The 72089-nt window shown below is 45.3% G+C and overlaps 1 protein-coding gene and 1 pseudogene across 1 annotated transcript; both read right to left on the minus strand.

Moving 5' to 3' along the window:
• Positions 1 to 1344: 1344 nt before the first annotated feature.
• LOC146353635 (keratin, type II cytoskeletal 6C-like) lies at positions 1345 to 26730 on the minus strand (annotated as a pseudogene).
• A 7050-nt stretch (positions 26731 to 33780) lies between these two features.
• LOC146353636 (keratin, type II cytoskeletal 5-like) lies at positions 33781 to 55490 on the minus strand. Its single transcript, XM_084832309.1, has 9 exons — positions 54927 to 55490; positions 50658 to 50872; positions 49251 to 49311; positions 44830 to 44925; positions 42902 to 43066; positions 40173 to 40298; positions 36744 to 36964; positions 35563 to 35597; positions 33781 to 34403 (listed from the first exon to the last, which is right to left on the minus strand). The coding sequence occupies exons 1-9, from the start codon at positions 55413 to 55415 to the stop codon at positions 34207 to 34209; spliced, it is 1605 nt and encodes a 534-aa protein (XP_084688435.1). The 5' UTR covers positions 55416 to 55490; the 3' UTR covers positions 33781 to 34206.
• Positions 55491 to 72089: the final 16599 nt, after the last annotated feature.

Below are 72089 nucleotides of genomic sequence, written 5' to 3' on the forward strand. Positions count from 1 at the left end.
AAGGGTGCAATCCTATGGCCGCTAGTCAGCGGCTTGACAGCCATAGGATAGGTCAGTTCCTGGCAACTGACCTCGGAGCCCATGCTCTGAGGTCGGTTCCTGGAGAGCTGACACCCACTCTGCCTCATAGGCAGTGCAGATCAGCCCTGTGCTTGTAAGAGCAATACGGAGTGGTGAAAACAGGGTGGGATGGGGAAGTCGGAAATCTGGTATGACACATCCTATGGCTGTCTAGTTGCGAAAGCAGGGCTGGGGGAGTGAGGAGGAGATCCGCTCCTCACCACTCCACCCGCCCGGCACTGGATAGGCAGTCGCCCTTGTGGTTGGAGGCGACCATCGATCTTGATAGGATTGTTCCCTAAATCTCCCATTGAAATCAGTGGGGCATCAAAGTGCCTTATGTTGGCTGAATGTCTTCCAAATGTTTGCAATATAACAATGGCAACTAGGTATTATTTATTTATTTATTTATTTATTGTTATATTATTTTCCTTTGATGTCAAATATTGGTCCACAAGATTCACAGATGTGCATTTTTTTAATCCTTTCTTTGACCAAATGTCCTACCAGTCTGGGCAGTTTTCTGTTAAGATTTCAAAAGGTAATTGGCAATTCTGGTCAGAATTTCTTCTCTCTCTCTCTCTCTCTCTCTCTCTCTCCAAACAACTCTGATCAGAAGCATGGCAAAAGTTTGGAAAAGAAATAGTGACCAACACAATTTAATATAGGAGCACTGATTCATTCACCTGGGCTGGCAGGCACTCCAGAAACTTTGCACAGGAGCTAAAGTTGGCACCACGTAGGGGAAAATCCACCCCCTGAATGAAGAAAATGTACAGAGGGTGAGGGGTGGAATGAGCAGCCCTTTTATTGCTAACTGAGCAGAAGCCAATTTCGCTCTCCATTATTCCATTGGGATCTAGGAGTACAGCCATAATGACAATGTTAATAGGAAAGTATGGCCTTTAACACAAAAACTGCCTACCAGAGATTGGGAGCTTCTATGTACAGTATTCACACCCAACCTGGTGTCCTCCAATTGTTTTGAACTCCAGCTCCAAGCAATCCTGACCACTGGCCATGCTGGCTGGGGCTGATGGGAGTTGAAGTCCAAAATATCTAGAGGTCACCAGGTTGGGGAAGGCTGATATACAGGAATGTCTCAGGAATGGCAATCGCATGTCCACATGTGATCACCTGGGGACCATTTCTGTCATCACTTAACTTCTCATGGATAGGTGGACAACTAGGTTGGAGCTGGGGTGTTGCTGCTGGCAATCAGAAATAGGAGTGTTTCCAGAACTGACTGACCCTCTGTGCGTATGTGTGTGTGTGTTTCCCTTTTTATCTGACTACTTTCCTGCTTGATGATGAGCTTGTTGAGACGTATTTTACACTGGAGGAGCCCCCTCCAACTTTCATCCCCCCACCAGGACTCATCCCCCCACCGGTACTCATCCCCCCACCAAAGCCTCATGCACTTCCAGAACTATAACAGCAGTAATCCAACCGCTCACACCATAATTGCCAGCACCTCCACTGCCCATTCCAAGACTAAGGCTGCCTCCACCGCTGCCGCCTCCGCCACCGCCCAGGCCGAATCCTCTGCTGCTCACTCGACCTCCATCACCACCTCCAAGGCCAAAACTGCTTCTGCCTATGGTAGAAGAGCTACTGACTACCGCTGCAAGAAAAAAGCATGTTTATTATTTAAATATGTTCCAGGCCAATCTCCATCCTATTGCCACTACTTACAAAACATTGAAATGTTGCACATTTGTTTAAAGAGCTCTCTTGAGTTAGATTTAAGATCCAACTCATTCAGCACCCTGTCTAAGAGTCAAAACAACTCTCTTGCTAATGTATTTCCTACTTTTTGTTGTTTTAATGTGCTTTTAAAAAGCATATTCCTCCATTTTTCCTCACCTGCCTTTTTGTCAACTTCCATTCCTTTTGCCAGAGTTTGTGCTGCTTTTTGTCCTCCTCTCTGGGAAAGATCTGCACTGTTCAAAAGAAGTCTTCTCACAGTTAATGGCTTCCTTGACTCTGCTTGTTACCTATGACTTATTTGCACCTATCCTGAGCTGCTATTAAGGTGCAATCCTATGCACATTTATACAGAAAGAAGTCCTACAACTCCTAGCATCCTTCCAGTCAGCCATGCTGGCTGGGGCACACTGGGAATTGTAGGACTTTTTTCTGTCTAAATGCATATAGGACTGTGCCCTACGTAGTAGTAAATAAGCAGCAAGCATCTTGAAAAGATTTCACTTTCCTTATTCTACGTTTCTGTTTTGTTCTAAATAATCCCTCCCCACCCTCTCTCTTTTAAAAAAAAATAAGTTTCATCTTATGAAACCAAATGTTAACTGTGTTGGATTTTCTGGGCAACTGTCCATTTACTTATATATTGGATTTGATATTACTATGGTCACTGTTCCCAAGCACTATGACAACACATATCTTTCACCAGGTCCTCTTGGGTACCATTCAGCATTAAACCAAGTTGCCTCTGCTCTAGTTGCCTCTATTACCTGTACGACAGTGTCATTTATTCTATCTAGAAAAGTGGTCTCTGTTGAAACCTGGATCTACTTTTATCCCATCAATTTGAGGTAAGTTGAACATAACAACATACTCTCCCCCCAGATTTGCTGCTCTCCAATTTGTTTTTACATCACAAGATCGCCACCAGTGTTTTGGTCGGGGGAGGGCAATATTATGCACCCAGTACTAAATTACTGGGGGGAGGGGCTGCTATTTCCACTCACAGCGATTCTACAGATACATTTGTTCCTCTCAACTTTTCTCATTCATGATTTGACATATTTCCACTTGCTTGATAGATCAGCACTACTGTCAATATGCCCCTCGCAGTCTTTCTCATAGATTTTATATTCAGGGAGGAAAGCTGTCTCAGTGATTCTCAGTTTTTCAACTGGTCTACTCTCAGTATTCTCATGTAAGGCCTCCTGGTGTGACTTTCCCTCAAGAATGCCTCAAGCATGCAAGTGATACGGGAGAAACGGGCAAAGAAGCCTCCAAAGCCCCAATGGCATCAATTCAGCAGGGAGCCAGAAGCCTTGAGAAGTTGGCAGCATGCATATGATGAAGAAGACGTTAGCTAATTGGCCAAGTTGCTCCTGATTCCATGATAGCCACAGCTTATCAAAGAGCCAGGAACCTAAGGACGCACATGTCATGATAAGCTGTTGCCCTAGCCTATACCTGCTGAGCTCCCAGCATTCCCCAGCCAGCTATGCTGGCTGGAGGACAGTAGGAGTTGTAGGACTTTTTTCCATCTAAACACGCATAGGATTGTGCCTTTAATGACTAGGGCCAAACACAAGGATTCTGACAAGTCATCCAAGAGCACTAATCCATGCTAATTTTTAAAAAATCTTTTCCTTTTTTGCTAACCCTAACATAATTTCAAAGCTCTGGTAAGTCTACTCCTGTGGCCTCCTTAAATTCGTTTGTCCTTATACGGTTCTGTGACCTATTTCGGTCAGCTTTTTTCAGGAAGGGGACCAATGGAACTAGAAAGAAGGATAACATATAAAGGTCCTCTGAGAAAGCAAGAGTAAAGATGAGTGAGTGAGCAAATGAATGATAATGGTTTTGGAGGAGATGATGCATGAGGAACAGTTTATAGACTTCTAACAGAAGCACATGATAGCAATTTCAAAGGTTTTCCAGAACAAGGGGAGAAAGAGGTGTTTACCAGGGGTAGCCAAAGGGAAGACAAGAGGCAGTTAAGTAGCCTAATCCCATTCATGTTTATTCAGAAATAAGTCCCACTTAATTCAGTGGGATTTCTTCCCATTCATAGGATTGCAGCCGAAGTTTAAATTACAGCAGAGCGGTATCATGCTAGGTCAAAGGAAGCTGTAGGAGCACCTGGACAACAGAACAAGGCTGGAGAGGGACAACAGTTTTTAAGAGAGTTCGGGGTGTTATTATAGGAGTAGTATTGCCTGGCATGTTTCTCACTCACCTGCGCGCGCGCGCACACACACACACACACACACTTTTTGTCCCACTGCTTTCTCAACTCAAACAGGTTTGGCATGTTTTGAAACATTACAAAAACCTTCAAAACCCGTTTTAGAGAGGCAAAAGTGGGTTGAGCACACACACACACACACACCATAGGCAGAGATGTTTCTTTCAAACAGTTTTCAACTGTCTGAAGAGAAGAGTCTCCATCTTCAGTCCAGGTTGTCCACATGGAAGCTAGGGGATTTTATTTGCTGAAAGTTCTTAACAGGATCCCAGACAAAGCATTCAAGAATGGTTTAAATAGGGATGTCAGAGAATTCCACGACAGATCTCGGTGAGGCTGAATGCCAGTGCATTCGGCCTCCAGAAATCCTGCCCGGCCGGCTGTGGTAGAAACAAAGAGAGAAAAGGGGTTGCCCCACTCACGTTTGGCTCTGGCCCCCTGCCCACCCCTGGCTTCAGCCCCACACACTGCTGATATGTAGCCCCTGACAAATTACCCCTGCGTGAATGCAGCTCTTGACAGAAAAATTGTTCACCAACCCTGCTCTGTGGAAAACAATATAACATCACAGGCATTCACAGTTTAGCAATATCATGGAAATACTTACACACACTCACAGGTGTAGTGACCTCTCCAGACATCCTATAAAAGAGAGAGAAGGAACACTGCAGGTAAGTCAGGTAATCAAAGCTAATTTATGAACAAAAAAAAAATGAAGGCCCATCACACAGCACAATCCTATCAGACAGGGTGATTGAGGAGGTCTGGGGAAGACCCGAGTAGGGCTGCCAAGTAAAAACCAAGGAAGCCTGTCTGCCACTTTAAGTCCTCAAGAGGGTGACATGAAGGAAGGACGGCCCCCTGGTACGTAACAAGCTAGGTAGAAGAGGGGATTTTTGGCAGGTGAAGCTGAGATAAGCTGCACTGCCGAAAAAGCCATCTTCCTCCTCTACAAACCGCCCCAACACAAAGACTGTTTGACCAGCACAAGATTGCAACCTGCAACATTATACCAGCAATGCAATGAAGCCAGTAACCCTGATGTCCAGGCAGCCTAGAATATCTGGGGTACTAAATGCCCCCAAGAGGTGACATCTGCAGCCTCTAGGCTGCCCAGCTTTTGAGCCAACTCTGACTCTGAGCCTTGAAGAGCTTTCTTTATCTACAGACTTTATCTACTCCCTGCTGTATAGAGCTCCACCTATTGAGACCTGTATAGCAAGCTGATGTTAGAAGCACAGGAGTATGCCAGGATAAATTATCCTAGTCAGTTGTGTCGACAGTAAATGCCCCTTCCCGACTGTTCCTATTATACTTCACCATATTCTTCTTTTATGGTGGATAAAACAGAGTTTTCCTTTATTTGTTTTTAAATAGAAATTTCAGATGTGTGAGTTCACTGCAATGACCAGCACCACACACTTACACCTTTTTCACCAACCCGGCGTCCTCCAGATACGTTTGGACTACAACTCCCATCACTCCTGGCCAGCAGGGCTATGGGCTGCTCTGAGTGGGGATGATGGGAGTTGTAGTCCAACGTGTTTGGAGGGTGCCGATTTGGGGGAAGCTGGCACAATACATTCTGTGAGTGGAGAGTCATCTTTTCATTCAGAATATACTTTAGAGCCACTAAATTAGATACAGGAACAGGAAGTACAGCTCTGTGGCAAAACTAAGACAGTTGGCCCAAGACATTTTGGTGCCTGAGGCAGAGCAGGGAATGGCGCACGTGCGCACGCACGCACACACCCCACAAGCCAAGGTACTCAAGGGTGATCAAGCCGCCTTTCGGCACCTAAGACAGAAAATGGCGAAAGTGCCTTTCTTCCTCCCTGGCAGTAAATACAGAGTGAGCTAATAGATTTGTCCGCCAATGTGGTAAACTTGGGTGATGGCGTGATTACATCTCACAGTTATCATCACTTTCCTGACATGTTCATGTTTGAGATATTATTCTGGTGTTTGGGGGTATATTCTTATGCTTAAATACAATCAAGGGTGGAAATCCCTCAGATATGGTCTAAGTAAAGTTGCCAGTTTACAACAGCAAAGAAAACCGGAGACTATGCAGTCATGGCTGCTCCTGCCTCAGTTTTTATTTAAATTCCGTGGTCTTCATCACTTGATCCACATTGTTGATTTGACTTCTGTATGTGAATATTATGCCTCTGTATGTATTTTATCTTTTTGAAGCTACATTGGGTTACACAATGCAGAAAGGAAAGCAGTGGAAAAAACCAGATGAATGGCATGATGTCGCCGGGGTCCTAGTGCCAGCCTACTCCATCTGGTGCCCTTGAGTTGGCCATGCTGGCTGGGGATGCTGGGAGTTGCAGTCCAATACATCTGGAGAGCTCCAGGTGAGGGAAGGCTGCTCTAGTCACTCATTATCCCTGCTTCTAGGCATTCTGCAAACCCCAGGGACACTGGTTCCAGAGGGTGCCTGCCAAATGCAGCCTAACTATTTCTCATACAGCTGGGGCGGAGGAGGATGCATAGTTTCACTCCTGAGACAGACCACACAATATGGTTGCGATCACTGTGTGGCTTAGCCATGAACCCAGCCAAAAACACGTTGTACCAACTGGCTGTTGCAATGATGGGGGTGTAACCACCTTCACGGCCCATCGCGCTGTCTGTGCTAGTTGCACAATCTGTCTTCAGGGGCTATGTAGCACATTCCGCTAAGCAACCTCTGCCATGGTGCAATCATCACAGAGCTCCCTCAGGTGTGCACATCTACACCATAGCCACACTCTTTTAATTCTCTGCCGTGCAGCATTTTTGACGGGCAAGTCAAGGCTGTTCCTCCTTTCCCTTTAGGCTGATCCAGGTTGTAACAGGAGCCATCCTGGACGCTGTTTCTATTTAACACCAGAGGTAAGCCTAAAGCACATGAACAAATGATAATAAAGATGTGTGTGCCTCTGAGCATGCACAGAGTACCCATTTTCCACTTCTGATTAACTACCAGCAGCTCTTTCATCCATGTGATTAGGAATAAGGGATATAGGATATAGTTAGATCAAGGGGACTAATGCAGCCCTGAGCAATACAATTTCCCATTTAACTGGCCTGAGAGTTCCTGTTAAAAGCACCGAAACAGGCAGTAGGGTATACCTGTCAGCACTCACAATGAGGTGGCATATAGCAGTGCGCAGTTACAATGTATGCATACAGGTATACTTTATTGACCATCTTGGTTTATGGCCTCCAGAAACAAATGCTGCGTATGGTCATCAGAAAATGGCAGCTAGGACTGGCAACCGCCCCAAGCATCATGAAGAAATCCAGCCTGGTGCTCCAAGCAGCATCAGGCCACTGGGTCCTGTCCAGCTGCCATATACTTTCCCACAATGCCCCAGAGCAGCATTATATCAGAGGGATTGTGGGAAATTAAAGTGACAGCTAGATGTAGCAACCTGTTGCTGCTCAAAGTGTGGATGCTCACTGCAAGTTAAAACTACCAGAGGCCCCCAATTCAGAGATGGGGCTCACCAGAGCACCTACGCCCCAAAAAACCTGAGGATACACCTGAGAACAGCTGACTCCATATATCAAAGCACAGCTAACAGAAGACACTAAGGGCAAAACCAGGTGTTACTGTGACTGGAGCTCCCAACACCCTTTTTTCAAAAAGTAGCCACATGGGGGCCTGGTTCAGCTCGGGGCACTTGTGGTGACGCAGGGGGTTAAATGGTGCCTGTATGCTTTTCCTTCTGAGGCTCATAGCAGCTTTGGCGGCAGGGGGGTTGCATTAAGATCAGGGAATCAGTGTGGAGGCAAAAGGTTTCATTTTGTTTATTACATCTCTACACTGCCCAATAGCCAAAGCTCTCTGGGCAGTAAAACCCTCTCCCCCTGCTTTATGACCTTGATTAAATTGGTGGGGTGGAGGGGACTCCAGCTGCTTTCTGGGGGTGGGGAGATGTCAAGAACTCCAATCACAGAACTCCCACATCACATCTGCTTTGGCCCCAAGCTGGCCTAATTTAATGCTGCCTGCTAGGGCCTTGCCCAGAGTTCTTGGCTGTCCCTCCAAGGTCACAGGAGTTATGCAGCCACTCCCTGTGCCACCCACTTGTCCTTCCGCTGGTTCTCTTGCCCACCGTCTTCCACCACTTGATGTGTGGTAAAGTAAAGCTCCCGTGGGTTACAACAGCTTGGGACAGAGGCTGGGTGGCGTCACAGCTGGAGGAATGAGATGGGCCACAGCCCTCCAAATGTGTTGGATTGCAATGCACGTCATCCCCAACTAGCGTAATGACACAGGCTGGGGATGATGAGTGTTGTAGTTCAAAACATCTGGAGGGTGCCCGGTTGGGGAAGGCTGAGCTATTATATCAATAGCAGCTCACTAAAGCAGGTGTACTTGAAAGCAAATATCTCAATGAACTCAGAGGGAGATACATTCAACTTCTTAAACACGTTTAGGACTGGGTTGCAAATTAATGAAATTTCAAGAAATATACATGGCAGAAATAGAGAACTAGACTTAAATTCCCTGTGCTAGAATGCAGCCCCAGGGTTCTATTTGTTTTCATTTATTAAATATGAAGCCATCATAAAAGAAAGAATGTCCCCGTGCATGTGCAGACTCAGAGCGCTTTGTGCCATTGGATCATCACAACCAGCTTTATATCTGGGGTTAGAGATAAGGACTTATTTGTGCCCAGGTCCACTGAAGTCAGTGACACAATTCCTATTATGAATAATGCCTAAGTAGTATTATGTGGTAAATGTAACAAATGCAATCAGATAGAAATCAACTGGTAAACATGGAGTTACTTCTATGCATATAAAATATTTGTGCATATTTTATTTATTTGCATTTTTTAAAAACCACCCTGTGCTATAAACCTTTCAGCTAATATGAATGCAAATAGAAGATGTGTGGAAACATCAAATTCTATACACACATGCATGCAAACTCACTTATGATGTATAACAGTGTGCAATACTCCTTAAATATGCACATAGATATTGGCTATTCTGACTCTAAAGATACCTATTAAACATTGAGACATCTCTACATGATCAAATAATATACCAATTTACATAATACCATAATTCTGTAAATGCTCACATGAATAAATATAGTAAAAAGCAAACACAATGGACAACATCATCTGAACGATCCTCTTGCACAATCCCAAACTGGGCAGATTGTGCCTCATATACAGCCAATGTATATACTGCCTGTCACCTACCAGTTAGAATCCCCCTCTTTTGGCTGAGGTACCATGGCAGCATAGAATGTTCATGAGTATTTTGCATGGTACGGTGGGGCATAGGGCAAATATCATTCTCTGTTGTATTTAGAGAGACTGCACATTGCTGCGCGAGGTGAAATATCAGTTTGGCTACAAAAGAAATTATTTAGGTTTTGAGCTGGAAGCAGGGTGACTAGGTGCAAAGGAGGACAGAGCAAATTTTGGTGGTGCAGGGGTGAGAAAAATTTAACCTGCTAAAGTAACCCCTGCTACACAACTATTAAAGGTACTGGAATCCTCTCCTGGGTCTGTATCTGGTTACCCTAGACAAGAAAGATTGATTGTTACTGGTGTGAAAGGAAATGGAAGGTCAGAGAGAGCAAATGAGGGAGAGAAGACACCTCAACATCTAGGGGAGCTAAGAAGCAGAGGACCCAGAGGCAGGATGACTGATGGAAGACAGCATGCTAAGAAAGATGGACCCAAAAGAGCAATGGGTGGAAGAAGCAAAGACCTGAGCGGATGTGGGGGAGAGGAAATATATCAACTTGCTAAGGGGAGGAGGCAAAGGGGAGGGAGGGAGGCCACAGACATGGGAGCTTGTCTGTGTTTTAGGCTGGGAAAGAATGGATAAGCAGGAGAGTTCAGGAGGCTACAATCAGGGAGCTAAGGCAACAGCCAAGACTAAGGAGGCCGTGGGTGGTGAGCTTCATTTCACATATTGATGTGAATCAACTAACCAGACGAATCTCTTGCTGAAGATCTTTGACAGTTATAGTAAAAGCATAATAGATAATATCATCCAAGACACAGGATAAAACACAGTTGGTATCACGTATAGATCTGAGTATGAATACACACATACCAAGTATGCAGGGCTTGCCAACAGAAAACTAAATGTGCCTATTTCACTCAAATGCATAGTGCATGATATGAAACAAGAACATCACAAGATGGCACCCACCTGCATTCCTCGCCTTCTAGCAGAGTATGTAGCAATCTCAATATCCAGGGCTAATTTGGCATTCATCAGATCCTGATAATCCCGCAGTAGGCGCGCCATCTCATCCTTGGCACGTTGTAAGGCACACTGCAATTCAGTGAGTTTCACTCTGGCATCATTCAGGGCCAACTCCCCTCGCTTTTCAGCATCAGCAGTAGCTGCCTGGAGACCAGCAATCTGTGGCAGGTTTTAGAAAAGTCATATCTTCAGGAGCTCCCTGATTTCACAAGTGTTTATTTTACATAGGTCATCATGTGTAATATTACATATAGATTGTTCAAGCATCCACTAGCCAAGCATCAGCACTTCCACACATCTGCTAGAGAAGGTGGATCAAGGTGACTACAATTACCCCATGATTGCATTAATAAATAAATAATAAATAAATTGTCGTACATTGGCTCTCATTTTGATGTCAGGTTGGAAGGTGGTAGCTACTGGTGTTTTGTAGGCCTCAGTGTTGCACCATTTACTGTTCAAGTATCTTCCTCAGTTATGACTTGGGTGCAGGACAGAGTAGGCAGTGCATTTATGAAATTGATGAATGGATGACACAAACTTTATAGGAATTACAAATGCTTCAGAGGACAAGCTAAATTCTAGAAGATTGTATTGATCTGCCCAGCAATCTAAACTAACTAGAATTCAGCAAAGTATTGCTCATAGCCAAGTAGCAATGGTAAGAACAGACCACGGAACAACGCACTGGTTTAAGATTGGGAAAGGAGTACGGCAGGGTTGTATACTCTCACCCTACCTATTCAACCTGTACGCAGAACACATCATGCGACGTGCTGGGCTTGATGAAGCCAAGGCTGGAGTTAAAATCACTGGAAGAAACATTAACAATCTCCGATATGCAGATGATCCCACTTTGATGGCTGAAAGCAAGGAGGAGCTGAGGAACCTCATGATGAAGGTGAAAGAAGACAGTGCAAAAGCTGGGTTGCAGTCAAGATTATGGCAACCAGCTTGATTGATAACTGGCAAATAGAGGGAGAAAACGTGGAGGCAGTGACAGACTTTTGTCTTTCTAGGTGCAAAGATTACTGCAGACGCTGACTGCAGCCAGGAAATCAGAAGATGTTTACTTCTTGGGAGGAGAGCAATGACAAATCTTGATAAAATAGTTAAGAGCAGAGACATCACACTGACAACAAAGGTCCTCATAGTTAAAGCAATGGTATTCCCCATAGTAACCTATGGCTGCGAGAGCTGGACCATAAGGAAGGATGAGTGAAGGAAGATAGATGCTTTTGAACTGTGGTGCTGGAGGAAAATGCTGAGAGTGCCTTGGACTGCAAGAAGATCAAACCAGTCCATACTCCAGGAAATAAAGCCAGACTGCTCACTTGAGGGAATGATATTAAAGGCAAAACTGAAGTACTTTGGCCACATAATGAGAAGACAGGACACCCTGGAGAAGATGCTGATGCTAGGGAAAGTGGAAGGCAAAAGGAAGAGGGGCCGACCAAGGGCAAGATGGATGGATGATATTCTGGAGGTGACGGACACAACCTTGGGGGACCTGGGGGTGGCGACAGCTGACAGGAAGCTCTGATGTGGACTGGTCCATGAAGTCGCGAAGAGTCGGAAGCGACTGACCGAATAAACAACAATTGCTCATAGACAACTCTTCTGCAAATTTTGATATTTTTGCTCCCTCACTAAAATTAGGCATATATATGTTTTTTTTTAAATTTAAACACACACTACCGTGCTCTTCCTCTTAGGGATGTACGAAAGTCACTTACCTTATTACGAAATTGATTCGAGGTGGGGGGGAGGTGCTCCGTCCCTCCCCCCCAAACTTCTGGCCAGGGGGGGAGGCGCTCCGTCCCTCCCCCCAAAATTCTGGCCGGGGGGGAGGCTCTCCGTCCCTCCCCCCCCTGAATCCTGGCCGGCCGGGTCCACAAATGGCGGCGGCCGTAGCCGCCGCCGTTTGCGTCCCTGCAGTCAGCCGTGATAGGCTATGTAAATGTTTACGTAGCCTATCACGGCTGATTTAAAAGAAAAAACAACAACGCGCGTACGCAAATGGCGGCGCCCATGGGCACCGCCATTTGCATTCCTTATTTTGACATATCTTAGTCTATGTAAACATTTATGTAGACTAAGATAGTGAAAATAAGGGGAACGCAAATAACGTAGATGCGTAGACGCTACGCTATTTGCGTTCCCCTTATTTTCGCCGTCTTAGTCTATGTAAATGTCTACGTAGACTAAGACGTGTCAAAATAAGGAATGCAAATGGCGGCGCCCATGGGCGCCGCCATTTGCATACGCGCGTTGTTGTTGTTTTCCTTTTAAATCAGCCGTGATAGGCTACGTAAACATTTACGTAGCCTATCACGGTATTTTTTTAAAATCTAGCCGTGATAGGCTACGTAAATCTTTATGTAGCCTATCACGTTTGTTTGTTTGTTTGTTTGTTTTCCTGGAAATGGCGGCAGCAGCAGCCGGTCAGAAGACCAGCCGCCGCCGCCGCCGAACCGCCACCGCAGCCGCTGCCTCCAGGAAGATTCGCCCAAGATAAGTCCCATCCCGGGGGGGGGGGGGCAGACCATTTCGCCACCGATTTCGGGGGGCCGAATGCGCTGGCATTCAGCCTCCCCGAGATTCGTGGCAAAATTCTCTGACATCCCTACTTACTCTGAGGAAGAGGGTCTGCCAACTGTGGTTCCCAGGTGGTTTTTTCCAATCAGGAATTTTACAAAGCCAGAACTATTCCTTCTCAGCAGTAGAACGGAATCATGTGTCTGACTTTAAATTAAAATATTTAAAATCAACTCCAGTTTGATGTGTACATTGTCTCAATATTGATTGATTGATTGATTGATTTGATTTGATTTGATTTGTGCCCCACCTTTCTGCCAAGAAAAATGGCACTCAAGGTTGCTGTCTGGAGCGACTTCGCTTTTGCCAGAGCTTGATTCAAATTCTTCCCTGAATATATGTACCATAATTTTGCCCCATAGTTTGTGGAAAACAATCCAGTGTAGTAGCTGTACTCTCAAGGTGCTGCTCTCTTGGGCTGCCCCATGCAAATACCACTTCCAGCCCCAAATAGACAGCTTACTCAGAAAAAATAGGTACAGCATCCTTGATTGTGCATTATCCTAATTTCTTGTCAAAGTAAATCTATAGCAGTACACCAGACAATAGCAAAATGTGCCATACTAAGAAAGGATCTCATCAAATACAATACATGATCATAATTAGAGGCCATTCAAAGAGAGTTTAAAAAAAAAGTTGCACTGGGCATGCTCAAGCACTGGGTATGCCCAAATCAGCGATTTGCATCCCAGTCTGCAAGGGGAAGGCACAAATCCTACATCAAAACTTAGTAACCACTGTGCCTTTGGAGAAATTGAGGCAAAATGTTTTTGATTTGAATATGCAACAGGATGTTAGTTCGTAAATGGACAAGCATGCAAATACAATGCCTCCGATCTTTGTGTTGCAATGTCTCGACAAAAAGAGTAGGAAGAGTCAGAACGGACAATGCAGAAGTCCATGCCCAGAATCCCTGCCCAATGTACGATTGGGCCAAAGGAGACATGATGTAATAGACCCATGATCAGCCATCTCAATGTTTTTTTCTTTGGTTAAAAGGGGGTGCAGTGGGCATGCATTGAATCAGGGTTTCAACGTCAAATCAGAAGGAGGTTAACCTTTTCTCCCTACACTATTTCCCATTGTAGGCCCAAATTTTCATTGCTATTAGCAATGAAAAGGAAAAGCAGTACCTGTATACTGTCTTACTTTCTTTCCTGTTCTGCAGCTTATGAACTTGGAGGCAGAACAAAATGGAATAAACAAGCACAAAAACGTAGACAGGCCACAGATGGAGTCATCGCTAGAGTAAAATGGTCCCCACCTGTTTCTTCACATGATCAATTTCTGCTTTCAGTCTCTGGATGATGCAGTTCAACTCAGCAATCTCACTCCGGGTGTTTTTCAGGTCATCACCATGACCAACGGCTGTACTCTGAAGTTCCTGAAACTGCAACACAGAAGCAGCACGTGCCTTAGTCTATGAAACAGTGCCAGCCATAGGATTTGGGGAAGGGGATCTTGGGCAAGGTGAACTCAGTGGAAGAGGCACAAAGAGAAACCTCCCACACTATCTTGGAGCTCCTTGGATACTCCATGCAAAGCACTTCTCTTGGGGTCATGAGCCCTTTGCCTTTACTGAAGCCTGACCTCACTAACCTCTGGAACCAAACCTGGTTTCAGAACAGGAGCTGGGGGCCAACTTGGGCTAAGATCATATTGAAATGAAGCATGTTTGTTTCAGAAGCTGTGCTTTGCATGTCGAGCCAATGAGGTTGCAAGGAGGGTTTATTTTTCATGAGAAGGTTCAACATGAATTGAAATTTCACACTCAAAATTGGGGTTTTAGGATTCCTGGCCACAGTACTTCTTAGCAGGCCCCCCTTCATAGACCCCTGCCCTTCATACCCTCTCTTGCTGCCACTCAGCCTTCCCTCCCAATTGGCCTGAGCGCCGCCAGTTCGTTCTTTCCTTGGCTCTCATAGAGTGAGATGGGCACCTGCCATGGTTTGTTCTCACTGGCATGATCTGGCCAAGTTCTGTTTCTCTCCCCAACTGAGTATAGCCAGGAAAGGAACATGAATCCTCTAGCAGCATGCCTGGGCCTCAGGAATCTTTCAGTGCTCCCTAGCTGTTCAAAGGGTGGTGCTGGTTACAGCCCAATATAAGGGGATCTGTGGCGTGTGACATATGCTGCGCATCCAGGTTCAATCCAGTTAAAGGATTTCTGGGAGCAATACTGAGAAAGACCCGTGCACCTAGAGATACTTGGAGGCAGCACCTTTCTCAAGGGAGGCGAAGTCTCTCAGTTGTCTCATGACATTTATAGGAACACAGGAAGCTGCCTTATACTGCGTCGGACCATTATTCCATCTAGCCCAGTATTGTCTACAGTGACTGGCAGTGATTCTCCATGTTTTCAGGCAGGATTTTTTTCCCTACTTTATGTAGAGATGACAGGGATCAGACTTGAGACATAAGAACTTAAGAACAAAGAAGAGCCCTGCTGGATCAGACCAAGGGTCCATCTAGTCCAGCATTCTGTTTACAAAGTGGCCAACCAGCAGTTGACCAGGAGACCACAAACAGGACACGAGTGCAAGAGCACCCTCCCACCCATGTTCCCCAGCAACTGGTGTACATAAGGTTACTGCTTATGCATGCAGAGCACGTGCTCTACCAGTGAGCTACAGCCCCTCCTGAACATTCACTTTGGAATGAGAAGATTAGCTCAGCCTGTTGCCACTTCCTTCTGGCTTCCCTACTGACTGAAAAGAATGTAGGAGCTAGGCATGGATCACAGGCTTATCCTTACTCTTCAAGTAGCAGTGGGAAAGCTACACGGTGTCTCACCTTGCTTTGGTACCAAGCTTCTGTTCTGCCTCATCCCGACTCCTGCAAGCAATGGCCTCATACTGTGCTTTCACTTCAGCAATGATGCTGTTAAGGTCTAGATCTCTGTTGTTCTCCATTTGTAAGATAACACTGGTGTCACTTATACATTGACGGATCTGTAACAGTTCCTTTGTGGGAAAACAAGATCCTATTATCCATCCCACCCATCCATCAACACACTCATATTACAGGGAATTAAAGTATCACAAACTTAATAATTAAGAAGTGATTGAATGAGAGCCGCCTCCCATGATATGACCACCACAGGGCAGCCACCTTGAACTGTCTCTTCATGGCAGCTGCTCCTCAAGGAAAATAGTTTTGTGTGTGCCAGCTCAGGATGCAGATCATGCCCTTGCTATGTGGTTCATCTCCATGCTGCCACCAAACATTCCTGACATTGGATTGTGGTAGTGACATGGAGATGAACCACACAATGGGGGCCAACTCAAAAGGTGACCTGGGAGTGTGGGACTCATGAATAGCTTGCTACTAGAGACAGTGTAGAATTTTGGAGTGAGGAAAATGGATTCAGTGACAGATCCTCATGTCTACTTGGAAGATTCTCCAGAGAACTGTAGAAGAGGCTTAGCAGAATTCAGCACTAGATTTGGTGCATTCTGGGAAGTCTCCCACTATTTTAGATTCCCTCCCTGTTCCTGCATGGAGTCTTCCTGTGCCTGGCACAAGAGGCCTCAGCTCATGTGCAAGAGCAATGACTCTTGCACTGATGTGGGTCAATAATTTCACTGGTGTCTGTTCTTGCATTTGTTTGGAAGCCCTATATGACAATTCTGGAATCTGATATGGAATCTGGAATATATTCTAGAAGTCTGACAGATTCCAGATGACAATAAAGTTGTTCATTGAAGGGAAATCCAGTCCTTTGGTGGCCCCAGTGATGGACTTGGGTCAACTGGCATAGGGCTGAACCTCAGTAAAGTTCCCAAAACTTGGGAACTAAACTGAGTTTTGTTGTGCAAAATGGCGGCAGATGGTGGCAGCAGGAGTCCCCGCTGCCAGCCACCATGACTTTGTGCAAAAACACCATCTCTGGGTCCTGGAAGGAGAGGGGACTGGCACTTCCATCTTGTCCTCCATTTTGCACACAGCGGGGTTGCTATGTGTGCAAGTCTTTCATGTTTCCTTCCTACCCCAGGAGGGAGAATGAAGGGCTTGCACACAGCAACCCTGCTGTGTGCAAAATGGGAGAAGAGAAGGGAGTGCTGCTTGTCCTCCTCGTGTCTTCCCTTCCTAGCTACTACGTTGGCGGCAGCACTGGTGGGATTGGAGGAGGAGAGGGGCTTTCCTCTCATCCTCCTCCTCCTCCTGTCCCACCAGTCCTGCCATGGTAGCTGGGATGGGAAGAGGAGAAGGAGGCAGTGCAGCAGCAGCAGAGGGACAGGAGGAGGAGGACAAGAGGAAGCCCCTCTCATCCTCCTCATCTCCAGCCAGTGCTGCTGCCACTGCAGTAGCTAGGATGGGAGGAGGAGAAGGGGGCACTGCTCCCCTCTCCTCCTCCCATCCTGTGACCATGGCAGCAGCAGCACAACAGCAAGGGCAGGAGGATGCCCGAGAGGGGCTCCCCACTCACTCCTGCCCTCTCCATTGCACTGCTGGAAAACTGGCCCCACTTGGCAAGGGCCAACTCAAGCCAGCTGGTGGATGATCCGGTCAGAGTCTGGGGGCCGACCTGGTGAAAGCTTGCTGAGCCCCACCCCCCAAATCAGTTCCTCTGATATCCCTAGATGACAAACAAAACAGACAGATCCCACCAATGAAATGCTGGGGCCACGTTTCACTATTCTAGCTTCAGGCTGACTCCATGTGGTAGACATATTATAAAGAATAAATCATGGAGATGGGCGAATCTGTCCATTTTGGTTTCTCATGATTTTTCCAATCCTTAGTTTGTTCGGTCCTGTTTCTACATCAGTTTGCGACTTTAAAAAAAGGTTTCTAAAATATCTGCACAAAGATTTGTATGCATTTTCATGCACATTTCTCCTAATACACACATCTTCGTATGCATTTTCCCTAATATGTGCATTTTTTGCAAGCAGTTTCCTTTTATATAATGCTTTCCCTAATATATGCATTTCTGTACTTTTGTTGTTGTTGTTCAGGGAATTGCATTGCAAAATTCTGAGAAGTGCAAATACTGAAGGGTTACTGTATTCCAGTTCTCATAGTGATTTGGGAGTGGGAATTTTATATGATCATGCGAATGGAATGAAATTCTCCCTCATATGTACTCACAGTGCAATCCTATGTACACTTACCTGGGAGTAATCTCAATTGAACACAGTATGACGGACTTTCAAGTAACCATGCATAGGATAGCAGTATCAGTCACAAATTCATTCAAAGTAGAGCTCTATTAACACAATCTGATCCAGAGTAGAGCTTATACTGTAGTGTGCAAAGGGAACTCCTCATCACTTCTAAACTATATGTGCATCCCTTTAAATTCATCAGAAGTGGGCAACTTGCAGCCCTCCAGATGTTTTGGCTGAGAAGTCCCATCAGCCCTAACCAGGATAGCTAGTGGTGAGGGATGATGGGAGATGTAGGCCAAAACATCTGGAGAGCCATGGGTTGCCCACTTCTGATATGTATAGTAGTTTCCCCAGCACTGAAAAGAACATGGGTATACACCTTGTGCATGTTGGATTCCTACCCTTAAGGGACTGCCTGACAGGAGCAACTGAATCTGCTTCTTTTCTGCCTCCCTTGCTCCCCATTTCTGAAAGCTAACACCAGTTTGAACCAATTTAGAGGTTACTGACTCTAAACACATCTAATGTTTAAAAAAAAAAAATCAGCTTTCATCATCTTGATCAATGAAGACAGCTCGCTCATAACACCAACAATTCATTCCCAGTTTTGTACACAGGGAAAAAATGATCAAGTTTTAGCTCCCCGGAAGACTAGGGATGGGTGAATAAGCAATATTCAAACTTTACAAAATTCTCCAAACATCATATAGCCACTCATCTCATGCCTGATTTATGTTTGTTTTCACGTTTGCTGCTCGTTTTTGTGAGGATAGGGAAATTGCACAAAATGAACAGTGATCTCACATGAATGTTGAGCAAAAATCTCCAATTTGCGCAAATTTCCAAAGTTGCACAAATTTCCCTCACAGACTAAAGTAGGGGTGATTTAGAAATTTGAGCAACTTTGGAAATTTGCACAAATGGAATGGGGAAAGTTGCACAAATCAAACATGAGCACATGTCTGATAATTTGAAAAGATTTTCAATGGACACGTTCCCGTGCTCACACAAATGTTTGGGGTTGCGAACAGAGCAAGCTTGCATGTTCTTCAAGCAGAAACAAAATTGTCGTACATCCCTACAGTGGGGAATCCCTACGACTGGGGAAGGCAATGGCAAACCACCCCGCTATAGTCTGCCATGAAAACGCCAGCGAAAGCAGCGTCCCTCTAGGGGTCAGTAATGACCCGGTGCTTGCACAGGAGGAACCTTTCCTTTTTTTTCCTTTCCCTACAGTGGAGCCATTAAGTATTATTGCACCCCAGAATCTGAATGTCATTTTGAGGGGAGGCCTGTGTTTTAATATGAGCCATCTCATCGCTGCAAAAACAAAAGTAATGTGATTTCCAGCCCTGAGCTTACAGTCCATCAGATTCCAGCCTGTGACGATCTCTTCATTACTCCCTTCACAGTTTCTATGGGTCGAGAAAGTAAGGATGCAATGTAGCACTTTTTTTCTGTCTACACATGCATAAGATTACACCCTTAATTACTTACATCTTCATACAGGATTCTCAGGAAGTTGATCTCATCTATCAGCACATCAGCATTTCCTTGCAGCTCTACGTTGTGCATGAAGGAAGCATCAACATCCTGAAAGAAGACAATAAATTCACACATTACATTAAACAGAAGAACAGACCAGGGGTTCATAGGCAGCTTTCTTATGGCAGGTTAGACTGTTGGTCTATATAGCCCACTATTGACTACTCTGACTGGTAGCAGCTTTCCAGGCAGACAGAGATCTTTCACATCACCTCCCACCTTAGCCATTACTATTATATTGTTGGTGGTGCTGTTGTTAATATATTTATTACTACTACTACTACTACTACCACTACTACTATTAAAAATGCAGTGGATTGAGCCCTTCTACGTGAGGCAATGCATGTGCTTTACCACTGAACTAGGGATGTCCGTCATTTGAAAATCTGTCCCTTTTTGAGCCCAGTGGATTCCCACTGCCTGCTCAGCTCAGCTTGCATTCAGGAGCTGAGCCATGGGCTTTTCCCAAAATCCAGAAACTTTTTGCATTTTTTTTTCACGTTAACAGAAAATTGTGCAAATAGTTACCACAATTTGCATAATTCGTGCAAATTGTGGCTCTAATTTGCTTAATTTACACAGATTCTGGCTGGGATTTGCACAAATTATGCTAATTGCAGCCACAATTTGCACAACTTTTTATTGACGTAAAAAAAAGGGAAGATCCATGAGCCAAAGTCTAGCTGTTGAAAGCTCAGTGAACTCCACCCCCCAGATGGGTTCCTCTGACATCCCTACACTGAACTATGGTTCCTCCTAGTTCAGCATCCTTTTTCCAGCTCTGGAAACTCCTAACTGGGGCATGAAAGTAATGAACGTCCCTTGTTGTTTGTCCCCAGGATGTGGGGCTCATAGGTAAGCTCCCCCTCTGTATGGAGCTTCCAATCAGCTGTTATGCAGCAAGTGTACAGTTCTAAATGTTCACCATACTTCACATATATTACTTCACTAACCTCTACAACAAACTTGTGCTGTAGGTCAGTATTATTATCTTCTCATTGCTGATGAGGGGTGGTGAAGGCTGAGAGAGAGAGCAGCCTGCCTCGGGTGCCCTCATGAGTTCTTGACAGAGGCAAAATTTGAACCAAGGGGCTCCTGATTCATAGCCAAGTCCTTTTACAAGGCACTCCTCCACAGGTCTACTCATCAGTAAATCCCATTGAGATCAGTGAGGCTTGCTTCCAGGTAAGCGAGTGTAGGGTTGCAGCTTCAATGACTATGCTGCATCCCTAAAGATCATGGATAAGATTTTCCTTCCACTGATGTCAGGTGTAGGTTATCTTTTTTGGTGACTGTTTGGTGGCATTTCATGTTTAGATGTCTGAACAACAGCAGAGTTAGCCTTTGCCACACCAGTGGGAAGGCCAATAGGCAAGTATTTTGAGAATAATCAGATGAACGGGCATCTGGATCCTATTTCTTGTTCCAACACACCCTCTAAGACAGCCTTCCCCAACCTTGTGCCCTCTAGATGTTTTGGACCACAACTCCCAGAATTCTTGACCATTGATCATGCTAGTTGGTACAGATGAGAAAAGAAGTCCAAGACATATGGAGGGCACCAGGTCGATGTGGGCTGCTCTAAGAGCTAGAACAAATGGATATTGTTGCTTGAAGCTGAAATGCTGTCCTGCTTATTAAACTTAAATAATTAAAGGATTTCCTCACTTAACAATTAAAACATTTTTTTAATTGTCACCTTCTTGATACCGGCGAAGTCATTTTCAGCAGCAGTGTGTGTTTGCTGATTTCATCTTCATAGCTGTTATGGGAAGAGAAAAGAGATACACTTGGATTTTAGCACTTCTTCAGATTACAAGCAAGACTGAGTAGAGGAACAATGGCAAGAAGAAATAGTTCCTTCCTGTGGTGTTTACCACTCACAATTTCAATTAGCCACAACATTAAGGGAGCGCCATTCAAGAGCCTATGAGACCCTTGCAAATAAGTCCACCGAAGGAAAAAAATACCTGTTCATCTGTCCACACATATCAATGTAAATCATTTGTTTGGTTTGGCACCCCAAAAGGCAAGAAGAAAAAACTCTCAGCCAATTTACAGAAAAATCTGAACCAGGTCAATTCTGATACAGATGAGTACGTGAGTGGCTATTTACAAGCCTGGATCCCACTCCTCAATGCATTTATGCGGAAGTAAGTTCTACTGAAATCACTGGGAGTAAATTCCATATCACATGTTTAGGATCAAGGTCAAAGTAAAGGAAAACAGACCTAGTCTGTAATCTATGTCCTCTTTGGCAAGATACATTGGAGCCATTCAGAACTCCACACAGTTACTTATTACATAGGAGTTGGTGGGATTTAAGCAGCCTTTCTGTGTGCTGGCTTGCAGCCTTTGTCTGATCATTGCCGAGCATGGCAAATTGTTACCAGTGCTAAGTAACCATTTTTAGCTTGGTTATGACATGCACACCTGTGATGTGCATATAATATGCTCATGCAACATGAATGCATTTGTAGTATATGGCATTACTTTCTAAATATAGAAAGCCCTGTCTTTGAGATGCACTGCCACGCAGTTCTCACAGCATCAGGTGTGTGCATCCACCCTCCTAATTTAATTTGCAACACACTGGCTGAAATTCTGCTAATGATCTCCTGAGGTGAAATGAGATGAGATGAGATGGCAAAGCCATCACATTTGGTAGGCATGTAGGCAGCATGTGCATATGTGGCATGCATGAGAGGGAGCACATGCAGTCTTATTGCACAAATCATCCAGGTTCATGATTAATGACTACCCCATGTGTGGAGTTTTTAAAAACCTGCCTCAGGTTCCTCAATCCCAGCCACAGAACTTCCCTATATTCTCAAGCATGCTTTTAAATAGAAGGCGCATATACGGCATTAATTGCTGCTGTGAAATTTTATGGCTCTTGTTTTGGGAGTCAAGATGCACTTTTATGATCCTGTAAATACTTTCTTTAAATGCCCACATTTCTTTAACAGGCAACATCTCCAGCATAAACCGCAAGCTGGAATCCATGCCAACATAAGCAAGGTGGCTCTGCTGTGTACCAAGCAGCTAGAGAGCAACCTTTAGTTCAATGCTGGATCTACACATGGCAGGAGAATGAGGTGGTAGAATGATCTGCGCTACTTTAGATTAGAGATGGCGGAGAATTCTGCCACGGACTCCAATGAAGCTGGATTCTTTAGACACCACCAGAGTCCGTGGCGGAATGGAACACTTACCTCCGCCTCCCCGCGGAATCCTCTTCAGCCGGATCCTCTGGCTCCGGATTGCCAGCGATACAGCCATCATGCCGTATTGCTAGCTGAAGGGGACTGCCTTCAGATGCAATTGGTGTCCAGGATGCCATTTGCGGCCGTAAAGGTCTAGTTTGAGGTAAATGCAGCCATAAATGGCTGCTTATACTAAGACCTTTACGGCCACAAATGGCGTCCTGGACACCATTTGTGTCCCTGCTTTTCATTCACGCGATAGGCTATGCAAATATTTGCTTAGCCTATCATGTAAAACAGGCACGCAAATGGCATCCTGGATGCCATTTGTGGCCATAAAGGTCTTAGTTTAAGCTAAATTCAGCCATTTACAGCTGCATTTACCTCAAACTAAGACCTTTACGGCCGCAAGTGGTGCCCTGGATGCCATTTGTGTCCACAGTCAGTCAATACCCCTCAGCCAGCGATACGGCATGGCAGCCATATCACTGGTGCTTCAGAGCCGGCCGGCAACTCCGCGGAATCGCCACAGAGCAGAGCCGGCCACAGAGGATTCCAGGGAGAGGAACAGATCGCCTCCCCCCACAGGCAGATTCCCCACAGACCAGGAGGCAGGGAATCTGCCCATCCCTACTTTAGATAGCAGGTGAGAACTGGATTTTGGAATGGTCCTTGTCCCCTTCATTTAAAACAAAAATTTAGAACCTCCTTGCAAGTAGGGATGTATGAATCCCTTACCTCATTCCAGGTGGCAGCGTCTGCTGGGGGGGATGTGATCCATCCCTCCCGCCGGAATCCTGCCCGGCTGGCTCTGCTCCGCAGCAAGTCTGCGGAGCCACCATCTGGGCCCATTTGCAGCCAGACAGCCATCCACTGCCGGGCTGCTGTGGCCGTCATTTGTGTCCCTACATTAGGCCATGATAGGCTATGTATATATTTAAGTAGCCTATCATGGAAAGAGCAGGGATGCAAATGGCGGCCACTACGCCACTTGTGTCCCTGCCTTAGCCATGATAGGCTATGTAAATATTTACGTAGCCGATCACGGCCACAGGCAGGGACGCAAATGGCTGCTGCTACAGCAGCGGATGGAGGCAATGTCCCGGAGCAGCCACTGCCGCCAGGTAGGGTCTGTCCCGGGGGGATTTCAGGGGGTGGCGGGCGGGTGTAGTCCATTCTGCCATGGACTCCGGGGGCTGGATTCTAAAGAATCTGGCCTCACTGGAGTCTGTGGCGGATTTCTCTGCCATCCCTACTTACAAGTGGAAAACAAGCACATCAGGCAGAAGGCTGAGCATGAACCTTTTATTTTTTCCCCTGATGTGCTAATTTTCTATTCCCAAGGAACTTTGTTCTGGTTTTACTAGGGGAAGCATTAAAACAATAGTTATTCCACATACACACCCACAGACATAGCACCCGCAGTCTGAAATGGTACAGTTCACACTATGCCCTTAAGATGCTACCCCCTTTTTCTGCTGCATGTGTTCAATGCCAGCTCCAAGTTTTTGAGAGACTCCTCACTGGGCCCCCTCCCTCAGTGAGTCTACCTTCTCACCGCTACTGTCGCCAGCTGCTATTGCTCCTCACCAGCTTCCTCGTCATTGGTACCACATACTTGCTTGACACGCAGAGAGCCAGTGAGCAAGGAGGCCGTGGCATCTGCTGCTCCCCCTCCTCACCACCTCCATTGTCTGGGCCAGAGCAAGAGGCAGGAGAATAAGCAAGCTGCAATGGTGAAGAGGAAGAGCAGGTGCAGGGGGCTTTTGTCAGTGGGCCCCTGCTGGAGTGTGGGCCCACAGAAGGTGCCCAACCATGCCTACCCTTGACTTCAGCCCTGTACGTGTTGATCAAGATGCTGTGTTTTCCCCAAGTAGGCCCCTGGGGCTCACTTACTTCTTTCTAGAATCTTCCACAAGATCCTGCACATTTCTTAGCTCTCCGTCCATTCTTCTCGTTCACTCAGCAGACTATCCAAGTGCTTCCTGAGGTCATTGATGTAAGACTCAAACAGTCTATCAAGGTTGACCTTTGTTGTCATGCTGCCATGTTGCTGCAAGAGGTCCCATTTGGTTTCCAGAATCTTATTCTGCTACTCCAGAAACCATACCTAAAACCCTTCAAGAGACGCACGGTATGTAGAGTTATATCCTCAAGAGCACAACAGAACCAGAATCTGCTCCTTGTTACACAACACCCAATGAGCACTAGCTGCACTGAGCCATTGGTTCATACTCACAGTAGCATTGCTGCAAACAGGGAATCTTTTTTGCAATCTGAATCTTCCTTAGATCAACCATAGCAGAAAATGACATGTATTAGAATTAGCCATTGTGGGCATATTGACCCAAGAGCTATCACTCAAACGTCACTGCAGAACCTGTTGTAACGGATTCAGAATGAAGGTACAAATATTTACAGGAAGGAAATGCACCCAGAACTGATTAAATTGAAAAGCAGGTGTACCTCTTCTTGTGCCTTTATTAGCAGTTTAAGGGGGTGGGGGTGCTTTGTTTTTTGGCAGGATTGATATTGTCATCTGCTAAAGTCTCTTATCCAGGTCCACACTACGGTGGCTGGTTGGAAAAAAAACTAGCATCCCTAGCTACATCAGATGAAAGTATTACAAACATCACTGGAGTGTGTACTACAAATGTTATGCATACAGATGGAACCCCTGTGCTTTGGGGAGGGGGGTACTCCTAGTCTACTGATCTGGAGATTAAATAGCAGCAGCACAACCTAAGAGAACTCAGCCAGAGCGTACTACAGGAGTGGGTAGAAGGCAGAACTCCAGATGTCTGGGACTTCAACTCCAAGATGCTCCTGCCAGCATGGCCAGTAATCAGGAATGCTGGGAGCTGAAGTCTAAAACATCTCGAAATCTACCTCCTGTCCACCCTGGTGTGCTAGGCTTGACTCTATATCATAGCTATGCTCAAAGACCATCCTGCTTCTTTTCAGGAGTGGCACACACCCCTACCTCTTGTGGCATCCATCTTGCATGTTGACCACTCATTATTCATAAAGTCTATGGATAGGAACATAAATTTTCTAGCATATATGCGCGACTTAGGCATGCAGCCATATCCTAAAACTTGCTAAATGACGCTAGGAATGAGCCACAGAAACTGTTAAACTGAGGCAAGCAACAGCTATGATGATAGGTAAGTTTATACTGTGAATTTAAGCTGGCTTAATAGTCATTCTCTCTGCCCATGGAACTCTGAGAATTGCAGTCCTCTGAAAGTGGATAGGGATGTCAAACAAACAAACTTCAATTCCAAACATTCCTTGAAGGAAGTGATGGAGTTAGAAGCTAAAAGCTTCATTAGGAAGAAGGACATCTGATCTTGCTTTCATCCAGAATGCTCCTTGGATATCCTGTTTATTAATTCTTCTTCTGCAAGCTCTTCCACAAAATGGCACAGCTCTTCAAGATTTTTTACCCAAAGAAATATTGATCTAATTGGCTCACCTTGTCAATGAATGATGCAAACTTGTTGTTGAGGGTCTTGATCTGCTCCCTTTCCTGCACACGTACTTTTTGGATCTCTGGGTCAATCTCTAGGTGAAGTGGTGACAGGAGGTTGGAGTTGACAGTCACTTGCTGGATACCTCCAGGAGGAACAATGGGGCCCATTCTTCCACCACCCAAACCACCTACTCCTAATGCAAAACCAGGGCCCCCAACTCCATATCCTCCCCCTCCATATCCCCCAGCTCCAAATCCTCCACTGCCAAATCCACCTCCACCACAGCCATAACCACTACCCATTCCACCACTCCAGAAGCTTCCTCCACCGCCACCACCAACACCAATGGAGATTCTCTTACTACCCCCTAGGCTGTAGAGGCTTCTGCTAAAGCCACCACCTAACCCTACATTTCCTCTCCTACTTTGAGATAAAGAAACTGAACTGAAACTGCCTTTTGTCCCACCAGGAATGACAACAGTAGAAGAACTGTAGCCACGGGAAGTCCTGACCCCACCACCAGACCTGGAACTGAATTGCCCACTCATTGTGTCTGATTCAAAGAGTACAGGAGAAAGTTTAGCAAAGGTTATGGTAAAGAGAGAAACAGAGAGAAGGACACCAGACCCCTCTCTGAGGTGGAAATTTGGTCTCCCTTCTCTATATATACATATATGTGTGAAGATGGGGTTAGCTGGAATTAGGCAATTAATTAAGAAGAAGGCTGGGTTATGTCTGGCAGCAACAAAATCCTTGTTAACATCCTTAAGTGTATCCTTTGAAGTGAAGCAAGACACAAAAATTGCTTGGCTTGCAGGCTTTAATGACCCAAAAACTACTACACTAACAAATTTATTTTCTCACCACCTCGTCCACACTTCAACCAAAGATGATGAACAAAGATAATGAACCCTCTCAACAAGGGTTTTTATAAAAAACAAACAAAAATCATTTTCTTTAATTGTGGATGACTGTTCTTCAATACCTTACTTCAAAGCTCCATGTAAGAGATCCCCTCCTCCCTGCACCTTTCATTGCCTTGAAATCCACAGAGGCTCCAAGATATGATAAATTATGGGTGTCCCCTGAGGTAATTTTGGTTCAGTTCTCTTTTTTGCTCTCTCTTCAAGGTAGCTATGGGAACAGCATCCATCTTTTTCTTGTCTTGTCTTTTCTTTTTTGGCATATGAACGGTACATTTCTTAGCCCTAGGCCACCCTCAGCAGCTGCCTTGAACAAGAATATTTACTGCTTCTACTACTGTAGTTGGCAAGGACTGTCTACCTTCAGACATGTATTTCTTTCTTCTGCTTAAGAAGAACAGCAGAAGTCAAAGGAAGGCCTAATGATGTTATAAGTAGGGTGGCCACTTATAGATTGCCACAAAAGAGGAAACACATCACCAAACAAGAGGTTATAGGTGGACACTCATTTGCATAAAATCTGCATGTGCTATGTTATATGTGTTGATGCTAATTTAGAAAGAAGTAGTGTCATTTAAAAAGAAGTAAATACATCTCACCCTAGTGGGGAAGACTGTGACCAGATGGCCTCTGTACCTGCTCAGTCTGCAGTCCAGGTGCTAAATTCTGAGGGGTGACTTCAAGGGCTTTGCTGCTGTCCCTTCTAACGTTTCTTTATCTTTAAACCAGACTTGGACTGGACAGTGCTTCACATAGAGGACTGAAAAGAAGGACACATGGTCATCCTAGCTATAAGGTAGTGGGTGTCAGGGTGGAAACTGAGCCCAGAGAACCTCAGAGCAGTTCAGATTCTGAGGAGGAACAGCTATCCATGGGAGAGGGGCCAGCTCATCCCTCACAGGCTCAGCACCTGGCAGAGACTCCTCCTGCCAGCATTCCAGAGATAGATAGCGACCCGGGTAGTGAGGGAATGCAGGAGGGGGGCTTCTTAGACGCTCGATGCAGATGCAAAGAGCGACAAACGATGGAGGGCATGGAAAGGAGGCGTAGCGCCCATTTGGCGCACAAGCAACGGCTGCCTCCCATGGACCCAAGGGAAAGGGGGAGGATCTCTCCCTAGCCCATAAGTTCAGGGTCTTCAAGTGACTCTCTTTCAAACCCGGATCAACTGACTACTTGAAGCTTAGGCCACCCTGCTGTTCCTTTCTTTAGTCGCTGGTGATTAGCATCTGAAAGAGTCATTAAGTTGTAAAAGGATTAAAGCTTTGAAAAGAAATCCTTTCGTCTGTGTCTTGAGTTGGCTATTGGAATCTACTGGAAGAAGCTGCCAGAGCACTCCTGACAGCGGGATTCCAACTATTGGGGGCTCCTCAATGAGAAGAACTACAAGTAGACAAGCTTCCTTGAAAGATTGTTTGGTTACATCTATCCATCTTCCCTAACAATGCACATCTACAAGGAATGCTGGGTCTCTTCTATAGTGCTGAGTTTACACTAGGGCAACAATGAGCACAACAGCCCCTAAGCCAGCATGCTACCTGAACCAAAATTGCACCTCTAGAATATGACCCAGAATCCTCTCCAACACATTGTGGTCCCACTGCAGACATCAGTGTAATCTCTCATGGAGGGAGGGAATGGGCAATCCCACTGGCCCCAATCCTGCCTTCCCATCTCACTACCCTGTCACCCATGTGTTGTTGAGAGAGCACATCCTTTCTCTGCCAGCCATTTTCCCACTCCATTTTCCGACTTCCATTCTGGACATACAGAACACCCACAGCCCTGTGTACAGCTGCATCATCTGATGCTACATGCTGACAGTACGGGTCCTTCCTTCTGAAGTAATAGGCAAATGTTACAGTGCCAACTGGCCTTCAAAAATAACAAACAAAACCACTGGCAAGAAACCCACACCTTGACAAGGAGATTTCAGGTAATTAATCTCATCTGGGGGGAGAATCCACCCTGGTCTTAAGCAATGCTTTATTTGCTACCAAATGTGGGGGATGGTATCCAAGGCAGGTGGGTTGTATGAAATATCACCCAGGAGGGCATATTTTTTAGATGTTCCAAGCTGGAGTTGCTTCAAACTGCCAGTTGCCTGAGGTGCCAAAGGCAGAGGAGCTTATTAAAATTCATATCTGCTGGGGGTGGCAAGTGAGGAATGCCTCTGTTGCCATATGGCCTGATTCTTCTTTTGGTTCCTACCAGGCCTCAATCTAATCTACCATTCATTTCTACCTTTTCCACACAAGGTGTAGCTACTTGGGGGGGGGGGGGGGTTAAAGGATATAATTCTTCTTGCTAATTTTAAAGAGGTCTCCTATCGGCATAATTAAAGGGACTGTGAGGAAAGAACTGCTCCATATTTAAATCTGTCTAAGACTGCAATCCTTTGCATGATTAGACAGACAAAAGTCCTACAACCCCCAGCATTCCCCAGCATGCTTTTGTTTGTCTAAACATACATAGGATTTCAACCTAAGTGAATCTGCAGGTATGTTTCACTTAGTACTAGGGCTGTGCATGGACCCACTGATCTGACTCAGAGGGTGCTTCAGGGCTTCCAAGGCAGGCCTGATTCGGCTTGGGCTGATTCGGGGAGGGGGGGGCTGACTTTCTTCGGCCTACTAAGCCGAAGTGGGATTCAGACATCCGAATCCCGCTTCAGGGGCCCCCAACACGCTGCTCAGCCCCCAGCTCCTTATGTTGTTCTATGGGGGAAGGGCTGCCACCGCCAGCTCCTAGGCCTCCTGGATGCACGCTGGCAGCTGTCTTGTTCTGGACTGGGGGAGCCATTTTTAAAATGCTCAGCCCTCCAGAACAACAAGATAGCTGCCAGCACACATCCAGAGGTCTCAGGGAAGGAGCTGGGGGCTGGGCGGTGGCAGTGGTGGCAGAATGGCAGCTGGGCTTCTGGATCGCTCCGAAGTGCACTGAAGCGCTTCGGAGTGACCTGCTTCGCTTCGGGCAGCTTCGTGCCCTCTCCACCTCACCTTGGAGGCAGCCCGAAGCACCCTGCTTCAACTCAGAGCTCTGGCTTCTGGCTGAAGCAGTGCACAGCCCTACTTAGTACCAGGTTCTATTGAATCTGCTGATCTATTACTATCTACTAGTTTTACAGAGCTGGAGAACCTCAAGCCTGGAGGCTCTGTCCCCAGAGGCTACATGGTGAATCCAGATTTTATCACACTCTGATGGCTACATTACCCTCCCTCCCAAAACATAAAGCTGCTTGCAAATTTTCTTCTAATTCAGTTTGTGTATGTGTGAGTGTGTGCGTGTGTGTGTGTGTGTGTTTGGTTAAAATCCAATACAGATACTGCTGGATTTAGATGTTTTTAAAAGGCAGGGTGTAAAATATTGAATTTCTCAAGTGAATATTCAACTGCCTTCACTTAAAAACTGCCTGGTCCTATGGTCTGGGTGCAGAGCAGGTGAAACCAAACTACAACTCCCATGCTGCAATATGATAATGCTTGGAGGTACATGGCAACCTCAGCACATGCACCAACATTATGATCTGGATAGAACTTGAGTAAAACAGACAAGGTTTTTCTGAATGCTTGAGAAAGCTCTTAAGTACCAAACCAATTCTGAATGAAGACAAGGAGAATTCATTCATCACTAGCTGTCCATGCGTCAGTGTGTGACTTGATAGACAGACAGACAGACAGACAGACCCACACTGAGGCCCACCTGGCAACAACATTGTTATCTTTTCGGTGCTAGGTCAAGACTTTTCTCTTTTCCCAGGCATTTGACAGCATGTGATGCGTTTTAGTTGATCCTGGATTTTTTTGTTATGGTTTGGCTGATGGCTCAAAGTTGTTTTTAGATTGTCTCTGTGTATACTGTCTGTGTGTTTTTTATGTTTTTAAATTTTGCATATTTTTAATGTTTTTTTTATTTTTGTAAATTGCCCAGACAGCTTTGGCTATGGGGCAGTATAAAAATGTTGTTGTTGTTGTTGTTGTTATTATTGGCAGATATAGATATACTCACACACACACATTTATGTTTTCAAAAGAGTTGCCATGCTACAGCCAGTACTTGAATTTGGGTCTGCTTGAACTTGTATCAGGACTTCCACAGAAAACTTAACTGGAGAGATGGATGATATAGGGCTGGGTCACACATAACTCTGGCGCTGATGTTCTATGCATGTTAAGGTGCACGTAGAGGCGAGGAGTGGCATGCTGTTCACCCTCATGCTCTTGTATATGTGCAGACTCTACCCATGTATGCCATCCCTCAAAAGAAGGATTCCATGAGTGAAGTGCAATCACATGGGCTTCAGATCACATACTATAGAAAGCCACCCTATATGAGGTCAGATTATTTGTCCATCTAGACCAGTATTGTCCATGCTGAGTAGCAATGGCCCAATAGCTGCTCAAGCTGAGATCTTTCACATCATCTGCTACCTATTCTTTTCAAAAATTGGAGATGCCAGTGGTTGAACCTGGGATTTTCGGCATGCAGAGCAGGTGCTTCACCCCTGAGCTATCGTCTCGCCCAATGCAGTGGCAAGATGAGGTCAGGTGCGAGCCACAGGATCTTCCACAACACCAGAAGTGTGTATGAACATGACGTATGCCTTTTTGCAACTAAGTTCAGAAAAGAAATGTAGAGACTGGCAAATAAGATGCCAGAATAAAAATGGTGGGATTTCACAGTAACGTATAACTGGCATGAGCTCAATGACTTGTTTCCACAAAATATTTGCTATGCTGAGAAGTGCCCAGTGGCAAATCCCTTGTATCAGTGGTAAGTCACCCATGTGCTCCACTGGCTTCTATAGCAGCCTATCTCATGGGGCATGAGCTGTTCAGAGGGGAAGCGCAAGTGCCACCCTGAGCTCCAGCCATCAAACTTCTGTGTAGGGACGGGGCATGGAGAAATGCGTTCGGTTCACATTTTAATGCGAATTTGCCTAATTTCACACCTTTGAATCAATGCACAAACTGAAATTCAACTATCTTTTGAAAGTCACACTTCTCCAAATTTTGCAGTGGTGTTCCCCAGCCAAAAAACGCATGCAAAAAATGTGCATATTAAGGCAACATGCACATTAAAAAAATATTATAGTAGTGAAAATAACATTCAAAAATGCATTCTATTAGGCAAAATTGTGTTAAGGAGAAATGTGCACAAAAACATGCCCGATTTTCATGCAATCTTTAAAAACAAAATAATAATAATTCTCCAAGTTAAGGATGAATCAAATCTAAGACGGAAATATTCTCAAAACTGGGGACAACCCAAACTTAAAATTGGAAAAATGACAAATGGAGAGAAACCAGAATGGGCAGATTTGTCCATCCCTACTTCTGTGTAACTCTATTCACACGCTGCACATTTGTGGGTGCTCCCATGCTGAAGAAGAAGTGGGATCACCCTTCTGGCTCCACCTCTGATATGGTGAGCCCATGCAAGCTCCGCCTCCTGATACCACTCTTTAAGCACTCCTACTTCAATACCTGAGTGCCTATACATGTGTAATATGTGAATAGGTCTCCTGTGTCTTCTTGATTGGGTCAGCAGGAAGACTCCACCCCTACTGTAGCATTGGGCAACTCAGGTTGCTGCAGAGCACTTTTCCCATTATTGTGTTAATTTATGCTGCTCAGAGCCCATAAGGAAATGGGGTTCCATAGAGGTTGTTTTCTCATTGGCCACAGTAGTTGGCAAGGCACTCTCTCTGCTTTGGGACAGGAGCTACAATAAGGGGACATGTTTCATCAGTTTGGTAGGCAGGGGGGTGTATTCACAAACAAACATACTGGTACTATAGTATGCTAAGTAGCATTGGCAGGCCTGCTGTGATTATTTTCTCTTTCTGTGATGGTGCTACATGCCCACAGGTAAAGGCAAATATCAGCACTGAGAGGGTGATCTTGCCCTTCACTTCACAGGTGTGCTTTAGAAGGGGCAGGGAGAGGGCAGAATGGTCAGGGAGTCCTCCCACAGCCCCTCAAACCATGACTTAAAGGACTCTAAGGATGGGGTCAGATGACATGCTAACCCACCATGGGTCACGTTCAGGGGAGAAGCACAGTAGGTTAGTGTGTCGTGTGGGGGGTGTTTTGCCCAACCATGATAGGTAAGTGATCCACCCTTGTTACCCACCCTCTGCAGACTGGGTAGAGGCCCCAGGGTGGGCCTCTTCTATTGGGCTCCCCATGGATAAATCCAGCTGCTACATTGATAAATCCAGGTAACCATAGAGACAGCCGCCTAAAGCATCCAGAACGTCAACACTGTAGATCACACAGCTGGACTCTATGGTCGCATAGCGACCCCATTCCCACCACAGTGGACGCTGGGATATGCAGCTGCAGCAGCAGAAGGACAACAAGGAAACCACAGAGCAGGAATGGGTAAGGAAACCACACTGCCCTGCGTGGTTCCTCAGTTGTGTGTGGGGCATGTGTGTCATGGTTCCCTTACCCCTCCCCACAGCGTGGTTCCCCTACCCACCCTCCCCCCATGATCGTGTTGTAATAGTGACCTGACTCACCTAGCATCAACCCAGGCTTGCAAGTTCAAACTCTTTGAGCCAGGGTGGGGGAAAGTCTGATAGGAGGCCCTGTTTAGGTGTTGTGTCACAAGCCACTGCTTATGTCACAACAACTGCAGAGTGAAATAAGATGAAACTAACACACTATATCAGTAACCCAGTGCACTACAGACTTATATTGATTGAACTGTCATCCCCTCTTCCAAAGGAACTCTGGGAATTATAGTTCTGTGGGAGAGTAGCTAGGTGCCAAAGATGCCAAAGAGGCATCTTTCACTAGCACCTTGCCATGCTACTATTCTTAGGATCTGGGGAAGCGGGGAGCCATAAATGTTTGTAGCAGAATCTGATCATTCCTTCTCCATAGTAGGGCTTTGTTTTGTTTTGGCCTTGGAGATGCATTTCACTTAATCCAATTTTCTTGCTTAAAAAAGGGGGGGAGTATCTCTAAAGCTGTTAAAAACACAATTGTTGGGCACAAAGCACAGTTTTTTCGACAGCAGACGTTTAGTGTTGACAAGCCTCAAGAATTCGTAAGTGGTCAATTTGGTCCTTCAGGAAGTTATGCTTATGGCTCATCTTATGTTTGCCCTTCTGCTTGTAGAGGTGGTTGAAATAATCTTCAGGCCAGGAGAGCCTCTGCCGCCTCCAGAGCCGTATCCCACAATCCCCCTGCTGCTCCCGGAAGTTGAACCTCCTCCTCCAATGCTGAGCCCTCCTCCACGACTCAGTCCACTTCCTCCTACCGTGCTGCTGCTGTTACTAACGACAGCTACAAAAGAACACACACACACCAGTATAGGTCTTGTGATCGTGATGCATTGATTGCAGAGAGAATCCCAAGTAGGGATACGTGATATGCATGTAATCTGCAACAAAATGTCCCAGCGAGGACTGATCCTGTTGAGGATTCCAGACAGATAGACAGACAGGGAGGCAGACAGGCAAATGCATCCCTTCCCAAGATATTTCATTCCATTCCCTCTCCTCCCACAGTTTTCCACCCCCACACCTGCAATGCTCAGTCAGCATTCCATGCACACTGAGTATGCTCAGTAAGCAGTACTGGAGTGTTTCTCCCCTTCAGGGGTTTTCTAAAGGTCATGAGTACATATGAGAACCCAGGGGTAACCCTGTTACCTCCCTCTTGTGTGTGGATGATGCCATTTTGGTGATATAAAGACCCACCCTTTGAGAATAATATCAGAGGCGATGTGCCTATGTGCCCCAGTGGCTGGGGAACATGGGTGGGACGGTGCTGTTGCCCTCATGTCCTGCTAATGGGCTTCCCATCGGGGCATCTGGTTGGCCACTGTGTGAACACAATGCTGGACTAGATGGGTCCTTGGTCTGATCCAGCAGGGCTCTTCTTGTGATCTAAAGTTCACTATTAGTATATAGCAGGGGTGGGGAACATTTTTTGGCCCGAGGGCCAAATTAGTTCTGGGCAAGCATGTCAGGGGCCACATTCCCCCTGTGGGGCAGGGCCAGGTTGAAAAAGGGTGGGGTCATCCCACTGCTAGCATGTGGCCTGAGGCATAATTGCCCACACACACACACATACACACGTTGCTCCTTTCTTGTGGCAAGCAGGCTTTTTTAATGCCTCCATCACTGGTACTTTATAAAAGCCCAATTGCAGCAGGACAGGGCTGATTTTTCAAGAGATGTTATTAGGTTGGGGAGGAGAATGTCAGCCCTTCCTTCCCCAGCACCCCCCGCCACACACACACACACACAAACACACACACGCACACATTATCCTCTGTGCTGCAACCAGGCTGGAAAAAAGCCTCCATTTTGCACCATTGGCCTGGTTCCATTGGGGGAGGGGCACTTTCTGGGAGGGGGGTCCCTTTCAACATAGATACTTCAGAAACATCCTATTGTTGCAAACCCAAAATACCAGCACAAAACCTTCAGTTACTTACATATGTTTACACAACTGCCACATTCTCCAGACATCCTGTTGGGTAAAATAAAATAGAAAACCAGTGAGCACTTGGAAATTCCTTGTCCTCCTTTCTGAAGTAGGCTGTCATATATTGTTGCATTATGCATCCTTACAGCATAATCCCATGTCTCTCTACTCAAAAGTAAGCCCCATTGAGTTGAATGGGTCTTATTCACAAGTACTGGCCATAGGATTGCAGCCTTCATGCGTCATCCAATATGATGTAAGACTCATTTATGAATGTGGAAATGAATGACTGAATGGTGTCCATATTGGAGAAAATAGTAGGACTGTGCAGGGACCCCCAATCTGACTCGGAAGCTGCTTCGCAGCTTCTGAGGCGGGCCCAATCCGGCTCAGGCAAATTCAGGGGGGCCCTGACCCGCCTCGGCCCTGAACCCGAAGCAGGGTTTGGATGGCGAACCCCTCTTCAGATCCCCCCCAAATGCCCCCAGGCAACCCCCCAGCTCCTTACTTGGGCTGCCTTCTCCTCTGCTGCCGCCGCCATCATCACCGTCTCCATCGTCGCACTGCCGCCTTCTCTGTTGCGCTGCTGCTGCCACCTTCATCTTCTTCTTCGCCGCTGCCCACTGCTCCTGTCATCGTCTTCTTCTTTGCCCCCGCCATCTCCTGAGGCCCGGACATGCAGCGACTGGTCTTCTTGCAGGGAGTTGCCATTTTTAAAATGGCAACTTCCTGGAACTTCCAGGAGGTTGCCATTTTAAAAATGGTGACTCCCTGCAAAACGACCAGTCGCCACATGTCCAGGCCTCAGGAGATGGCAGCAGGTGGCAGCAAAGACAGCGGCGGCGATGACAGTGGTGGCGGTGGGCGGCGGTGGCAGCAGAGAAGGTGGCACAGTGGCAGCGGAGAAGGTGGCTCCGGTAAGGACCTGGAGGCTCTGGGGGGGGGCTGGGCCGGGGGGGCTGGGCCAGGGTTTGAAGCTCCAAAGCACACCGAGTGCTTCAGTGTGCCTCTGACCAGCTCCAGGCCACTTTGTGCCCCCTCCACTTCGCCTCCAAAGGGGCATAAACAAAGTGGGCTAAAGCAGACCGCTTTGACTTGGGATTCGGGCCTCGGGCTGAAGCAGTGCATAGCCCTAGAAAATAGTGAGTATGAAAGCCCCAAATCATTCACCACTGCTTCTGTGATACCTACCTGCATTCCTCTCCTTCCAGCAGTGTCCTATAGGTGGCAATCTCAATATCAAGTGCTACTTTAATATTCAAAAGTTCCTTGTAATCCAGCAAAAGACGGGCCAACTCCTCCTTAGCTTTCTGCGCAGCATTCTCCAGTTCCGTCAGCTTTTCCCTTGCATCCTTGAGGGCTATCTCTCCACGTTCCTCAGCCTCAGCAATGGCTGATTGAAAATGGGCACACTGCAGTGAAAAACAAAGACAAGGAAATCAATACAGACTATACTTTCTATGACCAGAACTTTGTGACAAGGATAGACAAGGATAGACACCACCATAAAATAACATAAAACATTTATGTTGTTAAACAGGGCTTTGTTAAAGATCTTAATAGCTTAACAAAAAAATAGAATTTGTTAAACATTTCTTGTCCTTAGACTTCTAGTCTTAATACTTTAAAAAAGAGAGATCCCATTCTAAGTACCAAGTTCCCTATTCAGGACTAAGTAGGCTATTCAGCTGACACAGGCCTGGTGAGCTTCTAATATGAACTTCCTGGATTCCACAATCAGCACATATTTATACCCTTTTTTGTGTAGAAATTACCTCATAATTAATATTATCTACTGTCCCATAAATTAGGGCTCACAGTCTTAATTATTTCATTGTTATTAAGCTTTAAAAAAAAATAGAATGTACATATCGGGCTTACATGTGCCCGTTCAGGCTAGATAACTTATTTATTGATACAGGCTACCTGCAACCATATCCACACTTAGAGCTTTTCTACACGAGGCATTTATTGTGTGCTTATCATTTCCTTCTCACCATTGTTTACAGGTTCTTTAGATGACATTGTGACCTTCCAATTTTGCTTCTGTTTTTAAACAGCACTTTCAGCAAGTTTTTTTGTTTGGTGGGGGGGGGTTAAGAGCAGGGGAAATGCTGTATTATTTGTGAAAGTGAAACAAAACACTTCTTCCACTTGTGTAATTGTACTGTTCCACTATATCACAGTGCCACCTAGACGTTACATAGTGGAAAGGCAGGAAAGGAAAGGCTCTTTGTGTACTGCTCAGATTTCTAAGATGAAATACAGGTGATTAACAGCCTCATGTAGAAAAGCTCTTTCTAGCCTAGGGTGTAAGTCCAATAGAAATCTGTGGAAATTTATGAGTAAATGTGGATAGGACCAGGATGTCAGGAGTCTATGGGTGAACTCACCATCATGCAAATGGATGTCACCTTGTGTAACGGGATGTTCTCCTCCTCCTTGCACCCCCCTGCACCCCTTGGAAATCTGCTCCATACGTTCCCTCAACTCCCTCGAGCAGATTTTGAGGGAGGTACAGGGACTGCAGGGGTGAGGAGAAGAGAAAGGGGAAATTGCTGTCTCTTGGTTACACTAATAGTGGAAGCAGCTTAATCAGCATCATTAAACAATTAATGAAGCAAGAACAGATCAAAATAGTCTGTAAATTAGTGAACATTGATCAAAAATACCAAGCAAACTAATTTAGCCATTTTAAAAAAATGAATTCTGCACTACTTGAGAGCCAGTATGTTGCAAAGTATCACATCTGTATCCCTCCCTTCTTCCTCATGGTGGAGAACATAGGGATTATCTCATGTTATGATCATGACAGCCATGTGTGTGTGGTTAGGCTGAGAGATATTGACAGGTAGGGATGTATGAAAGTTCCGCCACGGATCTCGGGGAGGCCGAATGCCAGCGCATTCGGCCCCCCGAAATCGGTGGCGGAACAGCCCCGCCCCCCCCAGTGACAGGACTTACCTTAGGCGGATCTTCTTGGCGGTGGCAGCTCTGGCGGCGGCTCCAGCGGCGGTGCGGTGGCGGCGGCTGCGGCAGCCGGTCTTCTGACCAGCTGCCGCCGCCGCCACCATTTCCAGGTTTTAAAAAAAAACGTGATAGGCTACATAAAGATTTACGTAGCCTATCACGGCTACCATTTGTGTTCCTTATTTTGGCACTTCTTAGTCTATGTAAACATTTATGTAGACTAAGACGGCGAAAATAAGGGAAATGCAAATAGCGTAGCGTCTACGTAGACTAAGACGTGCCAAAATAAGGAACCGCCATTTGCATACGCGCGTTTGTTTGTTTTGTTTTGTTTTTTAATCAGCCGTGATAGGCTATGTAAACATTTACGTAGCCTATCACAGCTGACTGCAGGGATGCAAACGACGGCGGCTACGGCCACTGCCATTTGCGTCCCTGCTAGCCAGCAGCCGGATGTCCGGCTGCTGGCGGAGCCGGCCGGCGGCTCCACAGAATCCCTGCGGAGCGGAGCCGGCCGGCCAGGATTCCGGGGAGGAGGAATGGAGCTCCTCCCCGCCGGCCAGGATTCCGGGGGGAGGGACGGAATGCCTCCCCCCCAGCATCAGCATAATCCGCGGAAAGGTAAGTACCTTTCGTACATCCCTATTGACAGGACAGGCTCAAGGTTACCCAGTGAGCTTCATGGCTGAGTGAGGATTTGAACACAGGGCTTCTCAGTTCAAGAGCTAAAACAAATTTTAGGGGTACTCTCAGGAAAAGTCTAGGAAGCTGAATTTGCTTGCAAAACTACAAATGTATATTTGACAATTCAGTATCTTTCAACAATCCCAATTATGAATGCTGTTGGATTTAGCAATTTCAAGGTGAGGGAGAAAAGCTCTATCCACTACACTGAATTTGTCATGCCAATATTCAATGCTATTGATATAGGCTTCATCAATATTTTTAAAGCAAACTTTTGAAAGCAAAACTGAACAAATGTTTACAATTTGGACATTCATATTTAGCTTTTGAAATATCATCAAGTTTTGTAGCAGCCATAATTGAAGCATTTAATGCCACACATGTATGTCAGACAGATAAATAAGGGACCACTATTTTGTTGCGAAAGAGCAAAACACGTTAAAACATGCCTGTGACTGGGAACAAATACTTTCTAAAAGGATCCAGGGTATATCTGAGCAATCAAACATAAACACTGTCTCTGGGTGATTGTTTCTCTCAGTTTGGCCAGGAGCCTAGCTCAGAATCATGCTCATGAGATTATGCTAAATCAAACTGACTTCTGCCAGAAAGCAGTGTCATATATTGGATTGGCTGGAACTGCACTTAGTCATACATAGACAGGACCCATTAAAATCAGTGGCATTCAAGTCTGGATCCAACGCACTGAATCCAAGAATTTCAACACTGCTCAAATTAAGCAGTGCTGGATTGAGGCAATTTCCCACAAATCATTACTGCTGAAAAGGACAATAAGACACAACATCCTCTTTCTTTAATTCATTAACCCCACAATTGCTCAATTAAAACTCAGTTCCCAAACTTTTGCAATGTTGGCTCCCCATACTAACAAAGCAGTAGACTGATCACTGGATGTGAACAAAGAACTCTTGCTGTGAATCTCCACTAAAGCAGAGTACACCTTACCTGTTTCTTCACATTCTCAGCTTCTGCCCTCAGTCTAGGGATCAGTCGATTCAGTTCAGAAATCTCCACCTTGGAGTTTTTCAAGGCATCGTCATGCTTCCCAGCAGTGAGCTGAAGTTCCTGAAACTGATTTTATGTGCTAACACATTAAAACAGGGATCTGCAATGGCTAGCCCTTAGGCCAAATCCATGGCCAAATCCAGCTACCTGAAGGGAGCCGCCTGGCTGCCTGATGGCTAAAGGTGAAAGAGTCATGTGGAGGGAAGTACCGCTGGCTCCTAAACCAAATGTGTTGGTCGGTCCATAGCTTAGCAGCAGAGCGCATGCTTTGCATGCAGGAAGTTCATTCCCTGAAATCTCCAGGTTAAAAATGACTCTCAGGAAGTAACACTGGGAAGGATCTCTGCCTGAACTATTGGAGGACTGCTAACAGGTGGAGTGGATCTGGGGTCTCCAATGACCCACAAACACCTCTCTTGGCCCTCACCAGGTTCCCTGTTCCTCCTGATTTGTATTTTATTTCTTAAGATTTTAAAAAAAATTAAAACCTTTTTTTTTAACTAGGAGGCTGGCCTGCTGCAAAGCAAAGTACTATCTGTATTTGGGCTCAAAAGAGTGGTTTTGTGTTTTGAAGCTCAGACCCCACTACTGCGTTGTACTTCAAAGCTTGGGAAAGTTACTTTCCTTTTAGGGTCACCAGTTTGCTTTCTGGGAAATGAGTATTTTGTGACCAGCCATGACCACCATGGCAGCCATTTTTGGAATAGGCAAAGCCAATGGCAGCCATTTTGTGAGAGAATCCAAAGCACTTTTTCAAAATGCTAAAGGTGCCCACTGACCCAGAAACATTGGGGACCCTTGGAAGAGATGGTACTGGGCTAGATAGTCATAGGACCTGACTGGGTTAGCCATGTGTCCTTCTTTACAGAGGACAGTCCTCTACTAAAAAGTGCCCCCTATTTGAAGGGCTGTCCAGTCCAAGTCCAATTTAAAGGTAAAAACCATAAGAAGGGAGAGCAGGAGCCCTGAAGTTGTCCATGACTGCTTGGATAGCAGACTGAGCAGGTACACAGGTCTCTTGGTCGCAGTCTTCCCCACTATTGTGAGACATATTTTCTTTCTATTTAAATTATCACAATATTTCTAAATTTGCATCTATACCTATAGATTAGTGTATGCAGATGTTATACAAATGTGTGTGTCCTTGGTCCCTCTTTTTTAATGATGTATTTCCTCTTTTCTAGGCACTGTGTGAGTGGCCACCCTAAGTCTGGGTCAATATAAAGCTGCTTCCCATGTCCATGTACCCCCAAGAGGAGCTGCCACCTGCCAGCCTAGAGACCAAAGAGGGGCATGGAGCTGGCAGCCGTGGAGCCCAAATCCAGCCCCTTGAGGCTACCTGGCCTTCAAGTTGTGAATGGATGTAAATGAGGGAGATGGAGGGAGCATTGAGGCATTAACAGGGTCAGCCAATGAATCACTTCGAGGTGTGGAGGCCTTGACCTACTCCTCCCTGTCCTCGTCCTCATCATTCTCAACATCTGAGCCTTACCAAGAGTATAAATCTCACTTAGCGACATTCACACTCCATCTAAATCTGGGAATGTTTTTACACAGGTGTAGGGATATCAAAGGAAACGGGGCTGACCTGTGGGGCTGACACAGAGGAGATGTACAGGAGTGAAATACATGCAAACAAATGCAGGGTAAGGGTTGCCTCAGCAGTCCCCAGAACTGTCAGTCACAAAGCCTTGAAATCTTTGGAATAATGAACACGGGTGTCCTAGTCTTTTAAAACAGGATGTTTGTGAAAACAGTGAAACGTGCTTCTTTTGATCGTAAGAGGTGGCTAATAAAGCAGAAATGTATTGTTTGGGAATGTTTAATAAGAGCTGGTTACAGACCCCTCGTTGTTGATGATGCAGTTTGGGAGTTCGGGCTCTCATATACTCTGCATATATCCTACAATTATTTCATTTTGAACTGAAAGTCACAGGATTATTAATATGACTTTACATCTCCAGTTAAAAGAACCAGGTAGCAGGTGAAGAGAAAGACCTCTTTCTACCTAACACCTCAGAGAGCTGCCGCCACCAGTGGAGGCTGGTGGCTCCAATTTGGGTGGGTTATGAATCCATTCTGGGTTTCAGTCAGAACCAGCCAGAACTCCAAAGGAGCTATCCAAGTTGCTGAGCCCTACCCCCAAAATATGTTCAGCACCTTGGATAGCGCCCTTAGAGTTCTGGCTGGTTCCAACTGAAACCCAGAACAGATTTACAGCCCCACCAAAATCAGAGCCACCAGCCTCCCATGGCTCCCACTCAGCTTGGATGATACCGATTAGATGGACAAATAGACTGACCTGATATAAAGAAACTTCCTATGTTCATAAAGATATCAGAAAACCCAAAGATCTCAATTTCAAACTATTTCCATTTTAAATTTTCTGCACTCAAACCCACCAAATGTCCCCAAGAGGCAAACTTCTATATTGTTTTGAGCTGTTTTTCTTGATAAGGAGGAATGTACTTTGACAAATACAGAGCTATTTTATTAGTGGGATGACTTTATTTTATTTTTTAAGGGGGGGGGGAATTCTCATTCATGCCCCTTTTCTGAATTTGTCAAATTTCAAAGGAATTCAAGTGACATTTCATTTTGGAAAAGGTACGGACCTACCTGAACCGCTCAAGGTACGGTTCAGGTAGATCCAAACCAGGACAACACACCTTGCTTTGGTACATGGCATCAGCTTCAGCTCGGCTCCTGCTTGCCATATCTTCATACTGTGCTTTGACTTCAGCAATGATAACATCCAAGTCCAGGTCCCGGTTGTTGTCCATTGAGAGGATGATGCTGGTATCACTTATCTGACCATGTATCTGTGCCAGCTCCTGTACATCACAAAAAGGTTAATCAATAAATATCCTTTGTTTTCTGGAATCTAACTAAGGCAGCTTTCCCCAGCCTGATGCCCTCCAGATGAGTCGGACTACAAGTCCCATAATCCTCCTGCCAGCTATGAAATAAGGGTAGGGATATGGGAAACAATTTATTTCCAGACCCCACCACTTTTGCAGGTGTTCCCTTCTCAGTCTGTTCCATCCCATCCCTGCATAAATTGGGGTTTAAAAAAAATGCATTTATGTAAATACATCATTTAGAATGCATTTTCTTTCCAAGTGTGAGTTGCTAAATATATTTTAAATCAAAAATATACATTTCTAAAGGTATTTTCTTTCAAAATACACATTTCTGAACTTATTTCAATATGCATTGTTTGAGCTGAAAAGTGTGTCACTTTCAGGAAGTGCAAAAGCCAGTGGATAAAGAAGTTCTGATCTCAACATTACTCCCGGAAATGTAGATCAGGTCATTTTGTTTTGGAATTCACAAAGATCAAGTCCCTCATTTCCCAAATTTTCCTGTGCTAATTCTGATGTCCTCTATTCTCCTGGCATCGTTCTGAATGCTTGTAATATTCCCTGGTTATTGGATATCAGCACCTAATATTTGATTTCAGCATTTGGCAATTATTATCTGAAAGTATTTGATAGCTGGTTTACATGTACTGGTATTTACACATCAGAGAGTATTTTGTAGATATTATACGCTACATATTTGACAGTTGTGTGTAAATCAATGCAGATGAACTAGCTTTGAGGTAGATATCCAATATCCCAGAGGTTTGCCTTCAAAATCTGAGTGGTGAAAAGGAAAATTTTGCTGAACTTGAAATATTTGCAAATACTGTCTTGGTTGGATCCAGAATCTTCCTTCCATGCAGCATTTCCACTGGCAGAACAAGGGAGGAGGCAACCTTTGTTGACTCCCACCTACCCTGGCAGTCCCCTATCCCTCCCCACAAAAAATTCTGCCCCAGACATTTGGGTGAACCAAGAGTGGAAGAGGTGTCACTGGGGGCTGCAGAGGGAGGAGAAATCAGCAAAGATTGCCTCCCCTGTTTTCCACTGGTGGGAGTATTCTGACCTGAACTCCACTCAGGGCATGTTCTTGCTGGCTCAAAAGAAGCTGGATCCAAACCATTCATGTTTGTTGAAAAACCATAACAGAGTAGTCAGCAATTGCCACGAGAGGCTTCAGATCTTGTGAATGGCCCACCCACATGCACACGCACACTATTAATCAGTGTCAAAAATCATGTATTGAAAATTGGGGGGGTATATCTATGACAGATCTGCATATTTACTAGTGCTAGTTATTAGATCTGGTTCCGAAATTAAAAACGAGTTATGCTACCTGCTGGGCAGGTACTGTTAGATGGGCTATTCTAGTAGAAATAAGTACTGATTCAGTATATGCTACTGGATGGTAGGCAAATTTATCTTGGAGTTTTACAAGTGAAATCTTAGAAGTGAAACATTCCCATATCTAGAATTATGTTTTGCTTTGTCTTTGAACGGCTGTGGGAAGTTTAGAACAGGGGATGGTGAAACGGCAGCCCTCCAGACATTGGACCAAAACTCCCATCATCCCTGACCTTTGCCTATGCTGGCTGAGGCCAATGGAAGTTGGCATAGACCAACATCTGGAGGGCCACCGGTTCACCACCCCTGGTTTAAAATATTGAGACAGTTCTTGAGAAGTAAGCAAAGCACTTCAGGAGAAGTGTTAGGAGACTGGGAAGCACTCTTACCGCCTCATAGAGGCATCTCAAGAAGCTGAGATGCTCAGTCAGAGAAGCTACCCTGGCCTCCAGCTCCACCTTGTTCATATAGGAAGCATCCACGTCCTGTCAGAAACAAAAGAAATCATTGCAATGGAGACTGTTCATAAAGGGTTCTTTTTTGGTTATTCGTGTTTTATTGAAAGATGGTTGATTTTATACATGTACAAAGAACCTCTGTTCCCTCCCCAATGCCTCCCATTTACATATCCCTTCCCATCCCTCTTTGACATACACACATGTATATGTGTGTGTGTATATATATGTGTGTGCACACGCGCATGCATGCATGTGCATGCACACAGACATGCTTTTAAAAAAAGGAGGAAGAGAAAACAAAAACAAACAAAATCATACACTTCACTCCTGATTTATAGGTGAAAATATACATGACTGACTTCCTCTGGCATGGTCCAAGTGGTATCTAGATCATGTATAGCTCTAAGATCCCACCCCACACTCTTTCCATTTTTTCCAGGTTGCCTTGCCTCATATATGCATTGAGGCTGTATGCACTAGCATTTCTCATCATTCATTCTGTGGGGAATTACAATTCCAACAAGTTCCAATGCCTGATGATTACGCGCTTAGTGACTATAACACCCTCAGTCACCATGTTTTCTGATTCTGTGTGTGGGTCCATTTAGCTGGGGTCCAGCTGAATATGGCATGGACCTCCTGAAATATGTAGGAGGAATAGGGATGTCCCGAGTACCCAACTGGGTCTGGGAGTCCATTGCCCACCCACCCACAACCCCAGGACTGCGCCTGCCAAGCCCCTGTCCTCACTCATGCCCTCTCATGCCCTCCCAGACTCACCGCAACCTCGTCCGGGGAGCGCCTGCCATTTTGTCACCTTTTTTCTGCATTAAAAGGGGGGGTTAAAAATGTGCCTTGTGGCGAAGGGGCTTGCGTAACTCAGTGAAGCCATAAGCTATGCCGTGCAGGTCTACCCAAGACGGACAGGTCATGGTGGAGAGTTCTGACAAAATGTGGTCCACTGGAGAAGCAAATGGCAAGCAACCCACTCCAGTATTCTTGCCAAGAAAACCCCATGGAATGTATCACAAGGCTAAAAGATATGACACCGGAAGACGAGCCCCTCAGGTCGGAAGGTGTCCAATATACTACTGGGGAAGAGCAGAGGGAATTTCCAAGTAGCGCCAGAAAGAGTGAAGCGGCTGGGCCAAAGCCGAAAGGACACTCAGCTGTGCATGTGTCTGGTGGTGAAAAAAAAGTCCGATGCTGTAAAGAACAATATTGTTTAGGAACCTGGAATGTCAGATCAATGAATCAAGGTAAGCTGGAGGTGGTCAAACATGAGATGGCAAGATTGAACATCGACATCTTGGGAATCAGCGAACTGAAATGGGCAAGCATGGGCAAATTTAATTCAGGTGACCATTATATCTACTACTGTGGGCAAGAATCCCTTAGAAGAAATAGAGTAGCACTCATAATCAGTAAAAGGGTGGGAAAAACAGTACTGGGGTACAATCTCAAAAACGATAGAATGATCTCAGTACGAATCCAAGGCAAACCATTCAACATCACAGTAATTCAAGTCTATTCCCCAACCACTGAGGCCGAAGAAGCTGAGGTGGATCAGTTCTATGAAGACGTACAACACCTTCTAGAACTAACACCAAAAAAGGATGTCCTTTTCATCATAGGGGATTGGAATGCCAAAGCAGGAAGTCAAGAAATCACCGGGATAACAGGCAAGCATGGCTTTGCTGTACAAAATGAAGCAGGACAAAGGCTAATAAGAGTTTTGCCAAGAGAACACGCTGATCATAGCAAACACTCTTTTCCAGCAGCACAAGAGGCGACTCTACACATGGACATCACCAGATGGTCAATATCGAAATCAGATTGATTATGTACTTTGCAGCCGAAGATGGAGAAGCTCCATACAGTCAGTCAAAACAAGACCTGGAGCTGACTGTGGCTCAGATCATAAGCTTCTTCTTGCAAAATTCTAGCTTAAATGGAAGAATGTAGGGAAAACCACTAAGCCATTCAGGTATGACCTAAATCATATCCCTTATGAATATACAGTGAAGGTGAGGAATCGATTTAAGGGATTAGACCTGATAGACAGAGTGCCTGAGGAAGTATGGACGGAGGTCAGTAACATTGTTCAGGAGGCAGCAACGAAATCCATCCCAAAGAAAAAGAAATGCAAGAAAGTCAAGTGGCTGCATGATGAGGCTTTACAAGTAGCTGGGGAAGAAGGGAAGCGAAAAGCAAGGGAGAAAGGGGAAGATATATCCAACTGAATGCAGAGTTCCAGAGAACAGCAAGGAGAGACAAGAAGGCCTTCTTAAATGAACAATGCAAAGAAATCAAGGAAAACAATAGAATGGGAAAGACTAGAGATCTCTTCAAGAAAATCAGAGATATCAAGGGACTGTTTTGTGCAAAGATGGGCATGATAAAGGACAAAGAAGGCAGGGACCTAACAGAAGAAGAGGTGGCAAGAATACACAGAAGAACTATACAGGAAAGATCTGAATCTCCCTGATAGCCATGATAGTGCACTCACTGAACTTGAGCCAGACATCCTCGAGAGTGAAGTCAAGTGGGCCTTAGGAAGCATTACTAACAACAAAGCTGGTGGAGATGACAGTATTCCAGCTGAGCTATTTAAAATCCTAAAAGATAATGCTGTTAAAGTGCTGCACTCAATATGCCAACAAATTTGGAACACTCAACATTGGCCACAAGACTGGAAAAGGTCAGTTGACATTCCAATTCCAAAGAAGGGCAATGCCAAAGAGTGTTCAAACTACCATACAATTGCGCTCATTTCACATGCCGGCAAGGTGATGCTCAAAATCCTACAAGCTAGGCTTCAGCAGTATGTGAACCAAGAACTACCGGAAGTACAAGCTGGGTTTCGAAGAGGCAGAGGAACTGGAGTTCAAAAATCGCCAACATTCGCTGGATCATGGAGAAAGCAAGAGAATTCCAGAAAAACATCTATTTCTGCTTCATTGACTACTCTAAAGCCTTTGATTGTGTGGATCACAACAAACTGTGGCAAATTCTGAAAGAGATGGGAGTACCAGACCACCTTACCTGTCTCCTGAGAAACCTGTATGAGGGTCAAGAAGCAACAGTAAGAACCAGACATGGAACAACCGATTGGTTCAAAATTGGGAAAGGAGTATGACAAGGCTGCATATTGTCGCCCTGCTTATTTAACTTACATGCAGAGTACATCATGAGAAACGCTGAGTTGGATGAATCACAGGTCAGAATTAAGCCTGATGGGAGAATTATCAACAACCTCAGATATGCAGATGATACCACCCTAATGGCAGAAAGCGAAGAAGATCTAAAGAGCCTCTTGTTGAGGGTGAAAGAGGAGAGTGCAAAAGCTGGTTTGAAACTCAACATTAAAAAAACGAAGATCATGGCATCTGGCCTCATCACTTCCTGGCATATAGAAGGGGAAGAAATGGAAGCAGTGACAGATTTTATTTTCTTGGGCTCCAAGATCACCACAGATGGGGACTGTAGCCATGAAATTTAAAGACGCTTGCTCCTTGGGAGGAAAGCTATGGCAAACCTAGACAGCATAGTAAGAAGCAGAGACATCACCTTGCCGACAAAGGTCCGTATAATCAAAGCTATGGTTTTCTCAGTAGTAATGTATGGCTGTGAGAGCTGGACAACTATAGGGAAGGCTGAGCGCCGAAGAATTGATGCTTTCAAACTGTGGTGCTGGAGAAGACTCTTACGAGTCCCCTGGACTGCAAGGAGGTCAAATCAGTCTATCCTAAAGGAAATCAACCCTGAGTGCTCATTGGAAGGACAGATACTGAAACTGAAGCTCAAATATTTTGGCCTCCTAATGTGAAGAGAAAAGTCACTGGAAAAGACCCTGATGCTGGGAAAGATTGAAGGCAAAAGGAGAAGGGGACGGCAGAGGATGAGATGGCTAGATAGCATCACCGATGCAATGAATATGAACTTAAGCATGCTCCAGGAGAGAGCGCAGGACAGGAAGGCCTGGCGTGCTATGGTCCATGGGGTCACGAAGAGTCGGACACAACTTAATGACTGAACAACAACAACAAAAATGTGCATATTTAAATATGCACAGTTTGGGGCCAGGAAAGCTTAATCTGCACAATATTAGAGGCATAATGCCTCTTGGAGTCCCGCAACATCCCTGTGCATCAGTGTCCGAAGGAGTTCACCAGGTGGCACTTTGCTAGGGGCTCTTCAAACCTGGAGCTGGCCCTGGAGAAAGGTACCTAATTGCTTCTATACTTGCATATTCCACACAGATTGACAAACACACACACACACACACACACTCCTCCACTTAGATCCATTTAGAACTACCTTTGTAATTTGGAGTGTATTTCGACACTTGCCTTTTTTAGCAATACAAATTCATTCTCAGAAGACGTGCGCTTGTTAATTTCTTCCTCATACCTTTGGGGATTAAAAAGGAGGACAGAGATTATGTTGGATGCCAGATGATGTTCCATCCACGTAAAGACCAAAACAGCTTGGGTCTGGGATTCCTTAGGAGTGACAACTCCTTTTCTGTCCCCCGGCAACCTGACAAGACTGACATTACTTCAGGTACCACCACTATCAGCAGGCAGTGTGATTATGCTGCACTAAGGGCCAAATAACAAATGACTTTAAAGGCATCTTTGCATTTAATGTCATGTGCAGTTTGGCTCCTGCCACAATACTGAGGAAAATATAGTTTCTGAAGCTGGTATCCGCTTTTGGAGGAAATCCCCCATTGGGGCCAGAACATTGATTTTGTCCAATTTCATCTTGAAGTTATCCAAGAGTGAGCCTTTAAACCTTGCTGAAACTCATGCCTCATTCCCAATGGTACAGTTAGGTAATTTGAGACTCTGGACTTAGTGCCCTTCTAGGGACCCCTCTTTAGACGTTATCAGTGGAGGCTAGTGGCTCCAATTTCAGTGGGGCTGTAAATCCATTCTGGGTTTCAGTCAGAACAAGCCAGAACTCTAAAGGAGATATCCAAGGTGCCAAACCCTTTTTGGGGATACAATTCAGCACTTTGGATAGCCCCTTTAGAGTTCTGACTGGTTCTGACTGAACCCAGAGAGCTCCAGCTATTGGGTGGCATAGAAATAAAATAAATTAAATAAATTAAAATAAATAAATAAATTTACAGCCCAACTGGAATCAGAGCCACCAGCCTCCCCTGGATGGTATTGTGCATTACTTAAGTCATGTCAAATTGTGGGTAAGCCAACCATGCTGCATTTGTGGGGCCCTGCTCATTCTGCTGAGGGGGTCCTGCACTTCTGCCCCAAAGTCCTGCCCTGATGGCACTGCTTCTCATTCCCCCACTGAAATATGAAATGATGCTCCAGATGGGAAGAACGTGGGATGGGCAAACAAATTATGTCTGTGCTTGTTGACATTCTCCATTTTCCACCTCAATGCTCATTTCACCTCATTCTCCCTCCCAAATGTGAGCCCCTGTTCATCTTTTTTTGAACAGGAAAAAAACGCATTTTTCCAGGCATGCACCCATATGCACATCGCCCTCCGCCCCTTTTGATTAAAGCATGAACATGTGTCCTTTTTGGAAAATGCCCATTTAAAGAGTGTATTTTTCAAAAAAAGACACCATCTGCAAACCTGGTCACAAGCTCAAGAATGTGCGAGCTTTTCTCAAAAACTGCAGTCACATTCAGGGTTGCAAGCAGGGTGTTTCCATCCTTTTTTTAACAGGAATAAAATTCTCATACATCCCTAGGAAGAACTAAGCATTGCCCTTCTATTACCTGTGCTTGAAATCTTCCACTAGATCCTGCATGTTCTTCAGTTCTGCGCCCAGCCTCCCTCTTTCACCCTTCAGGGAGTCTAGGTGCTTCCTCAGGTTGTTGACATAGGCCTCAAAGAGAGGTTCAGCATTGTTCTTCATGTGGGAAATGGGCTGCTGCTGCAGAAGGTTCCATTTGGTCTCTAGGACTTTATTCTGCTGCTCTAGGAATCGAACCTGAGCATGAAAAAGATTAGATGGCTGAGTTTCTTTGCAAGCATCCGCCAGAGCACTGGGGAGCAACTCCAACAGCTCAAAATCAATACAAATATAGTCAAGGGTAGCCACATTCCACCTCAAGGCCATTCCAAACGTAGCATGGAGAGCTGAGCTGATGAAATAAAATTCCATATGCATTACTTTTTTTAAAAAAGCCTGAATTGTTGAAATTTGGAATTGATTTTGACACTATGAGCTGGTTTGCATGACATGAGGGTGGTTAATAAGGCATGGTGGCCTGAGCATGCCGGCCTGCTTTATGTATTTAGGTTCACTGGGCTCGGCTCCTCATGTCATCCAAACGTGACAAGGATCGCTTGTTGGAGTGGTTAACAAACCACACAGAACCAATGGATTGTTATAGGGTTATGGGGTGGCTTGTTAACCACCCCAACAAGATCCCCTCACCAGGTTCAGATGACACGAGAAGCTGTGGTGGGGGGCTTGAATTGGCCACCTGCGCGATCATGAGAACCATATATGTGTGTGTGTCCATCCTATGTAGGACACAGACAGACACATACACACACACCTCCTATATAACAATAGCGAACTCATTCTCCAAGCCCTGAGCACTCCAAAACAGCTCCATCTGTGCACAAGACAAAGGCAGCAGGTTTGGGGAAACTGCAAAGTCTGTAGAAGTACAACAAAAATGCTTTTTAAACTCAGAGGCTATGGAATGCTAATAGAATTTGGGGGCAACAGAAAACGGGGGTGTGGATGGAGTATCCTGGAAAATGGCATGGCAAGCTGGCTGGAACAGGAGTGCCCCCATACTGCAACATTTCTTCAGTGCTTAACACTGTCTTTCATTTTAACTCACAAAATCCTATATATGCACCATATTTTCTAAATATTCTGGTCCTGATACAACTGTAGTTGCACAAAAAGCTGGTGGCCTTGGATGGAAATGTGTGCCCCCCTTTGCATCAAAAGATGCATTCAGCCAGTTCAATGTTACTTGGTGAGCCCTGCAGTGTGCATGAGCATCTAGATGTGCACATCCACCCACTGGCTGCATGCACAAATGTCTACTTCTGCAGATGGATCTTGCTTGCTGGACCAAGATTATACCTTCAAATGTGAAGAGGGGGGACTCAAATTTGGAGAATTTGCTTGAGTTTTTTCTCCCTAAATTTATTTCATCTCTAACATGGAGGAAACAGTATCACAGTAAGCCTTGCCAGAGTGTTTATTATGAAATGAAATATTACTGAAATCCAACAGATCCAGTTTAGTTTCAAAACTCTAGTTCTCAATGTGATCATTTCATCCCCCCAAAATCCTATCAAACCTGAAAAGAAAGGAAGAAAAATCAATTAAGGGCACAATCCTATGCATGTTTAGACAGAAAAATGTCCTACACCTCCCAGGATCCCTCAGCCAGCGGCTGGCTGAGGGATCCTGGGAATTGTAGGATTTTTTTCTGTCTAAACATTTATAGGATTGCACCCTAAATCTATTAATGGATCTCTTTTCCTTTTAACTGTGGGGTAAGTCATGTGAGTCTTCGGCGGGGGGGCACTGAATCTGCATTGAAGATCTGTCCTCATTGCTTTACTATATTACCAGTAACCTATATACTGGCATCCTAAAATGGGCAGGTGAATTTTCCCTTGCTTATAGAGGAAAAGATAGATGCAAATTTACAAATCTTGCAGTACAGAATCTGGCTCAGATATCCTTCCTGGACATTAGAAGCAACTCTATACTCTGTTTCTTCATCTTCTTGGACTTGCACCTGAAACCAATCCAACAAATGATGAGAGCAAGTTGGGATCCCAAAAAGTTTTGCTAAAATGGGAATACATAGTAATGCCAAGTACTAGAGGCTAAAATGGCTCGAATGTTATGGGTTACGTTATGGTTTATATTATATTATGGAGTTGTCATTTGGTTACGAAACGGTATTGAACTATTTCTGTTTCAAACACTTTCATCAAAGATGAGAAAGTGAAAGTTCCTGAATGTCACACAGCAGGAAATGTAGATACACACAGTATTTTTGGTTTCCACATCTATGGTCCAATGAGTTGATGCTCTCTGTGAATTGACTCAGGTCCTACTGGGGATGGTCCATCAAGTATCCAAACAAACACCCAGCAGGTCATGAATATTCTTTGAAAAGCAACTTCTGCACAGTTGCATAATCATAGAATCATCGAATAGTAAGGTTGGAAGGGGCCTACAGGGCCATTGAGTCCAACCCCCTGCTCATTGCAGGAATCCAAGTCAGAGCATCCCTGACAGATGGCTGTCCAGCCTCGTCTTGAACGCCTCCAGTGTGGGAGAGCCCACCACCTCCCTAGGGAATTGGTTCCATTGTCGTGTTGCTGTAACAGTCAGGACGTTTTTCCTGATGTTCAGCCGGAATCTGGCTTCCTGTAACTTGAGCCCATTATTCCATGTCCTGCACTCTGGAATGAGCGAGAAGAGATCCTGGCCTTCCTCTCTGTGACAACCTTTCAAGTACTTGAAGAGCACTATCATATCGCCCCTCAGTCTTCTCTTCTCGAGGCTAAACATGCCCAGTTCTTTCAGTCTCTTTTCATAGGGCTTTGTTTCCAGTCCCCTGATCATCTTTGTTGCCCTCCTCCGAACCCTCTCCAGTTTGTCTGCATCCTTCTTAAAATGTGGTACCCAGAACTGGACACAGTACTCCAGATGAGGCCTAACCAGTGCTGAGAAGAGGGGAACTAGTACTTCCCGGGATTTAGAAGATGTGCTTCTATTAATGCAGCCCAAAAGAGCATTTGCCTTTTTTGCAGCCACATCACATTGTTGGCTCATACTCAGCTTGTGATCTACAACAATTCCAAGGTCCTTCTCGCTTGTAGTGTTGTTGAGCCACGTATCCTCCATCTTGTAACTGTGCATTTGGTTTCTTTTTCCTAGGTGCAGAACTTGGCATTTATCCCTATTAAATTATTAATGCCATCATATTGGCACATGCTGTTCTCTTTCAAGAGGATATGGAGAATTTGCCCAGAATGCCTTGCTAGAAGGTTCATCAGGAAATTCTTACAAAATTTAAAGACTCCTTGGAGAAGGTCATATTCCCTTAACATCACTAAACTTCCTGAGAAGATTCCCAGTCTAACCTGAAATGGAACAATCCTTTCCATCCATCTGTTCTCATTCTACACTCTGAATTAAAGGTCAATTGAATGGTTCAACGAAATGTTAATTCTTATCTATTTCAACCTGCCAAAATGAAAAGACAATCCAAGAAATCTGAACCAGTTGTTTGACATTCCCAGATTCATACAATAACTGACCAAAGTGGATGCCTATTGAGACCACAATCCTATGGGTTGCTCTCTCAATAGACAGAGGGCTCTGGGTTTGGAGTCCTCCACCTATCCTATGCTATGCAGGCAAGAGCCGCCATACTCCATTTAAAATACTAAAAGGAGATGGGCCTCTGAGCCCATTTAGCTGACTTACCTTTTGGTGGGCGGGGAGGAACCTGGAGAGGCCATAGAATAGTGTGTATACCGGCCTATCCTCTCCTCTCCCCTCTCCTCACTGCCCACCAGCATGCCCCTTTTTCTCCCTCTCTGACTTCTCTTATGAGGTCACAGTTGCAACCTTGTAAGAGAAGCTTTCCACAGTGGCTGGGATGGGGGGAAGATCCACAATTCGATCTCTTCCTCTATGCTTGTAGCTCTGTCTATGGACATGGAGGACGAGATCTGCAGCATCCTATGGTGCCCCAGATACTGTCTAGGGGCCAGAGGATTGCTCTGTTAATCATGGTTGTGTCCACTGATGATGACTAAGAAGATAAGAATGGGAAAGCACTTTGTGCACTGGCGGGGGAGTGGGAACACACACCAGATAATTGGTGTAATTTCATATTATGCGTCATTTAACATACAAAATAGGAATGCAGAATGCAGTTTGGAGTATGGAGTATGGCTAAATAGTTCATCTCAGACAAACTAAATGGTTGGATCTTTGCAATGCAGTAATAGAAAAAAGCAGTAATAGTAGCTGGAAATCCCACCTTGTCAATGAAGGAAGCAAATTTGTCATTGAGGTTCTTGATCTGCTCCCTTTCTTCTTTGCGCACTTTCTGGATCTCAGGATCAATTTCCAGGTTAAGGGGCGCCAGGAGGGTCTGGTTAACAATCACTTCCTGGATGCCACCTGGCGGACAGGAAGGAAAGGCTGGGCCGTTTCTTCCATTGACAAAGTTGCCATTGCCCCAGCCACCCCCAGCAAATCCACCAACACAAAGCCCAGCACTGCCACCAAATCCCCCTCCACCACTCCGGGTGCCTCCTGGAACCACGCTCTGGGAAATGCTTTTAGTCCCCCCGAGATTGTAGAGGCTTCTGCTGTAAAAGCCACAGCTTCCGCTTGCCCCTCCCATGCTCCTTCGGCTCAGAGAAGACACATTGTTCCTGACCCCTCCGAAAACAATGGCAGAGCCAGCGCTAAACCCCCTCCCTCCACCCAAAGCTTTTACATTCAGCTGTCGACTCATTGTCATGTGAGGATGGCAGCTCAGAGAGAGAGAGAGAGAGAGATGAACAGCAGTCCAACATCCTCTCTGAGAAATCGTCCTTTATATGAGTTTCAGGACCTAGGCTTGGTTGGACAAGTGAAATGAAAGACATGCAAACTATTCATGGGGTTGGTTAGGCTGGCTCCAGCCCACCCTTTTTGGGGACCCACTAAATAATGTGTTCACACCTAGGGAGTCTGGATGAAATGCAAAAAAAAGAAACAAAAAGACTGTCATGGGGATTAACCAATGCTCATACACTAGTACCTACCTTACACAAACATTTTAGCTCCAAGAATGTACCCTTATATAATTAGCAGACTAGTATCTGCATCTTGAAACTCATGTTTCATCATACTTGTCAATCATGACTGACATAGGTATTAAATTGTCAGCTATACATGTTTTGGAAAGCTTTGAATTCTTTTTTTTTTTTCTTTTAGTTTATTTCTAATATTTTCTTCAATCAAGTACATCTACGGAGGCCTGTCTTGGAATTTCTGGGAGTGGTTGACAGTTCATGATGTATATTACCCTGCCTTCCCTGGAGATAAAAAGAAATGTAGATTTCTAAGCTAATTATTTTTAAATTTACTTGTGTCAGGAGGAGACAGGTCTAACCAGCTACCAAACATGATGTTTCTAAAATAGCCCCATCACTCAAAACCACTGAGAGCTGGTGGCTCCAATCTCGGTGGGTCTGTGAGTCTATTCTGGGTATTTGTCAGAACCAGCTGGAACTCTAAAGGAGCTATCCAAGGTGCTGAACCTATTTGGGGGATAGGGTTTGGGACTTTATAGCTCCTTTAGAGTTCTGGCTGGTTCTGACTGAAACCCAGAATGGATATACAGCCCCACGGAAATTGGAGCCACCAGCCTCCACTGCCAAAAACAAACCCTTTTCTGAGGGTTCATGGACAATGAACACATAGGATGGAACTCTCCCCTGGCCCCATCCTACAGACATTCCTTACTGTGTTTGTAGAGGCCAGGCCCCCACATGGACAAATATGCAGATGGGGCAACTTCTACCCAGATCCTCTACCCAACATGAATTCATCATGCACACATATTGATTGAACACCAGAAAAGGAAATTAGCTGGATTTTTATTTTTTTTTTAAGTTAAGGAAGAGTGGAAACCTTTTGGGGATTTTTGGGAATGCTAAGCAAAGCATGATTAGAATGTTATCCATTCTTTATGTTATGCATTATTCTAAAGTAAAGTTAGATATGTAGTATTGTATTAAGAACAGGAATGTATGAGAATTTCATTTTTGTTTGTAAGACATGCAAGCATGCCCCAGTCGACGCTTCAAACATGAGCGTGACCGTGAGCATGTGTCTGCCAAAATTATTTGCAAATTGTGGAACACATGCTCACATTTGTCTTACTCCAGATCCCCAGGTCGATTTGTGCAAATTTCCTAATTTGTGCAAACTTCTTCAGTAGACTGAATCAGCCCTGCTTTAGCCTATTGAGGAAATCAGCACAAATTTGGGGACATTTCCACAACACTGCTCAATTTGCACAAGTTTCCCATTCGCCCAAAGCGAGCAGTGATCACAAAAGCCGAATGGGTCTGGGCATGAGATGAGTAGCAAGCTGATGTTTGAAGAGTCCTAGCAATCTCAAACATCATTCGTTTGCCCAACCCTAATTAAGAAATTGTTTGGGATTTTTAATGTTGTTGTAATGTTATTTGGAATGCATCTCTCAATGGCGGCTGGTGCCCACTGGGGCTAGTGGGGCAGAGGACAGGGCCACTATAGGCAGAGTGAACTAGATCTAGTTTTCTACCCATCCTCCTCTTGCAAAGGCCCTAACACACTCCTTTTAGTCCACATGCCTCTGTCCACACTGCAACACAATAATTCCAGAGCAGTATTTTCATTGTGTTGTATATTGTGCTGGCAGCGCAGGGTCAAGAGAAGCGGGACAGCGCAAACAGGAGAGGCAACACATGACATACAGTCGGTCAAAAATTGGCTATGATTTTATTGGTTACAGCTAAAATAGATTTGGCAGGGGCATAGATCCAGTCATTGGGCAGCATGACTGCTAGCCAATACCACTAACCCAGCCTGTGCACTAGATAACATAGATGGGGGAGGCAGGAATCTTGGATCCATCATGGCATAAACTGATCATGTGAACCCTTCCTGCACTCTGGAGGTGTCACAGGTCTGCCAGCACTTGTGCTGGGCCTCAAAGCCATATCCACAAGATCCCTTACGGGGGTCCCCACCATGGGGACCAGGGCCCCAATCCCACTTACCTCTACAACACCACAAGAGACAAGGACAGGGACCACTCAACTCACTGCCAAACGTATTGCAACTGCAACCAATTTGCGATGTCGGCCCAGACCTCTCCAAGCCACAAGTCATTGCCAGCCTTGGACAAGCGGACACCATTGGGCCTATACAATGGTACACATTTGAATGAGATACCTGGGTGCCAGATAACATGCCAGCCCCATGCCCCTATGAGGTGCCTTGTCATTTTGTTCATCTTTTTCCTGGTAATGTTGACCTCAACAGCCGCTCCACATCCACTGTGCTGTGTTGTGCCAGCACCACAGAGTCATATAGTGGGGCGGGGTGGGGCGAGGCGGGGGGGAGAGGCAACAAATGACATACTGACCAGAATGGGTTAAAATAGGCCACAACATTTACTGGTTACAGCACCAATAGATTTGGCAGGGCGCAGAGGCATGGATTGTGTCATATCGCATTATACCCAACACTCCCACTAAATTCAAACAAAGCAAGTTTTATTTTTACCAAGATTGTATTCAGGCACACATATGTGTAAACATTTGGTAAGCAGAGAGAGGAAATTGTGGAATAGGAGGCTGGAAGCCTGGAAACCCAGGGGAAGCACAGGTGGGCTGCAGGGGTGGAGATGCATAGATTGAGAAGAAAGGGAAATAAACCAAGAGACAGTCATAGCTACCTGACACAGAGGAAAGGGAACCTGGACAAACCTGTTTCTGATTTGGGTTGCCAAAAATGGTAATAATATTGTGAGCACAGACCACCCTTGCTTGTTTCAGTTTTCTTGCCAATTTACAAAATGTAGGGTGTTAGCTTGATCATCCTTAAGAGCTATGTCATCCAGGAAAAGTCAATAGAGACTACTCAGTGGTGTTCCTGAGACTACTAGTTCTCATGGCAAGGATGAAGAGACCAAACAGAGGCTAATCCGTTATTAAGGACCCCAGAGTCCCAGCAATTTGGTTAAAAGTGGATTTGGACAGAGAACCTAACCAATGGTTAGGTTCTCCTGAACATTCCCAAATTAATTATTTTATACATTCATTTCATTTCTATACTACCCAATAGCTAAAGCTCTCTGGGAGGTTTATAACAGTTCACAAGATAAAATACAGCATCAAGATTTAAATATACAAAATTTAGAAACAACTTAAACAACTAAAAAGAATTTCAATAAAATACCAGACCTAATACTTTGATACGAATTAAATCTTTCAGTACTTTGATTCTTTGATTCTTTAATACTTGAATACTAATTAAATACTTTAATACCAATTAAGGATTTAGCACTTCCTCAAGACTGTTTGGGAGCTGTTTCCCACAGCTTTAGGCTCACTTCATGACCATCAAAACAATACCATTGGACTCCTGGGCAGCAACTTGGACATTGAACACAAGCCCCCACAGGGCACCCAACTGAATGCAACGAGCTGGAGGGAGCCTAGATTTGTGCTGTGTATGGAACCTGCCCTTGGATGCAATGGAGGTAAATCTTTCTCTCTCTCTGGATGTGGAAGGCAAATGGATCTCTCTGGGTAAACAAGGCAGTTCAGTACGAAAGCATAAAAGAGACTTCTGGACTGGCAACCATGGGCTTGGAGCCAGGGTAAAGAAGCCTGCTGGAAAAGAGTCATGAGGAGCAATTGTAAGAGCTGATTGGATCCTGTGTGCACGCACTGTCAGAGCTGAGACAAGCCAGCCTGGTAGATATCCACACAGGAAGAAAAGGACAAAATCCAAGGGAGTTATAGTGTTTCACACAGAGAATTCCAGGGCTTGATTGCTCAGAGACTGGACTCAGGCTAAGTCAGAACAAAGGGGACAAAGACTGAGTTTTGACTACTGAACAGAAAGATACTAGAGTCTTCCTGGTCAGTGCCAGAGTTGAGGGGCTCAGCCAGCCTCCCAGGATCTCTGGGAAGTCATAGGGTGTCCCAAATCGTTTAAATATCTAACAGTGCCCTGACTAGCTGGAAAAGACCCAGAAGCCCCTCACACATTGGGTGGGTGCATGAAGGGGGTCATGTGTCCCACCCCCCATCCCATCTGGAGAGTGCCTTTGGAATCTCCTGTGCAATGGGATGCTCTGCATTTACTATGCACACTGTGCTTCCACCTGCCAACTGCTCAAATAAAGGCATGATGAGCTTGTCATCCCACGGCATGATTAACTTTAAAAAAAATGGAATGTTAAAGAATGCAACCACCCCCGAGAAGCAAATTATTTCATGCAGATCATATAATAACAGAGTGTGCACATTGGTCCTCTCTCTTTCCCTTCCTCCCTTGCTCATTTTACCCCTTCGTTTTGATCCTCCTCTCTTTCAGCAATAATAACTGGTAAAGAAGGTGGTTTAAATTCGGCAGGTGAGACTCCCCACCCCCCACTGTATCTGTGCACCTGGAAAGGTTTGGACTGGAATTTCTGCTTCTCATGCAGCCCAGAAAAAAAATTACATTTTTAAAAGGCCAGCAATCCACCCTTTCAACCAACTGAGAATCCAGAGAATGAAGATCCTGATGTGAGGCCCACTTTGGGCAAGTAGAATGAAGAGGTGGAGAAAACCTGGAGTAAATCTCTTATGGGATTGTGGAGAGGGGGTGAGGGATGTGTGCATGGGACATTTAAAGAGGGTTGCTCCCCAGCAACCCAGACACTGGACATGCATTTTGTTAAATCTTCATTAAATCAGAAACAGGGCAGTTGAGGGTCCTCCTGCCTTTCTGTACGCAGTCCTGTCATCCTGTAAGTAGCATGAAGTATCTGTCATTTGGGCTCCTCTTTCTGTGGGAACAATGCAAGTCACCAATGGCCAAAAGAAAGTAATAAGACAGTTCCCAGCAAAAAAAACACCCTATCTAATATCTGTATATCTCTCTGCCATGCTATTATTCATGATTCAATTTGGCACAGAAGTCTACATTTGGAACCAATAGTCTCCATGAGGAGCAATTAATGTTTCTCAACCCGTGTATGCACAGCAACCCTAGGAATGGCAGATTCTGTTTTGTTTTTCCTTCAGGATACCCCCTCAGTAACGGCACCAAACATGCCACATGCACAGCAGCCCATGACTCTCCTGTTGTTGCCTCTGCTAGTTGCAGGCTTGGATGGTAAAAGCTAAAGCCCAGCAGCTCATGGCTCATCTTTGCATTTGGCACTTTCAGTCACCCAGTTAACTTAAAACTGCCTACAGATGTAAAAGGTGATGGGTGTGAATTGCAGAGTGCGTTCTACACAAGGTGGGGGCACACCCAGAGTGACAGGTGCAAGAGAGGAAGAAGTCCAAATAGGCTGCAGTTGCTCTTGGATGCCACCTGGAGGTTCTTCCTATGCACGATATTTTGAGTTTGTCCATCTGCTGTTTAAGCACTTACCCAAAGTTTAGTTGCCAGAAGTGGAAGGTTTCGCCAGATGTAGCCCGCACTCGGTGCACAACTGGCATCTCAAAATTCTCCATCCCAATTGTGAATAGTGATGGGCAAACTTACCACAAGTGAATTCAATACTTACTCGGAAAGTGACGAATTTGTCCATGTGAGCTCAGATGAGCATTCTCTTTGAATATGAAATCTCATTCCATGTATATGAGTTTTGGCACATGCACAATAACAAGGTGCATCTTGGAAGCTGTAGTTTGGAGTCATGACATCATGTGTCACCATGTTATGTGCCCTCTTTCTGATTGGTTTACTTCACGTGGCCTGCCTGTGTGATGATGTCATGTGATGTTTACTCCTAATGGCCAATATGAATAAGATGGACCCTCAGAGCCCTCCTCCTCTTCAGAGCCAGAGCTATGGTGGCAGCAGCAATGATGACGACAACAACAATGAGGAAAGCAGCTAATGAGACTGCTTTAATTGGGCATTGGAGGGGTCTAAGTGGTAGAATGACTGAAAATTTAGGGGGGATCTGAGTACTACTTTACTGCACATGCTCTGAAGCTCACAATCAATTCTGAACTTAATAGTGAATTCATAATACATTGATCCTGGCTTGATATAAAAGTGAGCATTACAAAGAGTGAGAGGGTGTTGTTGCACTCACGTCCTGCTTGTGGGTTCCTGATCAACAGCTGGTTGGCCACTGTGTGAACAGAATGCTGGACTAGATGGACCCTTGGTCTGATCCAGCAGGGCTCTTCTTATGTTCTTAAGGGATGCGTTTTGACCAATGAGCCAACTAATTACAAAATTTGGCAGCCTCATTAATTGCGAGTAGAAAAGTTGGGGGTACTATTTCCATGGATTTTTCCAGGGGGCGGAGAAATTTGCCAGCATTTTCTCCAGGAGTGGCACTCACCATTAGCAATGGCCTAGACAAGGCTGGGGCAAGCCCTTCTCTTCTTCCAAAGACTCACCTAAGTCAATCTCCCATGCCTGCACATAGGGTGGCATTTCATCCAATAATGGCATTTGGAGTATTTTATAAATAGATGATATCATTGTTACCCCCTTATGCTGTTATGTTACCCTATTATCCTAAGATTCTGGATTGATGATCTCATTGTTGATAGATGATAGATTGATATCATTGTTGATAGATGATAGATGATATCATTGTTACCCCCTTATGCTGCACCCTATTATCCCAAGATTCTGGATTGCTGCAGTGGTCAGTTGTGTTTTCCTCCTTGAATTCCAGCATAGCTCATTTATTCTGATGCCCCAGGCATCGCTGGCATTGCGCATTGGATAGCCCTGGCCTTCACATTCAATCATATTTGCTTTCTGTTCCACATGGGAAGCCCTACAATTAGGCTGTAACCCTACCCCAATAGCATGCTTGCTCACAGATCCCCAGTATGAGAAACTATTTATTATATTATATATTATATTATTTAAAACATTTGTATCCCGCCCCATATCATTAAGATCTCAGGGCAGCGTACAGATAAAATCAATTTAAACAGTATAAAACAATAAATAATATAAACAGCTAAGACCTATTAAACCATTAAACAAGCTACAACCAATTAAAATCTAAAACAATAAAACAGTTAAAACAGTGTGCTACTTTAGGGAATGCATTTAGCCCTCAAAAGCTTTGGTAAAAAAAAAACCCATGCTTTTACTTGGTGCCAAAACGAAATCAATGTACTCCGCCGAGTGCCACAGCAGAGAAGGCCTAGAGGAAGAACAGCAGAGAACACCCTCCCCAAAGATTGTATTAATCAATCTTCAGGATGACAGAAAGTCCCAGCATTTTCAGATGGGGGATGTAATATATGTTTATGTTGTTGCCATCTAGTGGTGAAAAGGCAAAAGTGTTTCTTTTAGAATAGTTGGAACTGAGCATGCTCCAGGCCTGTGCTTTTGGGTGTGGTTACAAGATTAATGTCAAACAGAACTGTATGAAGAAATAAGCCAGTCGTTCTTTCATTTTACTTGTGTAGGCTACCTACGTTACACTGGCGATGAAGGCAAACTGGATGCATCGGTCTTTTTTGGTTCCTCAAACATTGTAAGTAGCGGTAGGGCTGGAAAATGGCTGCTTATGGTATTATGAAGGAGTTTGATCCTGATCAGGAAACCTGGGTACAATTTGTAGAGAGACTTTCCCAGTATTTCATTGCGAATGACATCGATGATGATAGCAAGAAACATGCCATTTTACTGACTGTTTATGGTGCAAAGACTTACAGACTCATCAGAAGTTTAATACCTCCTGATAAGCCTAGTGCCAAGCCATTTGAGGAATCGATTGGGATTGTCTCAAATCATCACAACTCCATTCCGTCCGAGATTGTGCAGCAATTTAAGTTTAACAGTTTCTCACACTCCCCTGGGATGTCTGTGGCAGTCTATGTGGCAGAACTGCGTCGCCTGTCAGAGCATTGTAGGAATGTTAGAGGATTCCACCACGGACTCCAGGGAGGCCGGATTCTAAAGAATCCGGCCCCCCAGAGTCCGTGGCAAACAGAGCAATCCCCCCCGCCACCCCACGAAATGTACGCGAAATGGAGCCTACCTTTGTCAGCCATCTGCTGCCCTGTGAATGGCTGCCGCACTCTGCGGCCACCATTTCCTGTTTACTTTAGCCGTGATAAGCTGCGTAAGTATTTATGTAGCCTATCACGGCTAATGCAGGGACACCATTTGCGTCCCTGCCTTTTGCCATGATAGGCTACGTATATATTTACGTAGCCTATCACGGCAAAAGGCAGGGACGCAAATGGCGTAGCGGCTGCCATTTGCGTTCCTGCCTTTTGCCGTGATAGGCTACATAAATATATACATAGCCTATCACGGCCTCCGCAGGACGCAAATGACGGCTGCTATGGCAGCCGCCATTTGCGGCCGCAGCCCAGCAGCGGACAAAAGTCCGTCTGTGGGCAGCCCCGGCCGGCGGCTCTGCCGAGTCGCCATGGAGCGGACCCAGCCGAGGAGGATTCCAGGGGGAGGGACGGAGTGCCTCCCCCCCACACCATGGATGTCCCCAGTGGGACGGGGTAAGTGATTCGTACACCCCTAGCGCATTGTGAGTTTGGAGATACCTTGAATGCCATGTAGGGATGTACGAAAGTCACTTACCTTTTCGCAGCTTGGCTTCGCGGTGTGGGGGAGGTGCTTCGCTTTTCCCCCTGAAGTTCAGGCAACGGGGGGGAGGCTTCCCGTCTCGCCCAGCCAAAATTCAGGCCAGGGAGAAGCACCCCGTCTCCCCGGCCGCGAAACAAAAAGTAAAAAAAAAAAAAAGACCCCGTGATAGGCTACGTGACGATTTACGTAGCCTATCACGGCTAGATTTCCAAAGTCAGCCGTGATAGGCTACGTAAATCGTCACGTAGCCTATCACAGGTGACTTTAGGGGGGAAAAAAAAAGCGCGTACGCAAATGGCGGCAGCCCATGGGCGCCGCCATTTGCGTTCCTTATTTTGGCACGTCTAGTCTACGTAAAGATTTACGTAGACTACGGCGAAAAGAAGGGAACGCTATTTGCGTTGCCCTTATTTTCGCTGTAGTCTACGTAAATCTTTACCTAGACTAGATGTGCCAAAATAAGGAATGCAAATGGCAGCGCCCATGGGCCGCCGCCATTTCTGTACGCGCTTTTTTTTTTTTTTCCAAAGTCACCCGTGATAGGCTAACGTGACGATTTACATAGACTATCACAGCTGACTTTGGAAATCCAGCCGTGATAGGCTACATAAATCGTGACGTAGCCTATCACGGGTGTTTTTTGTTTTTTTTTACTTTAGTTTTTTTTTTTTTTGCAATGGCGGCGGCGGCAGCCGGTCGGGAGACCGGCTAGCACCCCCGCCTGTGACAAAACGCTGCTGAATCGCTGCTGGGACCCGCCGCCCAGACGGACATTCGCTGAAGGTAAGTCCCGTCCCGGGGGGGTGGGGGGCCGGCGGAGAATTTCCCAACCAACTTCAGGGGGCCGAATGCGTTGGCGCTCGGCCTCCTGAAGATTCGGGGAGAAATTCTCTGCCATCCCTAATGCCATGTTGAGTAGGGATGGGGGAGAAATCCTCCACGGACCCCAGTGAGGCCAGATTCAAAAGACTTACCTCCGCCTCCACAAGGAATCCTCACCATCCGGATCCTCCCTGCCGGCCAGCTCTGAAGTGCCAGCGATACGGCCGCCATTTCCGGATCGCTGGTGGACCAGATTGACTGCGGCCACAAATGGCATCCGGAACGCCATTTGCGGCCATAAAGGCCTTAGTTTAAGGTAAATGCAGCCATACATGGCTGCATTTACCTTAAACTAAGGCCTTTACGGCGGCAAATGGCATCCTGGATGCCATTGTAGGGATGTACGAAAGGGACTTTCCTTTCACGGATTATGTTGATGGTGGGGAGGTAGGCGTTCCGTCCCTCCTCCCGGAATCCTGGCCGGGGGGGGAGGCACTCTGTTCCTCCCCCCGGAATCCTCAAATGGCCGGCTGTGCTCTGCGGCAGCTCCGCGGAGCAGCCAGCCAGGCCCGGCCAGGCCAGAGCTGTCCGCAGCTGGATTTCCAGCCACGGAGGGCTCCAGGTAAAAAAACAACAACAACAACAACTGCGTATGCAAATGGCGGTGGCTACAGCCGCCACCATTTATGTTCCTTCTTTTTGGCCGTCTTAATCTATATAAATATTTACGTAGACTATGACGGCGAAAATAAAGGGGAACGCAAATAGCGTAGCGGGCGCTATTTGCGTCCCTTTTTCATTCACCGTTTTAGCCTACGTAAATCTTTACGTAGGCTAAAACAGCGAATCAAAAGGGGACGCAAATAGCGCCCGCTACGTTATTTGTGTTCCCCTTTATTTTCGCCGTCATAGTCTAGGTAAATATTTACGTAGATTAAGACGGTAAAAAAAAGGAATGCATATGGCGGCGGCCATAGCCGCCATTTGCGTATGTGTTTGTTTGTTTTTTTAAACCCACCCCGAACCATGACAGGCTACGTAAAGTTTTACGTAGCCTATCACGTCTTTTTTTTTTCTTTTTTTTTAAACCTAGCCATGATAGGCTACGTAAATCTTTACGTAGCCTATCACATCTTTTTTTTTTCCCCACAAGCCTGGAAATGGCAGCAGCGGCGGCTGGTCGGAAGACCACCCACCGCCGCCGCCACCAAAGCCGCCACCAAAGCTGCCGCCGGAGCCACCGCCGCCCGGAAAATCCACCCCAGGTAAGTCTCGTCCTGGGGGGGATCCGCAGGGGGACGGGGGGGCAAGCCGTTCCACCACAGATTTTGGGGGGCCGAATGCACTGGCATTCGGCCTCACCGAGATCCGTGGCGGAATTCTCTGACATCCCTACTTTCCGTCCGTGCTTTTAATTAACGCGATAGGCTACACAAATATCTGCGTAGCCTATCATGTAAAAGCAGGGATGGACTCACCGCGGAGCGGAGCCAGCCGGCAAGGATTCCAGAGGGGAGGGACGGATTGCCTCTCCCCCCATGGTCCCCCGCAGAGTCCAAGTAACAGGGTTTCGTACACCCCAAATGTTGAGAGATCAGCCACTCTGTGGCATAAATGTTGACAGGCTGCAGAGGCATCTATTCGCACAATCCAATTTAGACATTAAGAAAGCCCTGGAAATTGCACAAGGCTCAGAATGCTTTAGATTTTCAGAGGGTCTCTACACACCAACACCACCAACACCAACACCATCCCAGGGTTGCCCAGGCACTCTCTGCTACCCTGCATAAGTTATCCAAGGCAACATCGGCAGAAAAGGACTCTCCAGGGGAAGACAGATACCAATGACATAGCATAACTATCGATGCGGAGGGAAACATGATGGTCATTATACTATCATTATACTATATGTTGATAGTATAAACTAAAAGGGGAGGAGTGTCATATATGTTTATGTTATTGTCACCTAGTGGTAAGAAGGAAGAAGTGTTTCTTTTGGAATATTTGGAACTGTGCATGTTCCAGGCTTGTGCTTTCGAGTGTGGCTTTTGGGTGTGCCAAACAGAACTGGATGAAGAAACAAACCAGTTATTCTTTCATCTACATTATTATGTAATGCTGTCATTCCAATTGGGGCATACTGGCTCACAAGAATGGCCGCTGGGCCTCTGAGTGCAACTAGCATAGTTTTTTTCCTCTTTTTTTCTTTTCATTTAAAAAAACAGAAAGAAAAATCCTTGACCACTTCATTGAAATGGAAGTCCACCCCCACCCCTGCAAAAGTGCTGTGACTTTTGCCTGCCTCAAAAATCACTGATATTCTCCCCACGACCACCTTTGCACCACTATTCTTCTAACACCATTACCATAGCAGGAAATGAAGCTCTAGAAAATGCATTTTATGATTCTTCTCTCCCTAGCTTGGGAGCGAGGAAAAACTGAACCTGGGTAATGCAGGTGGGTTTACCAGGTCTCAGGATTTGACCTGAAGTTGCATGTCTTTAGGTAGGGCTGAGTTGAAACAGCTTCCATAAATTCACAGCCTGATTTGTAGGCTGCAACGGTCCTCATCCTAGGGATGGTGGAGAATTCCGCCACGGATTTCAGTGAGGCCGAATGCACTGGCATTTGGCCCCCCAAAATCTGTGGCGAAATGGCCTACTACCCCCTGCCCTCCCGCAGATTCCCCCCCGGGACGAAGCTTACCTGGTGTGGATGTTCCGGCGGCAGCAGCTCCTGCAGCGGCTCTGGCGGCGGCAACTCCGGTGGCGGCGGCGGCTGGTCTTTCGACCGGCTGCCACGGCCACCATTTCCATCTGCCCTTTGCCGTGATAGGCTATGTAAGTATTTACGTAGCCTATCACGGCAAGCCCCCCCCCAAAAAAAACCCACGTACGCAAATGGCAGCGGCTTACGGCGGCCGCCATTTGAGTTCCCTTTTTTTCACAGTTTTATCCTACGTAAATATTTACGTAAGCTACTACGGCGAAAAAAATAAAAGGGCAACGCAAATAGTGTAGTGGGCGCTATTCGCGTTCCTTTTTTTCCCCACCGTAATAGCTTACGTAAATATTTACATAGGCTAAAACGGCGGGGGGGAAAGGAACGCAAATGGCGCCTGCTACGCTATTTGCATTCCCTTTTTTTTTGCCATAATAGCTTATGTAAATATTTACGTAAGCTAAAACTGCGAAAAAAAGGGAACACAAATGGCGGCCGCCGTAGCTGCTGCCATTTGTGTATGCGGGTTGTTGGTTTTTTTCTGGAAGGAAGGCTGCCCTGCAGCTGGATTTCCAGCTGTGGGCGGCCCTGGCCGGCGGCTCTGCAAAATTTCTGCAGAGCGGAGCCAGCCGGAGAAGGATTTTGGGGGGAGGTGCAGAGCGCCTCCCCCCCACCGCGAATCGCCTCATCAAAAAGGTAAATGACTTTCGTACATCGCTACCTCATCCTTTTAGCAGTGCTTGAGGGTGGCACAGACTTGGGCAATGTTTTCCTGTTACCTGCAGTAGGAGTAGGGATGGATAAATCTGTCCATTTCAGCTTCTCCCAGTTTCTCATTTTTTTCAGTCTTAAGTTTGGTTTGAATCAAACTGAGAATTTCTCCTGTCTGAAGTTTGGTTCATTCTGAATGTTTTTGTTTAAGTTGGCATGAAAATTTATAAGCATCCTGTGCATATTTCTCTTAATACATGCATTTTTGTACATACATTTGCCTAATAGACCCATTTTGCATGCATTTTTTTGTGATATAATGCATTTTCAAACAATAACATACACACTTTGGTATGCATTTTTTTGGTTGGACAACTTCATTTCAAAATTCGGAGATTGTGTGAATTTTGAAGGATAACAGTTTTGGTTTCCATAGTAGTTCAAAAGTGCAAAATTAGGCAAATTTGCACTGAAATGTGAACTGAACGAAGTTCTGCCTCCACCCTAGGCAGGAGCAAGGAGGTACACACCTGAGTTGCTTATATGGAGATGTGTCCTTCTCTTCCCATGCTGCACTGTGGGACCGCACTGCAGCACAGTCTGCAAGGACAGCAAGTGTCCGCATGTTGTGTAGACAACTGGGAAAGAAGCATTCTCAAAGGAAGAAAGTGAGCATTGCTTGCCTAGCTGCCTAGACAAGGTTGGGGCAAGTCCTTCTGTAACAGAGCTTTCCAAACTGTGTGTCGCGACACATTAGTGTGTCGCCGGCAGTGTGTAGGTGTGTCGCGCGAAAATTGTGCGAAAGGGCACCGCGGAGTTCCCTTACTCACGTTTGCTTCACTTGGTCCCTCCCCCGGAACTTCCTAAAGCAGCTAATGTTAAAGCGGCTTAGCTGCTAAGGCTTAGGTGCTTTAACATTAGCTGCTTTAGGATCACGTGGTGTCTTGATGCAGGACGCACGTGATTGGCGGTGTTGGAGCGGTACGGCGAGGAGTGTGGAAACGCTGGCTGCACGAGGAGTGTGGAAACGCCGGCTGCACGAGGAGTGTGGAGAATTCCAAGTTAGCAGAGCAATTAGTCGAGCAATTTGCAATCAGCTCGGGCGAGAGGCTTCCCCATGTCCTCGGTGCGGCTGCAGGGCAGCGGGGGAGAACAACGGCCCGCTGGACTCCCCCAGAGCAGGGAGGTCTGCACTGTGCAGGCGAGGAGCTTCGAGCCTGCACTCCCCAGAAAGGTAGAGGCACGGGGCGAAGAGAGGGGAAGGGAGGCACTGCCCTGGGAGCAGAGCTCGGCCGACACCAGCGCGGAGAACTGGCAGCGACCACCAGCCCTGCGTGGTTTCGGGCGTGCCCTTCGCGGACTTCTGGCCAAAGTACCACACAGGTGGAAACGCCACCTGGGACTGCACCGAGCGGGCCGTCCGCCATCTTGGCCAGTCGGAACGGAGCTCAGTTGATTTCTGCCATTTATTTTTATTTTTACTCTGCTGTAATTGTGGATTAACCACCCACTGGCAGTGTACCACCGGAGAGTGCTGGAACTGGACTCTGGACATAGGCATTGCAAATATGTACAGCAGTATAGCCTTGTAGTGAGACATATATATTTACACCATTTTTGTTGGACTTTTGCTTCTCTACTTCATGTGTTTTTGCAGCTGAGCTCCTACCTGGGCCTATGCATCCTAATATGTATTGTAAATACTTTAGTTAATTTTGTTTATTTTTCACATTTTCTCCTGGTCCTGATTCCTATCTTTATCTCATTTTATCGCTGTGGGAGTGGAGCGCAGGTGCCGTTATTTTCATAAAAAACAACAGAGAAAGATAAGCACTAAAAACATGAAAGTATGGTACCAAATGAATTAAAGTGTCATTTTACCTCAAAACACTGTCATTTGTCAGAAAAACCAGTAGGGTACTTTATTGAGCTTTCAAAATCTATAAAGAAGCAGTCTGCATCATTCACAAAGAGAATGAAGACATCAGAGAAAGCTCAAAAGGCAAGTTACTTGGTTGCTAAAATAATTGCCAAAAACAAGGACCCACATGCTATTGCCGACACCACCATAAAGGAATCTTGCTGTGCTATTGTTCAAACAATGTTTGGGCCCGAATTTGAGATAGAAATTAATAAAATCCCTTTGGCAGATAACACAATCAGAAGACATATTCAAGACATGTCTGATGACATTAAGCAGCAATTGAAGGATATTTTTCAAGACGATAATATGATCTTTACATTGCAGTTAGATGAAGCAACAGATGTCAGTGGGTTAGCACAATTACTGGTTTTTATACGCTTCATTCATACTGACAGAATTATTGAGCTATTCTTGTGTTGTCTAGAACTTCCAATGAATTGAGAACTAGAGGTGAAGATATATTTAAAACTTTAGATTGCTTCATGAAGGAAAATAATTTGCAATGGTTAAATTGTGTAGGAATATGCACAGATGGCGCACCCTCAATGGTTGGTTCAACAAAAGGTTTTATAGCTTTAGCAAAGAAAGAGAATGAAAATATTATAATTATTCATTGCTTTTTACATCATGAAGCACTAGTCGCGCAAACCATTGGAAATGAATTAAGAAAAGTTTTGGACAAAGTGGTTCAAATGGTCAATTACATTAAAAGTAGACCTCTTCAATCAAGATTATTTGCTCATATTTGTGAAGACATGGGGGAAAGGTTTAAAAAGCTTCTACTTCACACAGAAGTTCATTGGCTCTCAAGAGGTCAAGTGCTTTGTCGTGTATATGAATTGAGAGAAATGATGCTTAAACATTTTGAGGAAAATCAGCAGAATGAATTCTGCGATCTAATTCAAAGCAAACTTTGGTGCACAAAATTGGCATATCTTGCTGACATATTTGAACATTTGAATAAAATAAACACCAGTATGTAAGGAAAAGTAGAAAATATCTTAACAGCGGTAGATAAAATTTGTGCTATGAGAGACAAAATAGCAATTTGGAAAAGGAAAGTGAAAGAAGGAAATTTTGAAATGTTTTCCAAAACTGCTGAGTGCCAGCTAAAATGTGATATCAGCTCGCTAATTGTTGACCATTTAACATTGCTTGGAGAGAAAGTTCATCATTACTTCCCAAATGTTGAAATCCAAGACTATGATTGGATCAGAAATCCATTTCTTTCAACTGCAATGAGGAATTTTTCACTTATTGAAGAAGAATTAGCTGACATAAAAAATGATCGAAATCTGTTAATGATGCATGAACAGGGTGACTTAGACAGCTTTTGGATTCACATTTCAAAAATGCATCCAAACATAGCTAAAAAGGCGTTAAAAATTCTTCTGCAGTTTTGTACTACATACATTTGTGAAGTATCCTTTTCAATGATGGCAAACTTAAAGACACTGAAATGTGGAAGCTTAAAAATGCTTGATGAGAAAATGCGAGTGTCTTTATCTAATATTCCACCAAATACTGAAAAGCTGTGCTCATCCCATCAACCTCATACATCCCATTAAAATGGTAAGTAGTTATTGGTGTTATTCAACTTTTTTAAATTCTTGCACATATTTACATACTGTTACTCATAAATGACAACAATGTATGTTA

Source organism: Heloderma suspectum, chromosome 2 (genome assembly GCF_057233095.1).
Source record: "Heloderma suspectum isolate Gila_16-S chromosome 2, 16-S_ref, whole genome shotgun sequence".
Lineage (NCBI taxonomy): Eukaryota > Metazoa > Chordata > Lepidosauria > Squamata > Helodermatidae > Heloderma > Heloderma suspectum.

Excerpts from the sequence above, each read along its gene's own strand:
- LOC146353636 (XM_084832309.1), bottom strand. The coding sequence starts at position 55,415 with ATGACAATGAGTCGACAGCTGAATGTAAAAGCTTTGGGTGGAGGGAGG. Across the intron at positions 43,067-44,829 it reads TGAGATGCCTCTATGAGGCG|GAGCTGGCACAGATACATGG; the intron begins GTAAGAGTGCTT and ends TGTGATGTACAG. Across the intron at positions 40,299-42,901 it reads ATGCCATGTACCAAAGCAAG|TTTCAGGAACTTCAGCTCAC; the intron begins GTGTGTTGTCCT and ends ACATAAAATCAG.